The 72,089-nt window shown below is 35.0% G+C and overlaps 3 protein-coding genes, 2 long non-coding RNA genes, 1 other non-coding gene and 1 pseudogene across 6 annotated transcripts; 5 read left to right on the top strand and 2 right to left on the bottom strand.

The window, feature by feature from the left end:
• The first annotated feature begins 6,836 nt into the window (after positions 1-6,836).
• Positions 6,837-9,342, top strand: LOC146936141 (F-box/kelch-repeat protein At3g23880-like). Its single transcript, XM_085757678.1, has 2 exons — positions 6,837-8,014; positions 9,176-9,342. The coding sequence occupies exon 1, from the start codon at positions 6,837-6,839 to the stop codon at positions 7,986-7,988; it is 1,152 nt and encodes a 383-aa protein (XP_085613804.1). The 3' UTR covers positions 7,989-8,014; positions 9,176-9,342.
• A 9,353-nt stretch (positions 9,343-18,695) lies between these two features.
• Positions 18,696-18,802, top strand: LOC146936140 (small nucleolar RNA R71). The gene has a single exon (XR_015033728.1). It is a non-coding gene; the product is annotated as a small nucleolar RNA R71 (small nucleolar RNA).
• Positions 18,803-35,980: 17,178 nt separating this feature from the next.
• LOC146936139 (F-box/kelch-repeat protein At3g23880-like) lies at positions 35,981-41,075 on the top strand. Its single transcript, XM_085749149.1, has 2 exons — positions 35,981-36,095; positions 39,901-41,075. The coding sequence occupies exons 1-2, from the start codon at positions 35,981-35,983 to the stop codon at positions 41,073-41,075; spliced, it is 1,290 nt and encodes a 429-aa protein (XP_085605275.1).
• A 2,968-nt stretch (positions 41,076-44,043) lies between these two features.
• LOC146936138 (uncharacterized) lies at positions 44,044-45,590 on the bottom strand. Its single transcript, XM_085757677.1, has 3 exons — positions 45,360-45,590; positions 45,178-45,279; positions 44,044-44,766 (listed from the first exon to the last, which is right to left on the bottom strand). The coding sequence occupies exons 1-3, from the start codon at positions 45,573-45,575 to the stop codon at positions 44,284-44,286; spliced, it is 801 nt and encodes a 266-aa protein (XP_085613803.1). The 5' UTR covers positions 45,576-45,590; the 3' UTR covers positions 44,044-44,283.
• A 3,014-nt stretch (positions 45,591-48,604) lies between these two features.
• On the top strand, positions 48,605-50,107 carry LOC146936137 (F-box/kelch-repeat protein At3g23880-like; annotated as a pseudogene).
• A 2,520-nt stretch (positions 50,108-52,627) lies between these two features.
• LOC146936136 (uncharacterized) lies at positions 52,628-53,340 on the bottom strand. Its single transcript, XR_015030466.1, has 2 exons — positions 53,065-53,340; positions 52,628-52,959 (listed from the first exon to the last, which is right to left on the bottom strand). It is a non-coding gene; the product is annotated as an uncharacterized LOC146936136 (long non-coding RNA).
• Positions 53,341-56,390: 3,050 nt separating this feature from the next.
• On the top strand, positions 56,391-57,151 carry LOC146936135 (uncharacterized). The gene is made up of 2 exons (XR_015030465.1): positions 56,391-56,723; positions 56,818-57,151. It is a non-coding gene; the product is annotated as an uncharacterized LOC146936135 (long non-coding RNA).
• Positions 57,152-72,089: the final 14,938 nt, after the last annotated feature.

Below are 72,089 nucleotides of genomic sequence, written 5' to 3'. Positions count from 1 at the left end.
CTTGTTCAAATTCCTTTTTCTTCTTTCTTTTTCTAATTTACTTTTTATCTCCACATTAAAGAAAGGAACAAAGACACCCCTCTATGAAATAGCCACCAACTCACATTTTTTTACCATGTTGTTCCTCTTATCTTATTTTGCTATCTCACCATATCACAGACACAAAGAATCTCACACTTAAGGGAGGGATGGTAATGTGTCATTTGTAAGTAAAACTTCTACATTGGATGCAAGAATATATATTGAGCAACAAATAAGTTAAATGACAAATATACCTAATGTCTTAAGGTTTTGGATGAAGATGTGGTGTCAATCTCACTTATGGGGTTTCTCTTAGCCAAATGTGATGATCCAAGTCATTACAGGCTCCCTCGGAGCTCCATGAATTATGATAAATTGTTATCTTAGCTTTTGGATGTTCTTTGCTTAATTTTTTATATTAAATAAAAGTTTTTGGATGACGCTCACTTTCATGCAATTGCTTTTATTCAACCTATGTTCTTTCAAATACATCCACTCTTAAACTATAATCTTGTTTATGGTAGCCTTGGTCCCAATCCCAAATAAAATAAAAGAAGGTTGTGTCAGCATCTACAACAAACATAAAAAAAAAAATTAAAAAATTGAATCTCTATAGACAACTCCACTTCGTGGGGATAAGACTTGGTTGTTGTTGGTTGTTATTGCACCTTCACTTTTAGTATTCCGTGGAATCTGACAATGAAAAATACAAATGTTTTATGTTGAGTTCACAAAGATACATTTTAAAATGATGTGGGACTTTTTTAATTGAATCAATTTTTTGGTAAAAACTACTCATAAATCTCCAATTTCTTCAACTAACCAATAAAATTACCAATAACTCACTCTATTCCTAATACCTCCACAGACAAAATACAAACTTTTTTTTTCCTTATCATTTCTCTCATGTTCAAATTGCTTTTTCATATTCTTTCCTTTTCTAATTTCCTTTCTCTCTTTTCATTAAATATGGGAACATAAACCTACATAAACCACCATCAATCCACCTTTTTCACCATGTTGTGCCTATGTCACCAAATCACAAATGCATTAAGTCTCACACATAAGGGAAATATGTTAATGTGTCAATTTTGACTTAAAGTTCCATAGTTGATGCAAGAGTAGATGTTGACAAACATATAAGTGAGAAGACCAATAAAGTTTCATAGTTGAGGCATCAAGTCTCTTTTTGTATTTTTTTCCTCTTTTGTTAATGAAGTTTAGAGGTTAGCAGTCATCCTGCTACCTCTTTTTGCTAAAAAAAAAAAGATGACTAATATAAGAGTAGATGTTTAAGTTTTATATTAAATTTAAGGTTTAAGATGTTGTTCACTTTCATGCAATATTTTTTAATTAATCTCTAGTAATTTAAATCCCTTCACTTTTGGTTTTTGATGGATTTAATCATGGATAAACTCTTATGTGATTTGTTGAGTTAACAAAATACGTGTTTATTAGACACTTTTAAATGTTTTTTTTTAATCGAGCCTCAATTTTTGGTAAGTTAAATGTTTATTCTTTAGTATGAACACCTGCGCCAAGCATAGTCTAGTATCATTTTCATTTGTGTGGTTGATCTTTGTTCAATGGATAAATGGACACCAGTGTTGACTACCCCATAAGGTTCAACGATGGCATCATATCCCGATTTGACTATGAGGAAGCAGAAGAGGTTCCTAGTGGTAGATCCCTGAAGTGGATAGTCTCATACTTGAGGGATAGAAGTTAATGTGTCAAGTCTGAGTTAAAGTTTCATATTGGAGGTAAGAGTGTATGTTGAGCGGCACATAAGTGATGTGATCTATATACCTAATGTCTTAAGGTTTAGGATGAAGATATGGTGTCAAACTCACTTAAGTGGGTTTTCTTAGTTTAATGTAATGATCAAATTCAATGTTGCATCCCTTGAAAGTCTCAGCATTACGGTGAACTGTATTTTATTTTTTATTTTTGGATGTCATTTGTTTATTTTATTTTTTACTTTAGTTTTTTGATGTCTTCCTCTTTCATGTGATTTTTTTTTATTAAACCTCTATTATTTCAAATTCATTCAATTTTTGTCTTTGGTGGCAAATGAGAGTGGAAAATTGCAGACATGTTTATGCTGAGTTGACAAAATATATGCTTATTAGACATTAAAAATAATGTGAGGTTTTTTTAATTAGATCTAATTTTTTGGTAAAATAATTACCTAAAAATTTCGTACTCTCCTTCGACAGACCTATAAGATTATTGGCAACTCACATTATTCCCTATACTCTTACAAATAAAACACACAATACTTATTTTATTTCCCTTATCTTCTCTCATGTTTAAATTATTTTTTCTTATCTGCTTATTTTCATTTAATTTGAAAAGAATGAACATAAACCTCCCTCCTTTAAACCACCACCAGCCCACCTTTTTGAACATGCTTCATTTGATCGCCTTAATTTTAGCTTTTGAATGTCATTGATTTTGATGCTATTTTTTTATTCAACCTATATTATTTCAAATTTCTTCACTATTAATATGTAGTGGGATCTGACAATGGCAAAATGTAGTTGTGTTGTGCTGAATTCACAAATACATGTTTATAAGACATTTTCGGTGAAATGTGGTATTAATCTCACTTGTGTGATTGCTCTTAGCCTAATATGATGATCGAGCCTCCCCATGAAGCCCCAACATTATGACTTCTTAGTGAGATTGTATATCATTTGTTTAATTCATTTATCTTAAAATCAAGTCTTTCAATGTCATCCATTTTTATGCTATTTTTTCTATTTAACCTCCATTAGTTCAAATTCTTTCACATTTTGTCTTTGGTGAATGTGAAAATGGAAAGAGGCATATATATGATGTTGATTTGACGAAATACATGCTCATTAGATATTTCAAAATGATGTCAGATTTTCTAAATGAGTCTAATTTTTTTGTTAAAATAATTACCCGTAAATCTCCAGCTTATTCCACAAACTCATAAAATTACCAGCAACTCACGCTATTTCCTATACTCTTAAGAACATATCACACACTTTTTTTTTCCTTTATCATTTTTCTTAGGTGTAAATTCATTTGTCATTTTGTTATATTTTCTAAGTTTATTTCCCTCTTCTCATGAAAGAAAGGAACGAAAATCTTCTTGCATCAAAACACACAACTAACCCACCTTTTTTTAGCATGTTGTGTCTCTGTCTGATCTTATTTATTTATATCTTTATAGCACAAACATAAAGAGTCTTACACCAAAGGGAAAGATGTTGACGTATCAAGTATGAGTTAAAGTTCAATATTAAATTCAAAAGTATATTTTGAACAACATATAAGTGAGGAGACCAATATAACTAATGTCTTGTATGGTTTTGGTAGAAATAAATTCATTGTGGTTTTTGATTTTATTTAAATAACGACATTAAAACCTCGAAAATCATTACGAGGCAAAGATCTTTAAGGTTTTATTCCATTTATATTTTTCTTTATAAAATTAACCATAAATGTAATATTATTTTTTTGTATTATAAAAGACTTTTATGTGCACTATGCTACTAAAAGGGAATTGGATTATCTCCGTTGAAAGTTTTCTCAATTTTTATCCATTTCCAATCTACACGATTAAAATACAAAAACCATTTTTTTATAATTTAATTCTCAACTTCTCTCTCGTGTTTAATTGTTGAGATTACACTGGAGAAAATTTGAGAGAATTTTCAATGTAGAGAATCCAAATCCTACTAAAAGACACGATGTACTTTGATTTTTTTTTAGACAATTTTTTTGAAAAAAAAAAACTAAAATTGGAATTTGAAAAATTAATGGATTTATTGCTTAAATTTAATTATGGGTATCATTCAACTCTTCCTTATACTCTTGTTGTTATTACATTTCTATAATTATATGACTTTTCTATGTTCTTGAGTAATCTTTTTTCTTTTAGAATATCAAAATTAAGGCTTTCATTTTGGATAAACAAATTGAGGCTTTTCAATGACCAATATTGAAATTTAAATTTTTAAATTTAAACAATACATTTTCTTTTAAGATAAAAAATGTACATGAGTTTGGTTCTCAATTGCTCACCGGGATCATAACATGTCTCATGATTCAAAGAGCGTTCATACAAATACTTGAAAATTATCCATCAAAAAGGATACTCCAAAATGCCAGATGAATATTACATTTGTTTTTGGCAATTGTGCTACATTTTTTTAAAGTGATGAGTACTACTCTTAAATTGATTAATTTTGATTTATTTTATGATCATGTTAATAATTAGTTTTTAATTTAGTTCCTGATATATCAAAATCAATTTATTCTACATTACTTATTTTTATGAGTTTAATCAACATTGATAGCAATGCAATTTGTTGTTTATCATATGTTTTAATATCCTTTTAAGGTTGATTTCGTGGTTGCTGGGTCAGGTTTATATACTCTCAGCTTTTATACTTGCTTTTATTTAATATATTTTCTTTGCTTAAAAAAAAGATAATAATACAATTACATCATTAATACAAATTTCCTTCTCTAAAAAAAATAGTGCACATTAATGAAAAGATATACATTAATAAATGTAAATCAATCAATATCAAAATAATTTAATACCCTAATAAACAGTAATTACAATTATTTACTCTAATATAGTTAAGGCAAGGTAGTCAACGTAGTAAATAGGTTTTATTCTGATCATGAATTTAAGTGCAAGAATCAATTGTCATATTAATGTGTGATCAATTACAATAGTAGTATTGTCTTCTATCGTCTTGTTCCTGCCCTTGCTAGATACATCCTTAAGACAATTTCCTAAAAATATAGAATATTGATTCAATTTATAACGTCATCACCTATTATAATTATAATTGACATCTATCTTACAACTGAAATGGTAGTATAGCTACTATCATAATTATCTCTTTCAAAGCCAAAGAAAAAGTTCCAATTAAAAGAATAAAGAAGCACATTTGTCTTTTGTTCTCTTTGGATCTCAACTATACTTTTTTTTTTCTTTCCATAATTCAATCTTCATGAATATTGTCTATTCATGAATAATTTCTGCAAGTTAAAAAGTCAAAACAAACAAAAAAGTGATAAAATATTGAACAACACAACTTTATACCGAAGAAGAAAAACTACATTATATTTGCTAAAAAAAAAGAAAAACATAATCAGAAAAGACTTTCAATAATATGAATTACTGAAACTCGTGTTTCTCTTACATATATCAAAGAAATCAAATAAGTTGTTACAGTACATGGGTCATGTACATTAATAAGAGAAATATGTAAAAAATTGACATTGTAACAAAGAGAGAAAATAGAGGTTCATAGAAGACTTTCAATAATATGAATTGTGAATAGAGAGTGGTGTGAAAAGTGTGAGAGTCAAAACGGATATTTATAGCTAGAGACATAAAGTAACCAAAATAATCAAGTGTTTGATTCATGCATCTTGTAACGGAAAAAAAAAATTGTACATTAATATTCATCAATTGGTGCATTTGTTCTTAGAAACAAAATCATAGTAACTCAAACCAAATGATTTTATTTTATTGATAATAACTTTTTTTTTTGACAATTTTATTTTATTGATAACCATATATTTGACATCTATGTACGCACACTATTTTTTGACCAAATATATTTCTATTTAATTTTAATGTGTAACAAAAAAAACTAAAAAATGTGTATAAACATATTATGTACCATATCATTCCTTGCATAAACTATGGAAGGCGTTACAAAAATTTAGAGAGTTGTCTCTTCGTATTTAAAAAGAATTGTTGTAATAAAAAAACGAAAAATAAAGAAAACGAAAACAAATAAAATTATAAACATAAGGGGGAGGGAGGGAGGGAGGGAGAGAGGGGAGAGAGAGAGAGAGAGAGAGAGAGAGAGAGAGAGAGAGAAGGTGTGTGTCACAATGAAGATAAAGAGAAAGGATGTGTGATATTATGAAGATGAAAATCATGACAGACATATTGACTATATAGAGAGGGAAAAAACCTAAGTAAAAGTTAAAAGGATGACATGTATGCTCAAATTTGATTGGTTGGTAATTTTAATCATGAATCATGATTGGCTGATAATTTAAATCATGAATCATGGTCAAATAATACAAAACATATTCATGATAAGGTTATTAAAATGTTTATAATTTCCATTTTGCTTTTTAATAAATTAATTCAAATAAATTAAATTTGTGTGAGTGATGCAAATGACATAAATAAAATATGAGTAAATATTATGGTGATTTGAATCTTTGATCAAGCAATTAATGAGATGAAGCAAGAAGGAGTGCCAAGTGTACTTTTCAAAAAAAAAAGGCAAATATATATAATAGAGATAGAGATAGAGATAGAGATATAGATAGAGATACATGGTCTGACGTGTAATTCCATAGGATAATTTTTTTTTTTTCCTATTTACTAAATTTAAACCTATGTTCCAAAGATAAAAATTCAAGTTAAATATTATTCCTACTGTAACATTGTTCAAGAATCGGTTAAATGGAAGGAAGAAAACATTATTTAACCCAAAATCAAATCTAGAATCAACAATTATTTTGGAATTTCGATGTATATTGTGATTATTCCTTAGAGACTAAAATACCCTTGAAAAGAAACGAGAATAAATTTATATTTGAAAATTAGGATAATAATAATGAGAAAGTAGGGTGGAGAGCATGTAGTAGTACTCAAAATTTCTCGCCAACCCTAATTTGCAAACATACATACCATTGGAACTAAAACCCTACTTTTGAAATTCACATAGATAGATCCATACCTAGCCTCTGTTGTTTCTTCGTAAACCATTCACTTACTTGTTTGTTGTATAGAAATGACGCAGGTTAACAATGAAGATGTCCCAAACGACGTCGTGGTTACTTCTCAGTCACTCACGGCGGAAACAACCAACACTCAGAGGCAGCTAATGACCGGAACCCAACTTCCCACTCTTCCCTTCGATCTCCTTTATGAGATTCTGTGTAGGCTACCTGTCAAATTACTTGTACAGCTTAGGTGCCTCTGTAAGTTCTTTAATTCTCTGATTTCTGATTTGAAGTTCGCCAAGAAACATCTTCAATTGTCAACCAAGCGCCACCACCTCATGGTAACATCTGGGAGGAACTCACTTGAGTTAGTTATGCATCATTCCCCAATCTCTTCGGTTTTGTCTACTTCTACCGTTGTTACACAGACACGACTTTACCCTCCTAATAGAAATAGTATCAGAATTCTACTTAACTATGTGACCGTTACATGCTCTTGTGATGGCATCTTTTGCTGTGTGCTCAAAGCTGGTTCTTATTTTTTGTGGAACCCTTCCATCAGAAAATTTAAGTTTTTGCCTCCTTTGGAAAAGCCACTCAAAGGTTATCCTGTTTCCATAAGCTTAGGCTATGATCATTTCATTGATAATTATAAGGTCATTGTTGTTTATTCCAAAAATGAAGTTAGTGTTAATACTTTGGGGACTGATTGTTGGAGAAGAATAGAGGACATCCCATATTCTCACCACATTCATGGACAAGGAGTATTTGTGAGTGGCACAGTTAATTGGTTTACAAGTTATAATTCAAGTATTCTTTCTCTTGATTTAGAGAAGGAGTCATATCAAGAGCTTTTACTACCTGATTATGAGAATGAAAATTATCAGCGGACTTTGGGTGTGGTGAGGGATTGCTTGTGTGTCTTTGCAACAGGTCATCTGTTTCTGGATGTTTGGATTATGAAAGAGTATGGAAATGAAGAGTCTTGGACTAAATTGTACGGTGTTCCAAACATGCAATATCGGGGTTTAGAAGCCTACACTGTTTTATATATTTCTGAGGATGACAAACTGATGCTAGTGTTTTATGAGATGCGAGGTGGCGAAATGAAGTTGGTTGTTTATGATTCCAAGACTGGTACTTCGAATATTCTTGAGCTTCAAAACAATTATTATCAGAGGGACACAATAGTGTACATTGAGAGTTTGATATCACCTTAAGCAGGGATTCAACTACAACAAATATGGTTAGTTTTTTGTTTTTGTTATGTATGTTATGCCTGCTCTGATTCTTGGTGACCTGTTAGATCTATATGTTAAACATTGCTTTTTATTTTCAGTTTGTTTGGTTAATTTGAGTTATTGATTCTCTCACATCTTGCACTATATTTTAAATAGTTCAGAATCATGAATTGCATTAAATAGTAGTTTGTCATTTAATTTTCTATGATTTTGCGTTATGGTGTAGATGTTACAATGTCTTCTTAGTGTTGCACAAATTTCGTAATGTTTGTTTCAAATCATGCACAATGCATTACGAACTAAACTGGATATGTTATAGAATACTACTGCGATGTCATTTTTTAAAGAATATTGAATAATATTTAGGTGAATAATTATGGACTAAAGGAAGTACATGGTGGTCGTTACAAGATTTTTTAGGTCTGAATAAGGTTATGTGTGTTCTTACTTTGTTACAACAAATTTGATCACTATTTGTGTTTCATTTTATTATTTTAATTAAATATAAGTAAACAGACATCTGATATCTATGACTCTGCCCATAGAACCTCAGATCCATGTCAATGTGCTCTTTTTTCCTTATGAAAACGTTTTCTTCTGTCTTTGAACATGTTTCGTGTGCTGCTTCAAATGTCCTCTTTTTTTCCTTATGAAAATCTTTTCTTCTGTCTTTGAAAATGTTTCAACATTTAGGTACCACTTTCTTTACTTTCTTTGAATAGGTTTCGACATTTAAATACCACTTAAATAGTTGTCTTTCTAGAGCACTTTTGTGGTCATACAAAAGATCTCTGTTTTCACTCCAAGTGAAGCCTTTCTAGTTAATTACTCTACAAATATTGTATAAAGGTTTATGTAGAAACTTAGTCAATGAATTTGTATCTCATGCATTTGTTGAGATCAATTTATTTGTCATTCAATCCCATGTTAATGTTACTGACATCCCTAAGACTACTGGTAGATACATTAGCAAGTATCGAATTCTATATTAAACATTGCTTCTTCAACAAGGTTTCTGGAACACTGACATTGAATAAACTTTTAAACGAAGTGCTTAAAAGTTGAAATAAACTTGGTAATGTTGTTGATTGAATTTTTTAAATAGTAGTTTCTTGTATGATAATGCTTTTATCTCATTGTTTGTTATATTGCACTACCTGTTGCAGAGAACAGGTGTTTAAAGCATGGAAACAAAGAAGCTTATAAGTTATATCAGTCCTATTGAACCTGGAAACAAAGTAGTGTTGAGTTTGTATTTTATTTCATTTTACTACAAACAATAATTTGTATTCTGATGAGCCTACCAAGACTATTTTAGTTGAATTTTTCATCACAACTGCTACTGTTTTTTGTATCTTGTAACATACTTTATTTCTCACTTATGTTGATTATGCGATTAAGTGGACGCACTTATGTTGATAATAAACTGATAATTTGAGGCTATGATTGAATATAAAAATGATTTGATGGCTTGCTGATTTGGAAATATGGGAAGTGGGTTGTAAATGGAACAATGTCTTTTTATACACAATGTCTTTTAGAAGACTTTTAGAATAGACAATGAGTCAAGAAATAAATTCACAATGTTATCTGAAAGTTCTTCCGACCTATTGGACATTTAGCTCTCTTGTTTAATATTTTTCCCCGTTTCTTTTGGGCTTTCAGTTTCTATCTTGTACGTAATATAATCATAGCATTTTTAAATCATAATGTTTTTATACATGCAAAGGACTACCAGATCAAGGTTAATATATAAGGGTTCTTTTTCCCCCCCTTGAATTTAGATGGTAAAATTTGAATGTTTTTTCCCTTTGAAAATCAAAGATTAGTGATGATGTAACTTAATGATCATCTCTCTGATCAGCAACAATGCTATTAGAGAAGGGAAATAAGAGGAGGTATATATGCAATAATCTGATAATACAGAAGGGAATGAAGCACCAATAAGAGCTAATGCAAAAACAGGTTCACATGAATGCTAATTAGGCCTTTCAAAACTGAAAATGTTAGAAGTTTGAGATCAGGTCGTGTTCAATAGAAATCCAATTGTTCTTGATGAGTTGTGATTGGAAGAAGAGGTGGAACAAGAAAATACGGTGATTATGTGTGAAGTCTATCGAGGCTGATATGTCACTGTCTATTTCTTCTTGTGAGTCAAAGATAATGGAAAAGGTTATTGTTGTTTTTGGTAGTGTTTGTTCTGAGTACTATTGCTACTGCGATTGATCTTATTGTCTAACTATAAAGCTTGTTTTATCTCTTCATGACAACAGTTTGAACTGGTAACCTCCGTGTTTTGTAGAGATTCTTGGAATAATTAAGTGTCACAAAGTTAACAAATTTGTGCCGAAAGTGCACTTGATATTTCTTCCTACTATGTGTGACATAAAAACAGTGTAAACAACCTCTCTACTTAAAATATACCAAACAAATAAGGCTTATAAAAAAGAAAGACACTTCTACATAAAGATAAATTAGAAATATGATTATCAAAGTTTATTTTCATTATGGGTTTTGAAAACCGAATCGAATTCCCCTTTTTTCCAATGGCCACGAGTCTGATCTGATCACTTAGAACAGAAAAGTAGATCCAATTTTCAAACGCTAAGAATATACTTGAATTAAATTGAAACATTAGATTGTAAATGTCTTCATCAATTAGTAGATATTCTAACGTGAAAAGCCAAATAGCATAATTAGTGTCAATCTGTCTTTCACACTTTGAAGCATACAAACACTTGACACGGCACTATTGACGCACAGACACCATACATTATTTAAGATTTGAAGTAATTAAATGCAATGTGTCACTGTTGTGTTGACGTCCAACACTGACTTGGTGTCGGTTCTACATAGCTTCCGTGAAGGACTGAGATGATGCACACTTTAGAGTTAGAGTGCTGCAATTTCTAGAGCATAAAACATTTGCAGCAAAGTGGTTGGTTATATATGGTCACCGAAAATTTAATCTGCAGCGCTAATTTCAAGTGGTTCTTGATATGTGCGTGTTATATATGCAGGTGAATCAAGCAAATAAAGGAGTTGCATTGATAAGGGATATGGTAATGGAGTAAAAACAGTGTTCAAAATACAGAATTGGAATAGTTACAATATCAATGTATTTTTTAAATTTTGTAAGATGTAAATCAAGCAAATTTGTGTTATTAGTTAGAATACACTTTACAAAATTTGTGCAACAGTTAGCATACACTTTAACAAATTATTCACACTTTAGCACCTACAAAAGCTTCAAAGAGTTTATCTCTCAAACTTTGTCTATTCACAATAGCTTAATTAACTGCTATCCGCACTCTCAATATTCACCTCCCTTGTTACGTGGAGCCTATCCTACTTTGGAAGATTATAAAATATGTTGTTTCACACAATGTCCAACACTTACGGATCCATTTCCAACACTTACGGATCATAGCCTTCTTCATTTTATGTCACACTTTAACGTCTATTGAACTTTCCGGCAACAATATATTTTTTTGTCGGACTATGATACTTTCAAATTCTTTAAATATGCCAACATGAACTAGCTTGGCTCTAAAGTACTTTGCTTTTCGTCGCAATAATGATGGTTGTGTCAATCCCTTTTCTGCATTAAAGATGTTGAATACTTTGATCATTGACCTTGTGTAGTTTGTCGTGTTAACTAAACTTGATGTATATGTGGTTGGTTGAGATAGCAATGCCTATATCTTTCTCCAAGCCTCTTTTGAAATTCAGTTATATGCTCCAAGTCGTTTTACCTTTGCTTTTACTAGTTAATATATACAGGCACTTTTTGGGAGCAAGATTGTTCTCTCTTCTACCAAAAATGTATTCATCGACACTTGACGTGGTTAACTGTCTACGTGACACTGCCATGTGGTCAGAAAGGGTATACAAAGGGTGGCACCCTAAAACTTCTTATGGGGTGTTATTCATGGAGTGGACCTATACCCTAGAGCTTTCATAGAGTCTTTCTCCTGCAACATTGGTTGATGTTTGATAATTGTGCTAAACAACCTTGATAGATGTTTGATAACTTGTGCTAAATTATGAAGTATTTATCATGGCATATCCGTAGCCAGACAACATGGATTTCAACATATCAGGGTAAATAGTGATTCTCCCTCGAGCCGTAGGATGATCGAGGTTGGTGGTTATTCGAATGCTTTTCCTAATATCGTGTCTCAGATTAAAGGGTTATGTCCTTCATCATTCGGTGTTCGATGGCATCATGTCTATCAAGAAGATAATAAAGTGGTGGGTGCTCTTGAAAATTTGGTATTAACAAACATGGACTTCTTTGATATACTCGCAAATTGGAGTGGACCAATAAATTTATTTTCTAAATCAATAAATTATTGATCATTTTAAATGAAATACAGATTGTGTATTGGCTTTTATAAGTTAATTACTCCATTTATTTAAAAAATTAATTAGTAATCATTTTTTAAAGATAATAATTTGTAATATGGAAACACATAAAAATTCGTTTCTTTTTGTGGTGGCCGAGGTTCAACCTTGCATATACTATACATTGTCATACCAACTGAGCTAAGCCCAGGGCATAAATATGTGTATTTTTAAATTAAAAATTGGGCTTAACAATTATAATTTGTTTTAGAAAGAACTCAAATTGAGGGATTTAAGCCCATACCTTCACTTGTCTACTTTTTGTTTTCAGCGTTAAAAGGCTAAAGTTCTGTTTCTTATTGTGTACTCTCTTGATAGCAAGAGGTGTGACCTAACCAAAACTGTTGGTTCTTCTCATTCTCGAATGGAGGCAGCCACTTTTATGAAAACCCTAATACCGCCATCTTCACTCTCTTCCATCTCTTACCATGCCAACGACTATTCACTTCACTCACCGCTGCCACTACCCATTATTCCATTCGACATCCTGTCGGAGATTCTGTGTAGGCTCCCAATGAAGCTTCTCCTTCAACTTCGATGTCTCTGTAAGTTTTTCAATACCCTTATCTCGGATTCCAAATTTGCAAAGAAACACCTTCGCATGTCAATATATCGCCACCATCTCGTCTTATCCTCTGAAGATCAGTCCCATGTAATTAATGTCTTATCCACTTCGCTCTATTTTCAACTCTGTTACCATTAACGCCACCAAATTCCATTTCCCTTTCACACAACAAAGATATTCTATCATCGGCTCTTGCCACAGAATCCTTTGTTTGGTTGCCTACTGATAGGCCAAACCGCAAGTGCACGGTCTATCGAAGTAATAGTAGTAAAAGAGTATCGTTCCGCTAGGGAGTTATGAATTCGATTAACTTTTAGAGAATGATTAGAAAAGAAGAAAGATTTTAAAAAGGGAGGTTTAGTTGCTGAAGGTAAATAACAATAATAATAAATAAATTGCCTTGGGATTATTGGTTCGTCATAACAACGAATCTTTTCACAAGCAAGCCTTAAACTTATAATTATGCGTTAATCTTAATTTCTAAGGACAAGTTTCTCTTTAGCATATCACAGCTTCTCTCGAAGTCAGTGAGTGTATCCCTCCAACAACCACACCTATTCTCATGGATGACTGCCTTTGGGACCCTTGAAGATCGAAACTTTATGTGTCCCAAGGTTTGCTAGACTATTCTCATGTTTCGCAAACCTTGTCTAAATTCACTTGTTCGGATATCAAAGCTCCGCGTTCGCTTTATGAATTGATATCTGTGATGATGAATTAACCATTATCAAACCCTCCGCGTTCGCTTCCACAGTTTGATAATAATTAATTCATGTTAAAACGGTGAATTTAGATTAGGAATTAAGGTAACATATAATTAGGGTTTAAGGCTTGGCTTTATCCGGATTACGTCATTAGACTTATCCAACAATCCCAAGACAAAGAAGTGTCTACTCACTAACGTTCATTGTAGACATGGGGGAAGAAGAGAGGAGGCAATAAAGTAAAAGAACAATAATATAAACGTGAACTTTTATTCCAAAAACAAAAGATGATTGTTTATGATGGAGAGCTACTCTATTTATAGCTTTACAATTGACTTAAAATCTAAGCAACTATAAGGGTTATTCGGTAAAACTACAACAGGGTAACTTGGGCCTAAAGCAAAAGCAGCAAAAGTCATCCAGAGAGGTGGCACGGCCGTGCCAAGCTTCTGACTTGGGGGAGACTTATTTTTGTCTCCGAATCTTCGTATTTTAGCTCCAAATCAGCTCCAGACTCCTTTCTTTTGCTCCAAGACTTCTTCCATCATATATTCATTCCTGAAATATAAAATATGCAATTGTAGTAAAAAGATTCAAAAAGGAAATAATATTGCAATATAATAAATTCAAATCTAAATAAAACTAAACTAAATAATGCATAAAAATAGACTAAATATTAACTCATCAAACTCCCCCACACTTGAATCTTTGCTTGTCCTCAAGCAAAAGGCAATAGACATAGTAGCAACAAGAAAGATTAAACATGACAACACAATTGAAAAACTCATGCCTCTCCTAAGGTTTTATTTCAAGTACACTAATCATGACTTCAAGTACTTCTTGTGAACTTATTCAACCCAACAACAAGTCTCAAGTGAGTGTGTGTGTGCAGTCCAACCCTTTTCTTGCTCCTGTATAAGATAGTTATTATGAGGAACAGGTTCTATCCCTAATGCTAAAGTAACCGAGAAAAGTCCTTTGTTCATTTCATATAAGAGTGATGGGAATTTAGTTAAAATTAAATTTAGATTAACAATTTAAGCACAAAGGGGCTGCAGATGCTTAGGGGCTATCTATCCTCATAGGAAGTCTTTTTGGATGTAATTGTCCTTTCCCCCTAGATTCAAAATCACCCTAAGCAGTGCTGCAAAATTTCTTTATTTCATCTCCGCGTAGGAAGTCTTTTTGGATGTAATTGTCCTTTCCCCTAGCATTGATGAATTTATTTTACTTTAAGTTCAAATTAGGGAGTCACCACCACAATTAGGAAGTTAGGGATTGTCCTTTCCCCCACATGTTGGTGCCATTCTCCCGCCCCATTTAACTTTAACAATTAAGAGAATATAACAATAAAGCACAATTGATTATTTTCCCACACAAACTTATATTACTTTTACTCTAAAGACTTTTAAGGGTCTAAGTTAACACTAAAGATAGAACGTGCTCCTTAAAATACCTACTCATACACTTGCTCAAAGATTGCAACTGGGTGCTTTTCTCATTGGAGAATTTTTCACAATAAAACATGATGTGGGTATAGCAAGAACACTAAAAACACAAGAAATTACTTTCATGTACAAGAAACAACCTTTTTAAGAGAAGACAACAAAAAAATTTATGCCATGATTTTACATTAAAAACAAGCTACTTAATCATGCCTTTCACTATAAAAACAAAACAAAAGAATAAAGTTCAAGTGAGTTTGGAACACTACGACTCTAGACACTTTATTAGCCCCCCCCCCCCCCCCCCCTCCCCCCCAACACTTAGGGGAAGCATTGTCCTCAATGATTCAAAGAAAAAGAAATTAAAAGAGAATAAGAAGAAGTAGAAGAAGAAGGAGTAGAAGAAGGAGAAGAAGAAAGAGTATGAGAGGGAGAGAAGAGAGAAGGGAAGAGAGGAAGAGGAAAGCTCACAATTGTTCATTGAGGTACATAAGGAGGACCTTGGAGATGAAGGTGTTGCATCATCCGTCAGAGCATTTCATTTTCTTTATTGATGCGCTTGCCCTTTTGGACTTCATTTCTAAGTCCGGAGATTTCAACACCTTTCCTTTGTTGCTCGGTGCTCATACTTTCAACGTCATTGTGTATCCATGCCCATCTTTGATCTTCATTTAGATTATCGGTGTCATGGCCATGGTGCTTCTCTTGGTGCAAGTTAGCACTTCCTCCCACATCATGGTGCAAGTTAGCACCTTCTCCTTCATCATAATCTTGCTCACCAAGAACCTGCACATCATCAACATACAACAAATTTGCTTCCACCTCGGTGGTAGTCCGAGATGGGTTAGGAAGTAAAAACAAGATTGACACATTTAGCTTGAGTTGGTGATGGAGGGGTGGACGAGGTTTAATGAAATTTATAGCAATGAGGGTGTCTATGTTAAGCCTATTGTTGCCCTCAATTTGTTTGATCCCTTCATCCTCACTCACTCCAAAACACCTAGCTATGTATGTAATGATGCCACCCACCACTATGTCTCCTTTACCGGCTGGCCCAGTACCTACGAAGTCTAGGTAATCAATCAAATAGAAACAAGTGTTGACGGGGTGGTTGGAGAGCATTTCCCACAACATGAAGAGCTCATCGGTTCTAGTGTTTCCTAACTCGGTTCTACCCCAAATAGTGCAAGTCATTACCCTTTGAAGGTACCTAAGTACGGGGTTGTGAATGTTGCTAGCTTTATTGGCTCTAGTGACAAAGCAGCTAAGGCCGGTGATACGTTCCCAAAAGACAGCGGGTTGATAGTCAACCGGCTTAAGGCTAGGATCCCAAGAATCATGGATATACCCCTCGTTTGCAAAACCTTAGGCATCACAAAAGTGCTGAAGAGACATATCATAATCAATATTTGTTAGCCTAAAGGAAACTCTATGGTTAGGGTTATCATAATTCAACCTATCTTTAGTAAAAATAATGGAACTCAAAAATTCATAGGTGAAATTCTCATAATCCCTCACAGGTTCTAACATATCAGTCCAACCTAGCCTTCCTATCAACCTATAGACATCATTTCTAAGCTCTAGCATATTCAAAGTGTAAGAATCAAGATATCGAGAAAGATGCAAGGGTTTAAAGATTAGAATTTTATACCTATCCCTTTGTGAGTTGTCCTTAAACTTGATCCCATGATTCTTGACTTGTGCTTGCTTCTTTGAGGGAGGTCCTCCTTGAGACCTTGCTGGTTCCTTACCACTTCTTCTTGAAGCCATTAGACCTTGACCTTGGGTTGACTTTGTGTGGTTTGGTTGAAGGTTAGGGTTTTGGAAGATTTGTGGTGGAAAGGATTGGTTTAGGGTTGGGGTTGATGTTTGAGTAAGGTTTATGAGTTTGATGATGAAGATTGGTGAAGAAATTGGGTTAGGGTTTAATGGTGTATGAATTTGGTGTTTGGTTGTATGAAGGTTGGTTTTGATTGGTGGTTAAGTTTGGAATGATGAATTCGGATAATTTGGTTAAGAATGTCTTGGATTTGGTGGAGTTATGGAGGTTTGAAGGTTGGGGGTTAATGGAGTTTTTAGAGAGAAGTGAGTGAATGGGGAAGGAGAAGAAATTTTTTTGAAGGTATGTGGTGCAGAAGCTTGGCACGGGCAGTGCCAATATTAGCTCGTGCAGTGCCAACATTCTGCCAGTTTTTTGGTTTTGGGTGGTTTTGGGTTGGCACGGCCGTGCCAACCTTAGCACGGGCCGTGCCAACATTCTGGTCACGGGGGCTTCAAAATTTTCAGTTTTTCTTGAATCATACTTGGACAATTACCTACAAAACAACTTAAAACAAAGAAAAACAAACAAAACAAAAGCAATTAAATGCGTGGGTTGCCTCCCACGAAGCGCTCGTTTAGAGTCATTAGCTTGACGGTTAGAAAGTGGTTTAACTATCCTATACCCAATCGTTCAGAAAGGGACAATGGCATCAAACTAACATTCTCTCCCAAATCACACATGGCTTTCTCAAAGGTTTCAGATCCTATGACACAAGTTAGGGAAAAGCTTCCTAGATTCTTAAGTTTAGGTGGCAATTTGTTTGGAAGTATTTCAATAAGATTCATAAACTGCTCATCTAACTTGGACTCATCAAACCCTTGTGTTAATGGAATTTCAGGCTCATGAGATGGTGAAACAAATTCCTTTTCATTCTCTCCTATGGCTTTCTCACTTTGAGGCTCATCACACCCTATCTCTCCTTCATTGTTCTTAATTTTCACAACGGGGTCCTCTAATTGTTTACCATCCCTAAGAGTAATAGCACTTATATGGTTTTTGGGGTTGGTTTTGTTTTGGTCTAGGAGGACTTCGTAGGATTGAGAGGAAGTAGCCACATGGTGGGGCACTTGAGAAGTCTGAGTCTGACTGTGAGTAACTATGGAGTCTTCTTTTGATGTAAGTTTGGCAAGAGAGTCCTTCAAAAATTCAGTTTGATTTTTAAGCTCTTGGAGCTGCTCAGATTGATTTATACAAAAAATTTCTAAAAAATGTTCCAAGCTGGATTTTTGAGGGACTCTTTGGTTGTTTGCATAACTGGGTGGTGTTGTTTGTTGTCCAAAAAGAGTTTGAGGGGTTTGAAAAAAATTTTGGTTGTTTCTAAACCCCTGATTATATTGAGCATAGTTTACTTGCTCAGGACTTCTAACAACACTACCTAGTTCGCAATCAATGCCAATATGGCCAAATACACCACAAGTTTCACAAGAAGGAGATGCAGAAGAAGAAGAGGAGATGACACTAACATTTTTGTTTTCAAATTTTTGGGTTAATGCATCAATCTTAACGGCTAGGTGATCATAGTTAGAAACTTCATACATACCTGCCTCCTTTTTGGAGGGTGAAGAATTAGTGATGGCTCTCTCGTTGGTCCACTTGTAATGATTTTGAGCCATGTCCTCAATCAAGGCGTATGCTTCTGTGTAATTCTTGTTCATTAAAGCTCCACCTGCAGCTGCATCAACATAAATTTTTGTGGTATACAAAAGACCATTATAAAAAATGTGAATAATAAGCCAATTCTTTAAACCGTGATGGGGACAAAGTCTAAGCATTTCTTTGAAACGCTCCCACGCATCGTAAAGAGATTCTCCATCTTTTTGAGTGAATTGTGTGATTTGAATCCTTAATTGGACGGTTTTAGAATAGGGAAAGAATCGGGCGAGAAAAACTTGCTTCATTTGTTGCCATGAAAAGATAGAACCAATTTCCAATGAATGAAACCAAGCACTAGCTCTAACCCCTAAGGAGAAAGGAAAGAGGTGCAGCCTTACGGTCTCTTGGTTTGCATTCAAGGTTCCACTGAGTCTTAAAAAGGTTGAAATATGAAAATTCGGATCCTCAGTGGGTGATCCGAAAAATTGATTTTGCTGCACTAAGTGAACAAGTGCAGGTTCTATTTCAAAATTATCCTCAACCGTTGGGTACACAATAGCATCATATGACTCATTTGAAGATGGGATTGCATACTCTTTGAGAGAGCGTTCCTTAGTCATATCGTTATTATCTTCCCAAGAAGTTAAAGGAAAAAGAAGAAATAGAAATTTTTTTTTATTTGGATAGAACTATAAAATATAAAATAAAATAGAATAAAATAAAGCAAAAGATTTTTTTTTTGGAGAGAGATTTTTTTTTTCTAAAATAAAAGAGGAAATAATATATTTTATATATATATATGTTTTTTTTTTGAAAGAAATATAAAAAGAAAAATAAAATAGGATAAAATAACAAAAAAGATTTTTTTTTTTAATCTAATCGTAAAAAAAAAGGTTAACCAAATTACAACAACTCCCCGGCAACGGCGCCAAAAACTTGATAGGCCAAACTGCAAGTGCACGGTCTATCGAAGTAATAGTAGTAAAAGAGTATCGTTCCGCTAGGGAGTTATGAATTCGATTAACTTTTAGAGAATGATTAGAAAAGAAGAAAGATTTTAAAAAGGGAGGTTTAGTTGCTGAAGGTAAATAACAATAATAATAAATAAAGAGCTTTGGGATTATTGGTTCGTCATAACAACGAATCTTTTCACAAGCAAGCCTTAAACTTATAATTATGCGTTAATCTTAATTTCTAAGGACAAGTTTCTCTTTAGCATATCACAGCTTCTCTCGAAGCCAGTGAGTGTATCCCTCCAACAACCACACCTATTCTAATGGGTGATTGCCTTTGGGACCCTTGAAGATCGAAACTTTATGTGTCCCAAGGTTTGCTAGACTATTCTCATGTTTTGCAAACCTTGTCTAAATTCACTTGTTCGGATATCAAAGCTCCGCGTTCGCTTTATGAATTGATATCTGTGATGATGAATTAACCGTTATCAAACCCTCCGCGTTCGCTTCCACAGTTTGATAATAATTAATTCATGTTAAAACGGTGAATTTAGATTAGGAATTAAGGTAACATATAATTAGGGTTTAAGGCTTGGCTTGATCCGGATTACGTCATTAGACTTATCCAACAATCCCAAGACAAAGAAGAGTCTACTCACTAACGTTCATTGTAGACATAAGGGAAGAAGAGAGAAGGCAATAAAGTAAAAGAACAATAATATAAACGTGAACTTTTATTCCAAGAACAAAAGATGATTGTTTAAGATGGAGAGCTACTCTATTTATAGCTTTACAATTGACTTAAAATCTAAGCAACTATAAGGGTTATTCGGTAAAACTACAACAGGGTAACTTGGGCCTAAAGCAAAAGCAGCAAAAGTCATCCAGAGAGGTGGCACGGCCGTGCCATCCTTAGCACGGGCCGTGCCAAGCTTCTGACTTGGGGGAGACTTATTTTTGTCTCCGAATCTTCGTATTTTAGCTCCAAATCAGCTCCAGACTCCTTTCTTTTGCTCCAAGACTTCTTCCATCATATATTCATTCCTGAAATATAAAATATGCAATTGTAGTAAAAAGATTCAAAAAGGAAATAATATTGCAATATAATAAATTCAAATCTAAATAAAACTAAACTAAATAATGCATAAAAATAGACTAAATATTAACTCATCACCTACGGGCACCCTGTTATCTTGTGGAACCCTTCCATTAGAAACTTCACAAAATTACCTTCTTTGCATAAAACATTATAATACTAGCGGTCCAGAATTTCAATTGGCATCAGAGCAGGCACCCTTCCGGTTTTAGGGCGAGCTCCAGGGTAGATACTTTTTGGCGTTATGGACAAGGAAGGAGGATTTGTGAACAGACCACTTCTGTTGGATGGTTCCAACTATGATTATTAAAAATCTCGCATGAGTGCTTTCCTTAAATCAATTGATAGTTAGACCTGGAAAGCAATTCTGAAGGGTTGGAAACATCTCGTTGTACTTGACAAAGATGGAAACAAGACAGCTGATCTGAAACTAGAAGAAGAGTGGTCCAAGGATGAAGATGAATTAGCGCTTGGAAACTCCAAGGAGTGAACAAGAACATGTTCAGACTGATCAAGCAGTGCATTGTGGCTAAGGATGCTTGAGAGATTCTCAAAACTGCTCACGAAGGTACATCTAAAGTTTTTTTGAAGAAATCAAAATGGAATTATATAACCACAACCCCGAGTAGTGCCGAAGCACAAGATGTGCCTATGTCGCCACTGCAGAGTTACAAAAAGTCATAATACAATAGAGCAGCAACACAGATCTCAGCCAATGTCCAAACATGCTAACGGGCTTGACCACCATCGCTGCGTACCAAAAACAAACACAACCTTTTTAGCTTTCAGCCACCCTAGAGACAACAATTTAACCTTATCTAACAAACGGGGTACTATGATTACAATATTATTGAACAGACGATTGTTACGTTCGTTCCACACAACCCAGGTACACAAAAGCCAAATTAGCTGTAGGAACGAACGCTTAGCTTTACCAACACCTGTCATATAAGTAAATTTCACCAAATGATCTGCAAGGTTATTAGAATCCACCGCATCAAAACCAATTCAATCGCGCACCTGCTGCCATAACTGAGCAAAAACCAAGCAAGATAAAAATAGGTGGTCCGCCGTCTCCACGTGACCACACCCTGAAACACAAAAAATATCATCCGCGGGAATAACACCACGCAAAGATCGAGACCTTCAAAGGAACCTGATGATGCCAAACTAGCTCGAAAGGCGTGTCCAACTGGGAGGTTGCATTCACAATTATCAAATCATAAGCACCTCGCACAGAGCACCCCTCAGCAGGATCTGGAAACCACACCCATATATCTGAAACATTTGGAACCAAAGAAACATCAAATAGTAACGCCCTACACTCCTCTAACAGCTCCTCCTCCCACGACCATAATATACGCCTACAACTCCACCCCTCTCCATCCTGTATCCGAACCATAAAGAACCAATTTGCCACTGTAATGATTTTGTTCTTTCTATGTCAAACAAATGAGGAAACCGTACACTAAGCGGAGAGCCACCAATCCACCTATGCGTCCAAAACGAAGTTTCAGACCCATCACCCACCTTCCTCATCACACAATTGCCGAACCACCCATCACCATTAACACCGTCAACGTCCTGAATCCTACCTACATCCTGCCACCACAAAGAACTACTCCTGCCCCCACCTCCAACCTCCCACCTATTTCGCCATAACGGGCGACTAAAACATGATACCACAAACCTTCTCTATCAACTAAAATGCTCCAACCCCATTTGCCTAATAAAGTAATATTAAACTCTTTCAACTTCCTAACCCCCAATCCTCTATGCTCCTTTTTAGAACACAAGGTATTCCAACATATCCAAGTAATTTTTCTAGAAACCTCACTCCCCCCCCCCCAAAAAAAAAATTATTCATTAAAGATTCAATGGAAGAAATTATACCTGATGGAGCTTTGAAGAAGGAAAGAGCATGGACAGGCAAAGAAGTTAGAACTGCTTTGAGAAGGATCAAGCGGCCACCGAAGGAAAGAAACCTGCTATTCCAACTCGACAGTCTAGATTTTATGCGATTCACAATGGGGTCCCAAAACGATAGTCTCCGCGGATTATCACAATAGGTAGGCCTAGGTATATAAAAGGAATTTTTCCCACTTTACAACTTAACACCACCGCTGCCTCATGCAACCAAGAATCAGAAATATTAATTCCCACCAGCAAACTTTTATTAAAATTCACCTTCAAACCCCACATGGATTCAAAAATAACAAGAGTTGCTCGAAGAGCCCATACGTTTGCCCAACTTTTGGTTCCTAACAACAGAGTATCATTAGCAAATTGGAGATGAGATACTACAACCTGATTTACACTGCCAACCGCATAGCCTGAGAATAAGTTATTATCAACCATGGCTTTCATCAAAATGTTAAGACCCTCAGCCACAATCAGAAACAAAAAAGGGGATAAGGGGTCCCCCTGACGTAAGCCTCTATGTAAATGAAACTCCTCAGTAGGACTGCCATTAACAAGAACAGAAGCTGTAGCAGTCCCCACACATTCTCTAATCCACTTTCGCCATAAAATAGGAAAAGACATATCCTCCATAACTGAATCCAAGTAGCCCCAGTCAACTGAATCATAGGCTTTTTCAAAATCTACCTTAAACATCATAAGTTCCTTCTTACGCTTACGGGCCTCATCAACAACCTCATTAGCTATGAAAATCCCATCAAGAATTTGGCAATTTTTTACAAAAGCATACTGAGTCTCAGATACCACACTACTAATCACCAACCTCAACCTATTTGCCAACAACTTTGCTATGATTTTATACATGCTACCCACCAACGAGATCGGACGAAAGTCGTTAAGTTTCTGCGGATTGTCAAACTTCGGAATGAGAACAATGAAAGTGGTGTTAATACCATTAACCAGTTTGCCATTTCGATGAAACTCAGACACAAACCTCATAACATCATCTTTCAACTCTAGCCAAAATTCTTTTATAAAACCAAAGTTTACCCCATCCAGACCTGGACTTTTAAAGCTATAACAATCCCAAATAGCCTCTTTAACTTCAACCTCTGAAAAAGGTTTAATCAGGTCCCTGCCCTCAACCATGGACAGCGACCGAAACTTAAGATTAGCCACACTTGGTCTCTCCTCATCACGCGACTGGAAATGCTTCTCAAAATGAGTGAAAGTTGCGTGCCTAACCGGGTGAACACCTTCAATCCTCACACCATCAACCAACACAGAAACAATAGCATCATGACGGCGACGCGAAGACAAAATCGAATGGAAATATTTGCTGTTCGTGTCACCTTCGCGGAGCCATTGGTTCCTCGATTGCTGCCAACATATGCTAGAGTTAATCCGCGACAGGGAATGAATATTAGCCGAAACATCATGCAATTCGTCACATTCAGACAGTTCATCACTTTCACCTTTGCCATCTAACACCGCCAACCTATCTTTTAATGAAGCAATTTTCGCAGGCAAATTTTGAGAGTGCGAGGTGAGCCAAACTTTCAATGCCAATTTAATTAATTTGACTTTTTCTTTTAACACATAACCACCCCAACCATCTACTTGCAAAGATTTTCAAGTACTACTCACAAATTTCTTATACCCGGGTGTGTCTGACCAACACTTCTGAAACCGAGAAGGCTGAGGTCCCCAATTCTCTTCATTCATCGTAAGAAGCAATGGCCAGTGATCTAAAAACCCTCTCAATTGAGCAATTTGCACACAATTAGGCCACACCAAGCACCAATCTTCAGATAGTAAAAACTGATCGATACGACTCATTGATTTTCCATCTCCTTTGAACCAGGTAAAGTTACATCCACACAAAGATAAATCAAGCAAAGCATTATCATCTATAAATTGATTAAATGGCCCGTAATCCCACCACCAGAAAAAGTCACTGGCCGTCTTTCCTCTCTGCACCTCACCGCATTAAAGTCACCACAGACACAGATCTTCTTTCCCCGCAAAGCGTGCAAACGTGCCGATAAAAAATCCCATAACATTATTTTTGCATTACCATCAGACGGGGCATAGACATTAAACAAATGAAAATCCTCATTTGATGAAATGAATCGTCCATTTATGCTCAACACATGATCAAACTTGCAAGACGACCACACCTCAACCTCTAACGAATCCCATATTATCAACAACCCTCCAGATGCCCCTTGGAACGGACGAAAAGAAAAAGCCGTCGGCCTGTCATCCCACACCGACATACATATACCCACATCAAACCTTTGAAGTTTCGTTTCTTGAATGCATAAAATCAACGGACGCTTGTCTTTCACCAGAGCACGAACATCCTTTCTCTTCTCCGGACCACCTAAACCCCTAATATTCCAAGATACCAGCTTCATCATCCACACCCTCGCCCCTCTCACCACCACCCACACCTCCTACTAAACACCCTCAACCGCACCCCTTGCCCCTCTCTCACCCTCAACTAAATCTTTTTTCTTCCCCTTTCCTTTCCTTGCCAATAACCCAAACCTGTTCTGAGACCCACTAAACTGCACACCAATAGCTTCACCTAAACTCCGCACATCCTCCCTCACCACTTTCTCATTCCCATGCAAAACCACCCAGTGTTTCCAGTCAGAAGTAGCCGAGCTAGAAGAAGAAACATCATCATCCTCACCGCTTTTTTCAATTTGGAAGAGCCTTGATATTTCCATCCATTTAATAGAAAGCCTCGCCACTTTTTTCAAACTATGCACAGAGTGTCGCAACACCCCATTAACTTTCTTACCCTTCTGAGAAGATTCAACTGCCTGAGCACCACTCACTTTCGGCCGCACCCCTTCATTAAAGAATTTCCGAGTTGATGACACGACCTCGGCTTCGCTATGGTGTTGATCACATAACCATTCCAAACTCCATGGGCCAGAAATAATTGAACGATTGATGAAAGTCGTTCTTAGCATCAAACAAGATAAGTATTTGTATATCGTCTCCACAGGGAATAGTGCGTTATCAAGGATAGTTTAACATCAATTATCATTCCAAGTATTAAGAGTACTTGTTTGTTTGAATTGAAATGTAACTAGCTAAACTAATTGCAAAAAGTAAAAGTTGAGATAAATAAGGATTGAAACTTGTTAGGAGCAGAGTTCCTTAACCAAGCGTCACACGTAACCTAATGATCCATACGAATTCTAGCTTTATAAACAACATTATCACAATCAATTCTAAACTATCCTTCGTGTCCAAAGTGATATAATTAACTCTAAGGTATCGTTTAAACATTTGTGTCCAAATCCCTTAAACGATAACAAAGTCGATCAAATAACCTAATCGACCGTGTCCAGCCTGATTAAGTATCCGAAAGCATTTAACTCTTGATTATGGTGATTATCACAGGATTAACAAAGATGTCAAGTAAGTTAACCTAAGATATATTGCTACTCTAGCTCTAGATTCAAGAGTTTGTGTCCAAAGCATCTTGAATCTCATTGAAAGCATTAACACAAGAATAACAACAATATTGAATATAAATTGCTAGAACCATATATTGCAAGATCAAAAGATTACATGTTTAGCAAGGATCAAGTACCTCTCATCCCAACAAAGGGTATTTAGCTACACATCATCATGGAAGCCTTGTAAGGATGGATTGAAAAGGAAGGATTCATTACGCTTGTGATGTCTCAACAAAGAAATAAAGATCCAACTTCCAAAACCACTCTCACTCTATGAAGAACTACCCTATTTTTCTCTCTAAAAATATCTAAAGGTGAAAAACTAAGAAGAACTAGAAACCCTAGATATTTCCTAAGATATTTACCAAGAATAGCAAGTGGGCTATTTATAGAATTCCCACTATGATTGAGCTCGCCTCGCGAGCAGCCTTACTCGCCATGGCGAGTTATGTTTCCTTCACCATTAAGATTCTGCCACGTCACCCTGGGAGGGTCAAACCGCCCTTACTTGCAACGGCGAGTAGCTCTGCTCGCCTCGCGAGCAAGAGGGTGCTCACGGCTTTTTGGCTTGAATTGATGCTCGCCACTGCGAGCTGCTGTGCTCGCCTCACGAGCTGTGTAGTACTTGCGGCCCTTTTGCACTTTTCTTGGCTTTTTCATGCTTGCTTAGTGTCTTGAGGTCAAATCCTGACAATTGGGTAAAGTAAGGCAATTAAAGCGTAATAAGGCAATTATCACTTTTATCTCGGCTTTTCCCTAAATTACTTGCAAAACAAGTAACAAAAGTGCTTAAAATATAACATGAAAGTATCACTTCCTAGCACTTATCAAACTCTCCCCAACTTAACTCTTTGTTTGTCCTCAAACAAAAGATTGAAAATCAAACATGTTAATAGAACAAGACACAAGTACAAAAGGTTTTTGAAAACATCTTCAGATAAATGATTTAAAAGTGAATGCGCTGGCAAGTCTAAGTTTCCAATTAATCTAAAATTCTACTACTTACATGAGATGAGTCCTAAGTACAAAGTTCATGTCAAATATTTCAAAACAATAATACATTTATTTACGAACCACACCTAACACACTTCTTTGAAAGTAGATAAACAATTGAAAACAAATCAATGAGGGTTATGAACACACATCCGAAATTCAAGTTAACATTCCAATCAAGTTATGTGCCCATCCAAATATCATTTCAAAAGGCATAAAAACATGGATCAAAAGGTCTTTGAGGGTTATAACTTGGCTTGGCTATAAAAGAAATGTCATATGTGGGGCAATTGAAATCAAAAAGCCTATCAAAGAGGAACATTCCTTGTATCAACCATTAAAATTCACAATCTTATCTACCAATCATTACAAACCCTTGGTGCTTAAACATGACAAACTTTGATCTTAACAACTTATTTTCTTTTCGGATTTTTCTTTCTTTTTCTCTTTTTCTTTTTCTTTTCATGTACACATTGTTTTTCTTTTCTTTTGTATTTACAACAACATGTTGTCTTGATCAAAGATAAAATTACACCATAGTACTTGACATAAGATTTACATCTACCTTCTCTCCCCAACTTGAATTAACAAATACCCTAATTGAATGTTCCTCTACGCTAAGGCAAAAGGGACAAATAACAATGAAATTTTAGGGTTCAACAATTAAAAACATATCAGAGTCCTAATGTGCGTCAAAAATGAACTGAATTTTGAAAAATTTAAAGGCAACTTCATCAAGCATTGTGCTTATGAATTGACAGTTCAAAATTGATGACTCCGATTCATTTGGCTCAAGTGGGTTAGCAAGTACTCGCTCTACTCACAAGGTAGGCTATTTGTGGTCAAGTATGTTTCACTCATTAACAAAAATGTGCCTTGATCACTTCCATGCCTTCCCACAATTTAAAACAATTATTGGATTTAACATAAAACAACCGAGTTAATCAATGAAAGCCGGTCTCCTTGCATATGTACAAACATTTGAGGTTTCCTCACTTTAGGCTAATACTACGTGGTTCACAAACAAATAAATTATTGTAAAGAACTAAATGAAATGAAATTTGCACAAAGTACTCGTTCCATATTCGAGTGAAAACCTAGAAAAGCTGGAAACTTGTACCTTGGCTTTGCGCTTTTAATCACAACTATGAATCAAGATCAATCATCTGAGAATTGAAATTTAAGCTTTGGCTATTAAAACCATAAGGGTACTTGATCATACAAAAAAAAAATGCTAAACATGAATTTAACTAATCATAATACGAAAATAAACAATACTAAGATAAATAAGAACATCACAATACTAATTAAATTAATTGTGCCAACGAAACACAATACAACATAACACAATACGATTGTACTAATACAAAAATAAACTGAGTCATTAGTGCCAAATCAAAACACAAAAGAAGTAACATTGTTCAAAAAGTATCATAAGAGAAAGCAAATGAAATATAAGGAAGAGAGCAAGAAATGAATGAAAGCTTGATAAAATCACTCTATGAAGAACTGGCTTTCAAGACTTTTCCTCCTCCTTAAGATTGCATGTCATCATCCGAGCCATCATGAGTAGATGTAGCACTCGGTACATTTGCTGGATCATCTCTATCATCATCCTCGTTACCACCTACATCTTCTCCCATGGTTGCATCCTCATGCCCTGCAAAGTCTCCAACCCCTCCATATGGACCTGGCATGCCCTCAGGCCAATTAAAATAGGTCTGAAAAGCCTGTGGTGTTATGAACTGATCCATCACCTCCTGTGGGTAGCCTACTTGCTGCTGCATGACATACTGAGATTGTTGGAAGTAGGTGTTTGCACGGTTTTGAGCTGTCAGCATATTCCAAGTGTGCATATTGCTTTGATGCTGCCACTGAACGTAGCTAGCAAAATCAAAGGCAGCAGTGGGTTGGAATGGCATGGGTTCTTCCTGTGGAGGAGGTGCCTGAGAAGATGAAGCTTGCTTACCCTTACCTTTATCTTTCTTAGATTCACCCATGATGAAACGGGTGATGAAAATATCATTGATGGGGTTGCGAATTTTCTCATGAACGGCTGAAGGAAGCTTCATACCGGTATCCTTAATGAGTCCCAAGATGAGACCGGGGAAGAATAGGCGGGCTAGTGGCTCACCCTTCCCTTGTAAAGTGACTTTCCTCAACTCCCAAGCAATGGTTCGAGCTATGTCCACTGGTTTGCCATTAAGGATATAGTAAATGAGGGGGCACACTTCCACAACACAATCAGACATGTGGCTACTAGGCATTACATTATAGAGGATAAATTTCTGGATGATTTTGGCTGGGTTAGTCATGAATTTGTATTGGCAGCGATGCTCTCTCCCGGCTTCACTCTTGTCATAGTTGAAACCCTCAAGCAAAAGAAATCGTTTGATTTCTTCATGAGTTTCATCAACCTTAAAGTGCCCCAAGTTTCTCTTAGTGTGGAATTCATCATACTCATGGTCACGGGGTAGTTCGAAGGGATTGCCAATGTATTTGTTGAGGGCTGCCCTATCAAATTTAATGGTGCGACCCCGGACAACAGTCTCATATGGAAAGATATCAGTGAGGGGATTTTCTGGAAGAGCATTGGCGTAAAACTCACGCACAAGTTCAGCATTTAAGTTGGTGATGGGGTTGCACAATCTATCCCACCCTTGGTCTTTTAAAAGTTTAGCAATTTCCCCGTAAGGTCCGTTAGGGCTTATGTTAAACACTCTCTCAGCCCACATGTTTTGGTCGAGTAACTCAACGTACCTACCTGATGGTAACGGGTTTTAAATCTGGTTGAGTCAAAGCTTTGGTTTCTAGAGGGTTGGGGTGCAGAGGCTTCCCCCTTCTTTCTCTTGTGAGTATTCTTAGGAGCCATACTTGCAAAACAGCCAGTAAATCCATACACAATACAATATAGAAGTTAAAAATTTGTATGGAAACAAAGCAGCATAACTGGCATCACTAAATATGGAAACCAGAACAAAAAATTTCAGGTTCTGAAGCTACTCGCCTCGCGAGCAGCTCTACTCGCAGTGGCGAGTAAGCAGATGAATTTCTGGGTTTTAGGATGAGCACTCGCCTCGCGAACAATTAACCTCGCCACAGCGAGTAACCCAGAATTTGGCCAAAATCGAATTTTTACAACAGTGGTTCAGTTTAAAAGGAATCCTAACCCTAAATAAAGCAATTGTGCCCCTTGTAGTGACCTAAAGATGAACTGAATCATGCCATTGCTTTGTAATTCGATTTTATGCCACAAAACCCTAATTTTTATTTTCAAAAATTTACAAAAGGGTTAATCAAAAGATGTGGCTTAGAAAGAAAAGCAATACAAAATTGTACATGATTCTGTTTTATCTTAGGCATATGGGTGCTAAATCAAAACAACAGTTTCAACAAAAATCAATCTTCTAATCCTAGGGTTTACATGAATTCAAAATTGAAAATAAATAGAAGTTGAAGAAAGGATTCAAACCTGTTGGACGATTAAACTGATGCAAGTGCAAAATAAAGAGAAAAGATTAAGTGGACTTGGTTAGACTTTGAAGATTTAAGGTTAGTGATGATAATAGAGAGAAGAATGTGAAAATTTTTTGATGAGAGAGAGTGTAAAAACGAAAATGATAAGGGAAAGGTGATAATGGGTGGTTAAGGAAAATAATGGGGGAGTTAATGTGAGTTAGTGGTCTTGGGATACGTAACTGCCCAACTGAGTCTACTCGCCTCGCGAGAAACATTACTCGCAGTGGCGAGTTAATTGGTCTTTGACCATGCCGACTACAAGCTTGCTCGCAGTGGCGAGCAGTTTTACTCGCCTCGCGAGTGGTAACAATTTTGGATTTAGGCTTTCTTTTTGGCTCCTGCTTTTGGAGGTTTTGATGCATCCACATGACTCTAATACCTAATATGCCTTAAAACAATAAATAGACTTACAAAGTTGGGTTGCCTCCCAACAAGCGCTTGTTTTACGTCGTTAGCTCGACGCCTTTTTGGTAAGGGCGGCCAAAATGAAACGGAAAGCACATCATCTTTCGAAACCCTACGTTTTGGTAGGAATTCCATGAACTTTAGGAACAAATGATTTGGAGTCCATGACCTCCCTAGATTTGGTTTATTGAACAAGGTGCAAATTTCGTCAATTACCCGATCGATTTCTACCTTGTTCATTTTCTTCCCTCTTGTTTCCATTAAATCTTCCTTGATTAGTAACCGTTCCTTTTTCTCAACCACCATTACTTCTTCAATATCAACAGTTGTAACTTCCTTATTTTGAACAACAACTTCTTCAACAATCTCTCCGACTCTTTCAAACATGTTTGGATTATTTTCTTGTTCTCCAAGAGTGGATTGATTGTTGGCTTGGTTATCCATGATTTGTGCTTGAATCAACTCAATTTGAAGTGATAAAGTCTTCAATCTTTGGTTGGTATCTTGCATGTTTATCATGGATTGTTGCATGAAGATGTTCAAAGTATTTTCTATCACCGAATATCTTTCATCTTCAAAAGAATGTTGCGGATATTGTTGATAGGATTCATACTCGGGTGGAGTATAGAAGTTGCTATAACCATGATCAGCCATGATTGTGGCTAGGTGATGATCCTAAAATGGAAACAACTAACAAGAAACTTTTCTTTGTTTATCAACAAGGGGTTAGTACAAACAACTATCAAATAAAGAAAACTATTTACGGATTATGTACGAATGCTTAAAATGATAAATCAATCGTTCTATCTATGATAACTAAACACCATTCCCCGACAACGGCGCCATTTTGATGAAAGTCGTTCTTAGCATCAAACAAGATAAGTATTTGTATATCGTCTCCACAGGGAATAGTGCGTTATCAAGGATAGTTTAACATCAATTATCATTCCAAGTATTAAGAGTACTTGTTTGTTTGAATTGAAATGTAACTAGCTAAACTAATTGCAAAAAGTAAAAGTTGAGATAAATAAGGATTGAAACTTGTTAGGAGTAGAGTTCCTTAACCAAGCGTCAGACGTAACCTAATGATCCATACGAATTCTAGCTTTATAAACAACATTATCACAATCAATTCTAAACTATCCTTCGTGTCCAAAGTGATATAATTAACTCTAAGGTATCGTTTAAACATTTGTGTCCAAATCCCTTAAACGATAACAAAGTCGATCAAATAACCTAATCGACCGTGTCCAGCGTGATTAAGTATCCGAAAGCATTTAACTCTTGATTATGGTGATTATCACAAGATTAACAAAGATGTCAAGTAAGTTAACCTAAGATATATTGCTACTCTAACTCTAGATTCAAGAGTTTGTGTCCAAAGCATCTTGAATCTCATTGAAAGCATTAACACAAGAATAACAACAATATTGAATATAAATTGCTAGAACCATATATTGCAAGATCAAAAGATTACATGTTTAGCAAGGATCAAGTACCTCTCATCCCAACAAAGGGTATTTAGCTACACATCATCATGGAAGCCTTGTAAGGATGGATTGAAAAGGAAGGATTCATTACACTTGTGATGTCTCAACAAAGAAATAAAGATCCAACTTCCAAAACCACTCTCACTCTATGAAGAACTACCCTATTTTTCTCTCTAAAAATATCTAAAGGTGAAAAACTAAGAAGAACTAGAAACCCTAGATATTTCCTAAGATATTTACCAAGAATAGCAAGTGGGCTATTTATAGAATTCCCACTATGCTTGAGCTCGCCTCGCGAGCAGCCTTACTCGCCATGGCGAGTTATGTTTCCTTCACCATTAAGATTCTGCCACGTCACCCTGGGAAGGTCAAACCGCCCTTACTCGCAATGGCGAGTAGCTCTGCTCGCCTCGCGAGCAAGAGGGTGCTCACGGCTTTTTGGCTTGAATTGATGCTCGCCACTGCGAGCTGCTGTGCTCGCCTCGCGAGCTGTGTAGTACTTGCGGCCCTTTTGCACTTTTCTTGGCTTTTTCATGCTTGCTTAGTGTCTTGAGGTCAAATCCTGCACAATTGTGTAAAGTAAGGCAATTAAAACGTAATAAGGCAATTATCACTTTTATCTCGGGTTTTCCCTAAATTACTTGCAAAACAAGTAACAAAAGTGCTTAAAATATAACATGAAAGTATCACTTCCTAGCACTTATCAACGATCTTCCCGGGGAGGGCATGACACTGTTTGTGTTCTTCTATGCATCCTCTTCGTGACCATCACAATACCACTAGGCTGGACCTCTGTCTGCTCAACAACATCCGCTTTTCGAGCCATCACAGGCTCAACATCAATCATGTGCAGACCCTGGGAAGTAACATATTTGGTTGATGAAGTACACTCAGCCGATTGGATGACTGCTGGCACTTCCTGTTGAGTAGCCACATGCACAAAAGTCTCTCCACCAGAATTTTGATTAGTATGGCTGCCTACACCTTTATCAACATTAGAGTCTGAGTTTTCCAAAATGACCAGATTATCATTAAGATTCATCTGCCCCTCTAAAGTCACCACTTCTTTAACTAATTTATCCACTAAAATGTCAGCATTAGCATCAATTTCCATGGTCCAGCTGCACATCTTCCTAATCGGAATGTGCGTCCTTATCACCATCCTCCTCTTCATAGAGACAAGCATCATCACCAATATTAAATCCCCACTCCTCAATAATCCTCACCTTAACCAATTCCCCATCTATCAAAATCTCCTCGGTACAATTAATAATCTCGAATGAGGCTGTAGCAATCAACACTCGTGCATAATCAAATCTTTCTTTCTCCACCGAGCACGAGTCAGAGCGAAGGTACCGCCCACAATCAAGAATACACATTTTAAAAAAACCTTCATTCCATGCATGAATCGAAATACCATATAACCGCAGCCAAGCGCCCCTTGGAAACGGTAAGACTCCCTTTTTCCAACTCACAACATTTGTGAAGAAATGCTCAAAAAATTCCTTTGCATCATTAATTATCGTGGACACATGAACATCAGTTGCACTTCGGATCAACACTCTATCAACACCCATCTGTGTAATCTCAATGTCATCAAAACCCGTATCCGCAATTCGATTTTGAACCACCGGTATAGATTCGCCATTAATGACAGAAGCCACAACACCTCTAAAGTTAAAAAGTCTAGACTTCAACTTCTTACCACCAAGTTTGAGAATCTAAAAATGAAGGAGGATGAGAACATACAAGATTATTATATGAATGTCCTTGACATTGCAAACTCTTTTGACTCACTTGGGGAAAAAATGTCTGATGAAAAACTCGTAAGGAAAATTCTCAGATCTCTACTTAAGAGATTTGATATGAAGGTGACTGCGATTGAAGAAATAACCTCAACAAACCCAAAATATAATATTTAACGAGCTAACCTACCCAGGCCACACGAAAACCAATCACACAAACCCCACAATACATATACACCAATATTTTTCTGAAACCCCAAAATGAATACTTGCTGAATATTGCTTAATTTCCCTGTGACGAAATAGAGTCATTGTACATTGTCTAGTATCTGCTCCATGACCTACACCCACAAAAGCACAGCCTCTATTTTGTTCCTTTGAATAAAAGACTCCAGGTAAACAATTGTAATTGAAACCAAACCAAAACTAACTTATTCACCGATCATTCATCTTCCAATGATTGTATTCCCTATTTGCAACTCCAACAATTAATTTATCAAATTTGCTCCATTGTTATTATTATTTAAGTAAGATGCAACAACTACTTGAATAGCTAGAACGATTTTCATCTACAAAAAATGGTAATATATGTTGATGTTCTAAATCTAGTTCTAGTATCCATGGTTTACTGATGATCTATATTTGTAGGAATTGACCCATAAGAGATAATGAATAAAGTTGATAATGATACAAGTTGCACCCAGTAGCTCCTAAAGCTCCTCCCACCTATTGATAAAACTCCAGCCAAAGTAAAAAGATCAGCTGAGCCTAAAAAAAAGTAATGTAAAGCCAGCCATAAAAATGTTATGGGCAGAGGGTTTGTTGAATCAAACAAACAAAAATTTGACGCTGTTTTCTTTCTCTGTGTTATTCTCATTTTAGTTTTGCTTACTTTTATAGAAAATGGAGCTTTGACTTGGTTATAGGCTGGAGCAAGGATCATGAGTGTGAATCTGAAGGGACTTTGAATGAATCAAGCATTGATTATGGTTGACATGGATATGGAAAGTATTTTTCATTCAATCATTACTTCTTCCTTTGTGAAGTTAATCATTGCGTGAACTGGTTCCATCACAGCTTTGTTGAGGCATTTTAGGCTTTGTGTTATATATTGGCGTTTGATCTATCATCGTCTCTTTTTTAGTTTTGGTTTCTTCTCCGTCACCTATTTCAGTTGTGTAAGATGGAGAGACTTGCCAGTTCCAAGAATTCTTTGCTTCGTCCTACAAGATGTTGATTCATACCCTTCTAACTTTTCCTTCCTACCTTTAAAAGTACATGTTATATCCATAATCAATTTTGTAACTGAAAATTATTGAAGTATAGGAGGTACAAGTATAAGAGTGGATATATTTTCTGATACTCATTATGTCCTCAAAGGATCACAAATCCACACTATCCCTTTTGGTATGTACTTTGAGATGATCCCTACTATCCCACTTTTATTATTCACATTAAAATTTGAAGAGGACAAATATACTATCATGTCATCAGAAATCATCCAGGATTAATTAGTTTTCAGCTTAGATGATGACTCTTCTTCCAAGGTTGAAAACAGGAGCTTTAAATACACATAAAGAGGCTTGTTTCAAGGATATATAATAATCAGAAGAAGTTTGACTCATTTTCTTTTCTGAATCACAATTTGATGAGTAAGAAGGGTAAAAATATGGCAATAGCAAAATTGATACTACACCTCATGATTCAGCAGTACTAAGCCTTTGAGTAGGTTAAGATGTGGGCGAAGCTTAATTAACAGAGTCTTCAAACTAATAAAAAATAGTAGCAACTTTGTGCTACAAATTAATCAAAAGTTTGTATGACCAAATAAAATGTGCATAAATGAAAGAGTACAATCGTCACTCGAAAACAATGGTATGCGATGGTGTGAGGCTGAGTTGGAGAAGCAACGATATGACACTCGGTCAGAGGAGGCGAAGAGCGGCGGTATGTTAAGTGAGCCTTAGGTTGAGTTGTAGTGCGACCTTGGTTGAGGTTCAAAAGGGAAAGTGAGTATTGTGAAAGTGGAATAGTTGTGTGTGAGGATATATAATAAACATTTGTCCTTAAATTAAAGGGTAAACTACACTCCCCTCCCTTGAAAGATACTTGAATTACACTCTCCTTCCCTCTTATGCAAATCATATTAGAAAATATTTCACTCCCCACCTTTGAAAGAAACTTGAATTACATTCCCCACCCCTGTTATGTTAAAATCGAACAAGACTGGTAACCCGAGGGTTAACCCAAACCCTGGTCTTTGTCTCAGTTATGACCTTGTCGTGTCCCATACTAATAGTCCCTATTTATATCGTGAATGGGTCCAACTCTTCCCATTGCCTTCTGGTTAGGACGGGTTGTAAGATAGAGACCGAGTTTTATACACCCTTTGCTCTATACAATTATTTTATTATGCATCCAATGACATGTTTTATTTTTGTCAAGTAGTCTAGTGACTATAAATTCTCCTCTTCAGATAAGTAAGTAGGCAATTCGAGGTTCTAACCCCGACCCCTACATATATTTAAGCAATGTCTCTTCCAACTGTGTTAGGATCACACACATGCATCCAAGAATAAGTTGCAACATCGATTAATAAATATAAAAACATTCATATTCAATTGATGTGACAACACATGAATGGATGCAATTGTAAAATAATTGTAAACTTATTGACATGTAAAAAAAATTCGCCTATAAAAAAAGTAAACTAGGTGTGTACATGGGTTGGGTTGAGCAAGTTTTGGCCAAAGTGTTACCCAATTTAATCAAACCTAATGTATTTGGGTAAAAGACTCGCATTTTTTTATGTCAAACCCAAATTGTACGAACTTGATAATCAGCGGGTTGGTTTAGGTTGGGTCGACAAGGGCACAAAGTATTCCACGAAAACACACATGCATGAGGCAGGTTTTTTTTAATTAACTAATGAATAAATATATTTAAATTAAATTTTAGTACTCAAACTGCTATAACACTTAAATTTATTTGAAACGTATGTTTGGTAAAAAGAAGCTATAAGCTAGCTGATAGCTGAAAAGCTAGCTGGTAGCTGATGACTGATAGTTGATAGCTTATAGCTGAAAAGTTAGCTTATTAAAATAAAAAGTGTTTGGTAAAAATAGTTGTTCAAGTGGCTGATAAATATAAAATGACGTAAAAGGACAATCTTTTTTTATAAATCATATATACAATTTTTATCAATTAATGTATTTATTTTTAAATGTTTTAATTTATTTCAAAATATTTTCATCTCCCAAATGATAAATGTTTTTATGAATTCAATTGACATTTTTTATTTAACAGTTTTTTTTTTTTTACAAATTTCAGTTAACTACAGTTTCGTCACTATTGATTATATATGTTATGTAAAATTATATATTATATGAATCATGAAAAAAAGAAAAAGGGTTGTGGCCAATGTACAAATTAAGAGCAAGTCACAGAAAATATGGAGCAAGAAAAAGTATAAATAATGTGAGCAATACTGAATAGACAGATACTACCCACACCCCAAATAATCCAAGTTACACCCCAAAGTTACTAATATACCCTTTAATTAAAATAAAAATTCAATTCAATTCAAAACCCACAAAAAATTATTACGTATTCTAAGTTTACGTAGTTTATGTAAACTCAGTTTACATGAGTTAAGTAAACTGAATTTACATACACTACGTAAACTGAGTTTACATACACTATGTAAACTGAATTTACATAAAGGTAAGTAAACTGAGTTTTAGTTCATGTAAACTGAGTTTACGTAGTTTATGTAAACTGAGTTTACATACACTACGTAAAAGTTTATGTAAACTCAGTTTACATGAGTTAAGTAAACTGAGTTTACATACGCTACGTAAACTGAATTTACATAAAGTAAAATAAACTGAGTTTTAGTTCATGTAAACTGAGTTTACGTAGTTTATGTAAACTGAATTTACATACACCACGTAAACTGAGTTTAGGTGTATGTTATTCCTTTTAGAATATGTACGTAAAATAAATTCATGTGACACCTATGTGTAAACTTAAATTACGTTACCCTTCTACGTAAACTTAAATCAAACAAATCGATGTCGATAGACAAACGTGAAATTAACAACTATAAACATGCATGGTAAAATTAACAACATCGAATAAATCATAGAACAAACGATAAATAGAAACTCGAAGAAATTTATGAAATTCACTTACTTGTATTAATCGAGTACGTATCAATGGAAGATATGTTGATTCAATTGGCGATTTTAGTAGGTATTGATTGCATATACATGGTGGTTTGTGGGTGAAAAAGGGGTGAGGGTTCAGAATGATAATAAAAGAAGGGTTTTTAGAAATTTAGATGAAGAGGACAATTTTGGTATTATTGTAAAAAATTTAATAAATTTGGGTGTAACTAGGATTATATGGGGTGAAACTAGAAAGAGTCTACTGAATAACGTGTTAACAAAATATAAAACATGGGTAGTTATTAATTATGAATATGGGTAGTTGTTCTATTAAAAAATAATTAATTTAAATTAAGAAGGTTAAAATTGGAATAAAATATAAAAAGCTACATGCTAAAAGCTCAAAAACTACTTGAAATAGCTTTTCAAAAAACGCTATAAGCTAGTGGAAAAAGCTTTTTACCAAACACGTCTTATTCTATCAAAACAAGCTTATAAGCTAGTCCAACAAGGTATATTTATTTGAAACACTACGTCGTTAAGGTATATTTATTTGAAACACTACATCGTTAAGGTATAAAAAGTCTTACACTATATTATAAAAATTCAAAAAATTTAACATTTTTTTTTGAGCAGGTTGGGTTTGTGGTTCACATGTTTGAAATCATAAAATTGTTACTCAAACCAAACTACTACGGGTTTGAATGAGTTGATTCAGGTTGAAATTTTGGGTTGGTTGGTGTTGGATGACCGGGTAGAAAACCCAAACCGTGAACAACCCTACCCAGTTGCCTATACCATCATCTGTCTTTTCCATAAAACTCCGATTTGTTATGGAAAACGATTTTTCCCATTTGTTTGGAAACTTCGCTAAAAATATTTGCTTCCTTTCAGATTTTTCTCCATCTTCAACATCATCATGGGTATATGTTTTTCTTCGACCAGGGTTGTTAGCGGCTCTTGACATGGTATGGATAGTAATAAGACTTTTCATTTATTTATTTTACACAAATTTTAAACTTATTTTTTGATCAAACATATAATATTGCACTTATTTATTTTTTAGGGAAAATATTACACTTATTTATACTAATCCCAATAATTATAAAGTCAAATGAAACAAATAATGACCATTCAAAAAAATATGGAAAGAAATCAAAGATTTATACTAATCCCAATAATTATAAAGTCAGATGAAACAAATAATGACCATTCAAAAAAATATGGAAAGAAATCAAAGATTGCATCAAAATAACAAAATATAAAAAAAAATTAAAAATTAATTTCATTAGGGTTAAAACAGCAGTCCCGTGAGCTTAGCTCAATTGGTAGGACAATGCATTATTATATGCAGGGGTCGGGGTTCGAATCTCGGACACCCCACTTATTCACCTTATAAGGTGAATTATAGCCACTAGGCTACCTGACCCAAAAAAAAAAAAAAAAACAACAAGCGAGGGAAAGGGAGGCAGTACATATTGTATTCATGAACGTGATCAAAACCCTTTTTCCAGATAAAGGGAGACTACAGCGCCAAACTCACTTTCAGAGATGGCTTCGTCAAGGATGGTAATTAAAAAGAGAGAAAGGCCTAACATCACCGACACCTTCACTCTCTTTCGGCAATTCACGACACGCTCCGCCTCTGCCCACTCTTCCATTGGACCTAAATCCAGAAATCCTTTGTTTCTTACCCGTGAAGTTCCTCCTCCGGTTACGATGCATCTGCAAATCCTGGAATTCTCTCATCTCCGATCCCAAATTCGCCAGGAAACACTTTTTCATGTCAGCTTCTCGCCGTCTTTACTTCGTAAGCTGCAGAATATTCTCAACCAAGTACGGTTTCAACTCTTACCCTCTCGAGTCCATTCTCACAGAAATAGCAACTGAACAAGAAAAGTTCGAGTATTCTCGCAAGAATTTTCTTATAGATGCTCATCTAATGGATTTATATGGCTTCGCAGGCTCTTGCAATGGAATCCTTTGTATTGTAGATGCCTTTGACAAAGACTTAGTTATATTGTTAAACCCTTCCATTAGAAAATTCAAGGAGTTGCCCCTTCTTGAAAAACAGCCAAATGTAAGGGTGAGTAGGAGGTTTGGGTTTGGCTATGATTCTTTTACAGATAATTACAAGGTGGTTGTTGTTATGAGGTACAGGATGCGTGATGGTAGTCACTATCATGATTATGTTTACAAAACTGAAGTGAAGATTCATACATTAGGTAGCAATATTTGGAAAAGCATTCAAGAGTTTCCTTTTGGTGCCTTCCCTATTCAACAATCTGGAAAATTTGTGACTGGCACGATTAATTGGTTGACCTATATTGATTTTCAAGGAAAAAGTCCGCAGTTTATTGTTTCTTTTCATTTGGGGAAAGACTCTTACCAAAAGGTTTTGCCTCCTGATTATGGAAGGGTAGATGTGTGTAACTTAGCCTTGGGTGTGTTGAGGGATTGTTTGTGTCTGATGTCTTGTGATGATACTTACACTGTAAAGGATTTTTGGGTTATGAAGGAGTATGGAAATAGAGAGTCGTGGACTAAATTGTTCAATGTTTCTTACAGGGGAGATCCAAGTCAATATCATGTATTTTGTGATCCAATATATATTTCGGATGATCAAGTGCTGCTGAAGTTTCGAGGGTATGCAATGTTGAAGTTGGTTGATTCTAGGAATGGTAATGTTACGTCTACTAAATTTAATAACAACCCAGTAGTCTGCGTTGAGAGTTTAATATCACCTTGTTCTTGGTGATGAGATGCAAAATGTGGTGCTTTACCAATTGATCATGTAATTCAATAACAACTTATAATATAAATTCTGTTTATGTTTATTTTATATTAATTTGATTTCCGGTGACTTCTTGTAACATTTGCATCATCATATAGTTTCTAGTTAAATTTTATCTCTCCCTATTAATCATTTTGAACCTTTCTATTTCACTTTGTTCTTTTTCTCTGTGATTTTAGACTCTAAAGAGAGTTGTGATTAAAGAGTAAGTTAAGAAAGAGATTGTTATGTTGGCAATGATAAGCTTAGTTAGAAGGTCTTAAGTTTACTATTGGAAGATGTTGAATATCATTAACGAGGCCTGTTATTTTTTTTTTTATACAATATATAGACCTTTTCTATGTTTTCACTACCTTCCGTGTAACTTTTTGAGTCTAAAATTCCAAACCAATGGGCGCAAGTGCCTCAAGAGATAAAGCATTTCGAAGAAAGTTATCAAGATCCTTATAGAAAGGTTGGGTATAAAGTATAATTGTTATTCTAAGCGGAACTGAAAATTTCTGTTTTGAATGGATAATGACTACAAAATTTACGTGTAAGCTATTCCTGGTTTTGTGCTTCTGAAATTTAGGAATTCCTCTGTTTATAATTTGTTGACATCTATTTTTTTGCAAGAATTTTAGAAGGAATACCTAGAATAATCTATTTACTTAAACAGACCACAATTGTTCTGTTGTACTTGATTTATTACAAATATTAATAGCGGCCATAGCATTGTAGCATAACAAAATACACGTTTAGTTTCAAGACACAATGCCAAGAATGGATGTCCTGTTGTTGATTTGACAATAACTATTATACACAGAGGGGTTAAATGATCCCCTAATCTTTCTTCTTTATGAGAGACAGAGATAGATACATAGACAGCATACACATTGTTGGCTCTTTCAATGCTCCAATAAGATTGATTATAACAGAACAGATAGGAAATCCTTGATCGTGTTTCTTTCCACACAACATCGAACAAATGCATATGATGCGTATATCTAGAAATTTTCATTGTCAAAACAATATGTATCGGTTCTTGTGGTTCGAACAAGCAAGAGGGAGTAGCTGATCTTAGAAAAAAGTACAAAAGATGATTAATTTATGTTTCCTCCTTTTCTTTGGTGGTTACTTTTAGAAGTATATTTTCACTGGCAATATAAATTTGCATTGTAAACTCAAGCAATGTAATTTTTAATTTTTTGGACAAATGTACTTTTCCTCAAGAAAAATTACTATCAAATGATCCCTTGTTTTCCTCTTTCTGCTTCTGCTACATGCGAAGGTGTTAATTCCAAATTGTGGTTTTCTTGAATTGATTCCTGTGCATTAACACATCTTAATATCCCTCGTTGCATGCTTGTTTATTGAACGACTTTAATCACGACACTTAACGGGAATATGACAATCATTCAGTCAGGTTTATTCAATAGTCAAATTTAAGTGATGAACTAATTACTCAGTTTGAAATCTTATCAGAATACCAAGGCAATGCCAATTATATAGCGTAGTCACAATACTTCATTTGAATTTCAACTCTTATGTAAACAGCCGATACTCTCCTTTCCAATAAGTCTACAGAAAACCACCCTCACCCTTACCTCACTACATTGATGGGTCCATCCGCTTGGAGACTGGCAGTACAAGCAGAATTGACTACTAAGATGAAAGTATGTAGGAAGCAAAGACAAAGCTGACAATGAATCAAACTGCGCAGTATAAACTGCAATATTTTTCTTACACCCCAAAATTACCATCAGCTGAATATTCCATGATTTCCCTGTGACGAAACAGAGTCAGTCTCCATGACCTACTCCCACAAAAGCACATCCTCTATTTTGTTCCTTTGAACAAAAGACTCCAAGTAAACAAATTGTAATTGAGACCAAACCAAAACCAACTTCTTCATCAATCAATCATCTTCCAAGGATTGTATTCCCTGTTTTCAACTCCAACAATTAATTCATCAAATTTTCTGCATTGTTATTATTATTTTAGTAAGATGCAACAACTACTTGAATAGTTAGTATGATTTTAATCTACAATAAATGGTTATATATGTTGATGTTCTAAATCTAGTTCTAGTATCCATGATTTACTGAAGATCTATATTTGTAGAAATTGGCCCATAAGAGATAATGAATAAAGTTGAGTCTAATAAGCACACACATCAACAAATTTACACTACTAAAAAAAGGTCATTTTCGGACAAAATTTCGGACGGTTTTGGGACGGAATTTACGGAAAATTCCCACGGAATTCGGACGGAAATGTGTTTTCGGACGGAATTCGAACAGATAGGGCGTTGTCCGAAAAGGCCACGTCGCAAATTGTATTTTCGTCCCAAATTCCGTCCGAAAAATATTTCAGACGGATTTCGTACAGTTTTCGCACAAACACAGTTGTGGGATATTGGACTAAACTTCAAATGGATTTCGGACGAAATTGAATTTATTTTCCTACGGTTTTCAGACGGAATTTAATTTAATTTCCAACGAATTTCAGACGGAATTGTTTTAAAATTTCCTACGGATTTCAGACGGAATTGAATTTAAGTTCCTACGAATTTCAGACGGAATTGAGTTAAAATTTCCGACGGTTTTCAGACGGATTTAAGATAAATTTTCCAACAATTTTCGGACGGATTTAAATTGCTTTAAAATATTTTCCACGCTTTTCAGTCGTGGTTATAATTTTTTTTATTTTAGATAATTGCCACAATTCATATTTTTAATGAGTTTCGGATAAATTCCAATATGTAAAATTTATATTCAATAATATATACTAAATCAAATATAAATAAATAACAATTCAAAAGTAAACAAATGCTCATTGTCCGAAACAAAATTATATAAACTAGATTCATATAAGTGCTCCATGTTCTAACACAATATATCACAAACTGACATGACTAAATTGTTCATTAGTTGGTACTCAACAATAAAAGTAACACAATCAAGTGCACTAGTAGGGATAGGGGAGACAACAGCTGCCCTCAAAAAGTAAATAGCCAAAAAAACAAGGTAAACAGGTTTGGAAACATAACTCCAACCAAAAGGAACTCCCATGACAAAGCCAAATACAAGACAACAGCAGTCAAACACATAATTCATCAAAAAAAAAAGAGAAATTGGCAGCAAAAACCACAAAACAGTAGAACAACATAAAACCAGTTGGGCCAAACTTATCAATCAAATCCAAAATTATCATCATTGTTTCCATTAGAGGCTTCAGCAACATCATTTGGTTCATCTTGAATAGGTGTCGCACAAGCAAAGTTTGGAGGCAATGGCATATTCAACTTTTCAAATAAAGCTGCAAGCATGCTTTCATTTGACTCAATTCTTTTTTGTTGCTGCTCCAATTTTTGTTTTTGCTCTTGGTTTATACGTTCTTGCTCTTTTGCCTTTTCTTTCCATTTTAAGAGCTCTTGTTCCATGTTTTTTTCCTTAAAGGTATTTGAGCATGAACCAATAGTATACTTAGAAGCATTTGTTCCTATAGAACCTAAACCATATAGTTTTCCTTTTTTACCTTTGGGAGCTACTTCCTTCCAAATAGTCAAGTCATCTGGCATATTATGATGGCTTTCAGAAGACAATCCTTCTTCCTCTTGATTTTGAGACATAGATATTTCCAAAAGCTCTGCTTTTCTCTTCTTAAAAGCTCCCTGCAATTTTGAATTATGTTAGTCATTTGACTAACAACCATTTAAAATCTGTAATTTTAGTAAAATCATAGATAAATTAAAATCATAGTAAAAACCAAGGCTGCACAAACACCAGCGAACCCACCCAAAAACCAGCAGCTGGCCAAATCAGTCCCTGCAGAAAAACAGTAAAAACCAGCTCCCTAACCAAGCTACAGAAGCAGGAAAACAGCACCAATAAAAACAACAGTGCCACACCAGCAGGGAAAACAAAAAAGCCAGTCATCTATTCAAGCATTCCCTGGGATTCCAACACCACTCGTAGTACATACAAGTCGGAATATTAAAACTTCCTAACAACCAACTCCACTACATATCACTATTATCATAACTAAATTATAGATAAATATGTAATGTTAAATAGATACTTACATAAGCATGCTCAGCTCTACTATCAACCCATTTCTTATCCTTTCTAATATGGCAAAGAGCAAATACCTCCTCCACTGCAGGCGTGACTCCTATTTCATTCTCCTACATTTTTTCCATAACTTAAATGAGAAAATTTCCAATATGTTGTTCACAAATTAATGAGAAAATGTCACGTGTCTTACCATCCTACGTCCCTTCTCACCCATAGATATAGAACCAGCAGTATGAATGGAGCTACCTTGAGTTGAAGCACGATTTGCAATGTTTGCCGCTGATAAATTCTTAAAATTTTTATCGGATGCCCAATAATGTATTAATTGATTCCATATTGGCTTAGAGATGTACTTTGGCTTGTATTCGGAATTTTTTGCATAGTTTGTCCTCTCTTGCCACATCATACCTCTGAATCTAGCTTCTCCCTTGATTTCAAAAATTTGGTGAATCTTAGCATCATATTTAGGATGCCATGTACAATACTTCTACAAAATTGCACCCAATTAACATGTTAGCAATTCAAAAATTTCAAGAGTCTTTAATTGTTCAGTAAATTACATTTAACTAATGAAAAAAAAAGAACACGTACTTTGTGCACTGTTTGTACAGTTCTACACTAATATTCATCTTAACTACCAAAAACTTACATCAACAAAGGCATTTTGTATCATTAAAACAAAGTCGTTTAGCGAAATTTATGTTAAGAACCGACTGAACTTTATATAAAGCATTGTAGCTAAGTATTCTTCTTAAAGAAATATATTACTAATTAACTATAAAATTAATTAGTAATATAGAGAGAGTGAATGGTCATACCTTAAAAAGCTTGAGAAAATAAAAAAACTGAGAATCCAAACTGAGATCTGAAGAGAAGAGAAGCAAACCTTGAAGAGCTTGAGAACGTGATTGAAGAGATTGAAAACGTGATTGAAGAGTTTGAGAACCTTTTTGGAAGAAATTGATTGATTAGCTTCAAAAATTGATTTTATTAGGGTTATGAAAGTGGGAGTGTTTTTTTCGACAGATGAAAGAGGGAAAGTAGCACGATGAAAATGAGAGAAGCGGGATATGTAATTTGGAATAAAACTAAAACCCTCAAAATATATCCGTCTGAAATCCGTCTCAATATTTCACACGATTTTGGGACGGATTTGTCTTTTTAAGGAAATTCGTGCGAAATTTGTGGGAAACAACCTTTTTTTAACATGTCTTAAAAATTTCACACGCTTTTGGGACGGATTTGGGACGAAAATTCCGCTCCTTATAATCTGTCCCAAATCCGTCCGAAATATTCAGACAAATTAGCTTCCGTCCGAAAACGACCTTTTTTTAGTAGTTAAATAAAACATCTAAAGATGATAATAATTCAAGTTGCACCCAATATCCAAGGTGTATCTCCAAAAGCTCCTGCCACCTTATTGATAAAATTCCAGCCAAAGTAAAAAGATCAGCTGAACCTGAAAACAAATAATGTAAAGCCAGCCATAAAAATGTTATGGGAAGAGGTTTTTTTGAATCAAACAAACAAAAATTTGGCTGTTTTCTTTTTTCTGTGTTACTTTCATTTTAGTTTTGCTTACTTTTCTAGAAAATGGAACTTTGACATTGTTATAGACTAGGGCAAAGATCATGATCAAGAGAATAGGGAAAAAAAGTAGTGAAGCTGAAGGGAGTTTGAAGGAATCAAACATTGATTATGGTTGACATGGATATGGAAAGCATTTTTAATTCAGCCTTTACTACATCCCTTTGCTATGAAGTTTAAGATTGACATTTTAGGCTTTGTGTTATATATTGGTGTTTGATTTATCATCGTCTCTTTTATAGTCTTGGTTTCTTCTCCGTCACTTATTTCAGTTGTGTCAGATGGAGAAGACTTGCCAGTTGCCAGAATCATCCAGGATTAATTAGTTTTCAGCTTAGATTATGACTCTTCCTCCATGGTTGCAAAAGAGAAGCTTTTAGATACAGATAAAGAGGCCTGTTTCAAGGATAATAATCATAAGGAGTTTAAGACTGGTAAAAATAACAATTTTCTTCTCTGAATCACAATTTGATGAGTAAGAAAGGTAAAAATATGGCAATAGCAAAACTGATACTACACCTTTTGTAAAAAAAAAAAAAAAAAAAAAAAAACGTATACTACACCTCATGATTCATCTGTACTAACCATTAAGTAGGTTAAGGTGTGGGCGAGGCTTAATTAAAGGGTTATTAATAGAGTCTTACAAACTAATAAAAAATAGTAGGAACTTTGTACAACAAATTAATCAAAAGTTTGTATTTTGAATGACCAAATAAATTGTGCATAAATGAAAGATTACAATTTTGGTGTGAGGCTGAGTTGGAGTAGCAACCATATGAGACTCGTTTAGAGGAGGCAAAGAGCGGCGGTATATGTAGTGAGCCCTAGGTTGATGTGTAATAAGACCTTGGTTGTGGTTCAAAAGGGAAAGTGAGTACTGTGAAAGTGAAATAGTTGTGTGTGAGAGACCGAGTATGAGAGACCATGTAAATATTATTAACAAAAACATTTGTCCTTAAATTAAATTGAGACTGGACTGGTAACCCGAGGGGTAACCCAACCCTGGTCTTGTCTCAGTTATGTCCATGTCGTGTCCCATATTAGTTGTCCCTGTTTATATTGTGAATGGATCAAACCCGTCCCATTGCCCCCTATAAATATATCAACTAGTATTGATTAAATTTTTCTTAAACTTTTAGCCCCCAAAAAAAAAATTCAACCACACTTTTGGTCCCTACATTTAAATCAACCCATGTGTCTCCACCATCGTATTTTTAATTAAAATTTGCAGGAATGTTTAGATAATTAAAACATGAATTAAATATGACTTTTTATGCCTTTAATTTATCAACATACTTTAATTTTAGAGGGAGCAAAATGCAAAGTTGGTATATTTATAGGAATAAAAAAACATATATGTAACCTTTTATTAATACACTTTTTTTAAATATGTGAAATATGACCAAATTGATAAGTTAATTTAACAGTCATTATAACTAGCAAAAAGATAGACATTAACTATCTCGTCTATCTATTTTTTTTTTCACGCACTAAATTATATATAAAAAGACTTATCAATTTTGACATTTACTACGATGAAATATTTAAGATGTTATTTCTACACCAAAAAAAAAAATATTGTTTCTATATCTATATTTTTTTTTACTTAACTATCAAATATATTAAAAGATAGAAGAAGAAAATAATAAGTATTTAAATATTGGTCCTTCAAAAAAAAATATAGTATTTAAATCTTGAGATGAGAATGAGGAGAAAGAAAGTAGTGGAGAGCGCCGTTTTGAACTCAAACCCTAATTTTGTAACATCTGAGATAGATATATATATCTCGAAACATAGATATATCTCAAAACATCTGTGACTGTTTCTGTTCTATTTTTCTCAAAACCAATGGCGCAGGTTAGCAGTCATGGAGAATACGACCCAAACGACATCGTCCCTACTTCTCTGTCACTCACGGCCAAAACAACCACTTGAACCCAGCTTCCTACTCTTCCTTTCGATGTCCTGCCTGAAATTCTTTGTAGGCTTCCAGTCAAATTACTCGGACATCTTTGGTGCCTCTCCAAGTCCTTCAATTCTCTTATTTCTGATCCAGAATTTGCAAAAAAACATATTCAATTGTCAACAAAGTGTCACCACCTCATGTTAACATGTATCGACGACATCTCAAGTGAGTGGCTTCTGTATGATTCCCCAATCCCATCCATTTTTTCTACTTCAACCATTTTTACACAGACACAACTTTTACTTACTTATGGAGATAAATTTGTGGACGTAACGTGCTCTACCGATGGCATCTTTTGTGGCAAGCTCGATTTTGGTTCTTATTTTTTGGGGTAATAGTCACTTTGGTCACTGAAATTGTAATGAGTAGTCAAAATAGTCCTTCAATGTATCAAAACTTTAAAGTAATCCCTGATTGTGCATTTTGTTAGTAAAAATAGTCCTTAATGTTAAAATATTTCATTAATATTGTCAGATTAGTCCTCCAGTATACTTACTTATTGTCATATTAGTCCTTATAAGTACATGTTTATTGTCATTTTAGTCCCTATATGAAAAGAGTTATTGTGAACATTGAGAGGTTATTTTAGGGTCAAGGACTATTTTGACTAACAGAATGCACAATCAGGGACTATTTTGAAATTTTGATACAATGAAGGACTAAAATGACTAATCATTACATATTCAGGGACTAAAGTGACTATTACCCCTATTTTTTTGTAGAACCCTTCCATTACAAAATTTAAGTTATTGCCTCCTTTGGGAAATTTGTGCGAAGGTCATCCTTTTTCGGTAAGCTTTGGGTATGATCATTTCATTGATAATATAAGGTCATTGTTGTTTCTACCAAAAAAGAAGTTAGTGTTTATACTTTGGGGACTGATTATTGGATAAGAATACCAGACGTCCCATATAATTGCTACATCCATCAATCCGCAACATTTGTCAGTGGCACTATTAATTGGTTGGCAAGCTATGATATGCATTTCATTCTTTCTTTTGATTTAGTGAAGGAGTCATATCAACAGCTTTTGCTACCTAATTCCAATAGTGATTTGTGGTTCTTGGGTTTGGTGAGGGATTGCTTGTGTGTCTCTGCAACTACTGATATGTTTTTAGATGTTTGGATTATGAAGGAATACGGAAATCAAGAGTCTTGGATAAATCGTACCGTGTTCCTGACATACAAGATCAGGGTCTCGAAGGCTATCAGGCTTTATATATTTATGAGGATGACCAAGTGCTGTTACAATTTCATAAGACAGGAGGTGGCAATATGAAGTTGGTTGTTTATGATTCCAAGACAGTACTTTGAATATTCCTGAGTTTCAAAACTATGAACAAATAGACTCAGATGTCTACATTGAGAGTTTGATATCACCTTAAACAAGGATTCCACTACAACATATATATGGTTAGTTTTTTTATTGTGTTATTTAGTTCACGTCTGCTTTGGTTCTTGGTGATTTCTTGGACCATTGCTAATCAATGGTTGCTGGAATCTATAGGTTGGACATTGCTTTTATTTTCAACAGTATGGTTAATTTGAGTTGTTGATTCTCTCTCATCTTGCATTAGATTTTAAATAATTAATAATCATGAATTGCATTAAATGGTTAATCATTTGATTTTCGAACATTGGTGTTATGGTTTAGATGTTGTAATGTTTAAAAGGTTTGAGAAATCAGTTCAGTTGGAAAACCATTCTTTAATCATGTACTCAAATCTGTTTTACTAGTTTTTGAACTATGAAAAACTGGTTCAGAATCATAAAATTTGTTTATTCAACTATGTTAACCAATTCATAACTAGTTGTTATAAACTGTTTTTTCAACCAGCTCAGTTTGAAATCACAATTTTATTCTCGAATTTTAAACCTTTTCGGTTTAAAAACACAAAACATGGTGCATTAAATCACAAAATCAGACCGAATCAGGTTGATTCTCAACTACTTTGATTTGTCAGAATTGCCAACGAGTTTGGTTTGATTCAGTTTGGTTTTTCTATGCTGAATTGAACCAAGACCACTTCTGTAGTTCGGTCAACTATATCATCCAAGCGGTGGTGACACTGCCAACAGTTACTGAGTAAACTTTTCAAGTATTTTTTCCTTCCAAAATTTAGTTTACTAATGTAAAGTTCAATGCACATTCACCTTTTCGTGAAGATAAGTCTAATATATGCACTTTCATGAGTAGCTAATCTTGATTGAAGCTCAGTTCTCTCCTATCAATTCGCATAATATTGTACTACAGATTTATATATGGACAGATTAGCATGTGAAACCCATGACACATGACAGAAGAGAGAAATATATAAAGGGGTGTGCATATCAACCAGTTTTAGGCCCAAACTCATAACCATATCCAGTCCACTTTAAAATATCTGGATTTTTTGTAAATGGGTTACCAACCAACCCATTTTAAACTGGTTGGATATCCAAACCGGCTAAAATTCGGATCTAGATTTTAACCATTTCAGATTTTAAATGGGTTGACTATGACGGTTCTGAAATCTGGAAAATTGATTATGAAATCACAAATTGCTTCTCAATCGCAAATTGCTTCTGAAATCGCAAATCTGGAAAATTGCTTCTGAAATCTCAAATAGCAAATTGCTTCTCAATTCTTCTTATCTCCTTCAACTCCGCCGTCAAGGTTAATTTTGTGAATCTCGCAATTTTAGAAGAAGAACGTAAAGAGAAAGGTTTCTGTGTGGTGGATTTTGAAATTGTTGTTACAGTAAATATTGTTGATATGGCGGAGAACGGTGTCGACCAAACGGTAGAAGTAGTGGGTCAACAAGAGAGGTTACGAATCGCGTTCGAGTTTTGTGTTGTTTCCATTTCTCATAAACGGGTTGACTCAGAAGAAACGTTTTCAGAAGATAGTGTTTAAAACCGAGTCAATTAAAGAAATTGGGTTTTTTTTTTGTAAAACGGATCTGAAGTCTGAACTGGTTTCGAACCAGTTAAAACCCAAACCGGAACTGGTTTCGCAAAAAAACCGATTTTTAGTGATGGGTTTAGAAACTGAACCAAAACCAAATATTGGTTATGGTTTTGGTTTGATTTTAACTTTGCACACCCCTTATAATATTAGCTGCCTGTAAAGAACAACATAACATGTTTAGTTGGTTCTATCAACCATAAAATCCATCATAATTTTCAAACCATTTTTTTTTTTTGATTAGATTACAAAATGTCATGATAATAATAACTACATGTTGGGCAAGTTTTAATCAAGTCAATTATATGTCAAATCAGAATCAAAGGCCAAATGAAGCTTACAAAATTTAATCATTGTTCATTTAGTACAATACTTGTTGCAATTTTGTGAAATAAAAGAGTTAATTATTGTTCATTTAGTACAATACTTGTTGCAATTTTGTGAAATAAAAGAGATTGAAAATGAAATAAAAAATGAGAAATGATATTCTAACAACCATTTTGTGACAACCTTATCTCTCATACTCACATTATCTTTTTACTTTCTCTCTCTATTGCTTTGGTTTCCGTATCACTATCTACTTTTCCTTTGAAAATTGGTGGTTGTCACAAAAGTTGTTGATTTTTGGTTGTTAGAATATCATTGCTCATAAAAAATATGTGTCCCCATCTAGTAATGTAATATCTCTCCACTTATTATCATGGTATTTTTTTTTTATGAGCTTTGTTTTGATACATGATGCTTATAATATTCGTTTCTTTATGTTTGTATATTAGTTTTTCTTGGAGACATTTATCATGAAAACAAATATGATGTCAAGTCCTTCAATTCCCTATTCCTCGTGTGTGGTGTGTGTCTATATATATATATATATATGATCATGGGGGAAAGAAAATGTGATATGACGTTTGAATTGAAGTTCATGGGGATATATCTAAAAGAAAGAGAGAAGATAATCTAGATAATATTTGTTGTTGTCTTACTTCATTTCATTATCATTATTTAAGAGGGAAAATATATAACTCAAAAGTTCTTGAAATTATAAAAAGAAAGAAAATCAATTTATTGGGTGGCAAGAAAATAACTAAAAGACAGCTTTTGGAATATTGCAGCAGAGCATTTGTATTCTCTCTTGGGTCTAACACTAAATGAAGAATCATGTGAGCACATGAAATCTTCGCCACCATACTGGAATACATTTACACACTCCTCGATCCGCACAGTTTGCTTTCAAACCAGCGGAGCACATATATTGTGGACAATCAGATTCTTTAATACATTGATAAACCCCTGTAATAAAAAATAAAAAAAAAGAATAAAAAGTGTAACTAAAATGAGATACTATATTGTGTATGAAGTAAAGATGAAATTTTTAAATGGTTAAAAATGGCTTACGTTGGGCCTTCGTTGCAACCAGAAATAGGGAAATAAAAATAATCATACTATAAACGAAATCGACACTTTTAGTCATATTTCTCTCTTTTGTTTATAATATATGTATGTGTCACTTTATAATTTATAGAGCTCGTCCTCTTCTTAACATAATAAATATTAAAAAAGAAAAAATCCTTTAAGTACATCCATGTGTTGTGTTTGTCCCTTCAGCATACTAAAATAAGAAGTCACACAAAAAAATTGTTCTTAATATCATTTTTTTCTTTTTTTGGTCTAGAGTTCTTAATATCATATTTATCACAAAATTCGTCTATCTATTTATAATATATTAACATATTATTATATTAGTTTCGTGATCCAATGAGCGACAACATTTATAAAATATTAACATATTAATAAACAAATACGTTAATTTGTTCGAGTTCCATCCTTTTTTCCCTTTAGTTTATTTTTTGATCGGCTAAATTACATTAGGGGTTCTTTAAGTTTGAGGTTTGTAACAGATTGATCCTTTAAGTTATTTTGGTCAAACATGACTCCTTTAAGTTTGAGGTTTGTAATAGATTAGTTCTTTAAGTTATTTTGGTCACACATAAGTCCATTAAGTCCATTTATAAAATATTAACATATTAATAAACAAATACGTTAATTTGTTCGAGTTCCATCCTTTTTTCCCTTTAGTTTATTTTTTGATCGGCTAAATTACATTAGGGGTCCTTTAAGTTTGAGGTTTGTAACAGATTGATCCTTTAAGTTATTTTGGTCAAACATAACTCCTTTAAGTTTGAGGTTTGTAATAGATTAGTTCTTTAAGTTATTTTGGTCACACATAAGTCCATTAAGTTTGTAAATGTTTTCAATTTAGTCATTTTGTTAACCAAACATTACAAAACCGATGGTGTGGCAGAAGGATTATCGAATAGCCATTTTGTTAACCAAACATTACAAAACCGATGATGTGGCAGAAAGATTAACGAATATAGGGACCATTTTCTAAATGACCCCTATTTGCAGGGACTAAACACATATTAAAGCCATTTTAATTAAATGGAAACCAAGTCTAAATATGGTTTAAGATAGATTAAAATTTGATTAAGAAAGAAAAGGAAGAAGGCAACACTTGGGTTAAAATCCGAGGTTTGTGTTATGAATGAGAGGATTCCATGGTTCTACGTCAAATGCAATGGAAAGATAGATTGTGTAATTAGGAGTCATTACCAAGAAACAATTGAATAAAAGATATGAAATAATACATAGGTGAAGCTTATTTATAGTGATGTGGAGTAACTAACTCCCTAACTAACTTGCTTGCTCTCCAAGCTATCTTCTCACTATACTCTAATATGCTCTCCAAGATATCTAGATAACTTGCTCTCCAAGTTATCTTCTCACTATACTCTAATAGTCCCCCTCAAACTCAAAATGGGGAAATTCACCAATTTGAGTTTGAAATACAGGGAAAGTACAATGATTATTCAAACTGAAGAAACTAAGTAAGATGGGGGTAAAACTAGTAAATGACAAAAAATGAAAAGAAAACATAGAAGGCCCAAATTGTAGCCCAACAAAGCTGATGATGCCCAGGCCTCACATGAGGAATCCAGAATCTTGTGAACAAAACAGCTTCTGAACCAAAGTACAACTGAATGATGCCTAGCTTCTGAACCAACAAAACAGCTTATGAACTAACAACACAGCTTCTAAACCAAAGCATAACTGAACCAAAGCAGCTTCCGATTCTGAACATCCTTCTCCAAAATCTGCAAGCATACTTCTGATTCTGAAAAGAAACGATTTTGCAATCATGACGATCCAAACACGAAAAACAGTCAGAAACGTGATCTTGCATCCACAAACGGAACCGGAACTGCTTATCCAAAAAAGCACTTTTCCAAACGCGATTGTCGAACAAGAGACACAAGCGTTCAAAGTTGCTTTACCAAAACGTACTGCTTCTGGAATTCTTCTTATGCATACACTGATTGCAAGAAAGAGATATGTGGTTTGCAAACAGATTGTGAAGAGAAAGTTTCACCGGAATCAGATTGTGCCTCCCTCGATCCCAAGGTATCCACCATAAAGGAAATTGAAGTTGTCGGAGAACTGTGAAAATGGAGAACATCAAACACGAACTAATTCTTCCACCGGGATCGAAATTGATGATTTGTTCATCATGTAGATCGAAGCACTGAAAATTGTTCTTGACGGTGATTACGGCATGGTCCTGTTTTTCGACGAAGACAGAAGCGTTGTAAACAGGTCCAGAGCACGAGACAACGGTGTGGATGATGAGATGCTTCGAATTCTTGATTGCGGCTTCAGAAACTGTGAACTCAGATTCGCGATTGTTCGAATTCGTTGATTTGGCAGAAACGGTCAACTCCGAATCAGGAACCGGTGTTTTCTGGTTTTCTTCCGAAGCGTCAAAAGCAGAGTTGCGATCACTGCAACGTGAATCACCGAGAAAACAAGGAACGTCACCGATCTTGATGGTGAATCCATCAGTTTCTGGTGCGATCCATGGTGAAGAAACAGGAGTGAAAACGGAACCACCAAACCTACCGAAAACAACTGAAACTTGCGAAGCCACTACTAAAAAAAGCAAAAATTAGTGAGGGAGATTTTGAGAGGGAAAACATAAATTTTGCGACCAAAGAATTTGTGAGGAATTTTATTTTTTCCGTCACTAATTTCCCTCTCTAATTTTGCTTTTACTAGTAGTGAGCGGAAGAACACGAGGTTGATGATGCAGAAGCTTCAAGATCTTCTTCTTCATCACCATCAGAATCATCTTCTTCATCAGAAACTGGATCAAAATCGCTATCTCCATAGCGCTCTGATACCATGTTATGAATCAGAGGATTCCATGGTTCTAGGTAAAATGCAATGGAAAGATAGATTGTGTAATTCTCTCTAGGAGTCATTACCAAGAAACAATTGAATAAAAGATATGAAATAGTACATAGGTGAAGCTTATTTATAGTGATGTGGAGTAACTAACTCCCTAACTAACTTGCTTGCTCTCCAAGCTATCTAGATAACTTGCTCTCCAAGTTATCTTCTCACTATACTCTAATATGCTCTCCAAGCTATCTAGATAACTTGCTCTCCAAGTTATCTTCTCACTATACTCTAATAGTTTGTTAAGAAAATATTTTGGGTTTTGCATATTTGAATGTTTTTGGAAAATTTGATTATTCTAACTAAAATTTGACTACTCAGGACACAAAGAGGTAACTAGTTTTAAAAAATTCAAACATGTTTCCTACCAGCTAACTATATTTAGATGACTAAGTGGCCAACCAACCTTTAGGATCAGTTTTTGGCTTACTGTAGAGCCTCCAAATCCTTTTCTATGTCCAACTCTGTAGTCATATTCTAACAATTGTCCACCAAAGTTATTTATTCTTTTTTTTCCCACACTACATTTGTTTTCTAAATGTCATCATCATTGTCCTCTTTCCTCCATGTGATTCCTCTCTTCTCTCTTCATGTACAAATATTTCTAAAGTTAATATATTTGAATTCCCTAAGACTACTGCTAGATACTCTAGCAAGTATCAAATCCTATATTAAACTTTGCTTCTTCAACGAGGTTTCTGGAACATTGACATTGGATAAACTTTTCAACAAAGTGCTTAAAAGTTGAAATAAACTTAGTAATGTTTTTTATTGAATTTTTTAAATAGTAGTTTCTTGTGTGATAATGATTTTCTCTCATTGTTTGTTATATTATTGCACTACTTGTTGCAGAGAACAGGTGTTTAAAGAATGGAAACAAAGGAGCTTATAAGTTTTATGAGTCCTATTGAACCTGGAAACAAAGTAGTGTTGAGTTTGTTTTTTATTTCATTTTACTACAAACAATAATTTGTATGCTACTAAGACTATTAATGTATATATGGTTCATAGTACAGGTGAAGCCTTTCTAGTTAGTTACTCTACAAATATTGTATAAAGGTTCCAATTGTTATGGAACATGGCATCCATTGATGAAGGACATAAAAGTTTATGAAATTCTTTGTATTGATGGAAAATGAAATATTACAATATGAAAAGTTGTCCCACTAATGGGGTTATTACAAGTATATATACTACTACAACTACTATCTCTAATAGTCCCCCTCAAGTTGGAAGGTGTTCAAAACACTTCCAACTTGAAATGAGAAAATACAAGGAAAGACATCAAGCAAATGAAAGTGCAAAGAAAGATGTCGGGAATACATCGGCCAAGAGAATAGCAACAACGCTTAACCACCATCCGGTAGAAGCCAATCAACCACAAAGCCATAAAAAGGCACAACGCTTAACCATCAAGAATTCTCAATAACTCAAGACAGAAGCACAACAAGAAGAAGATATACGACGCTTAACCATCCTTGGACAGTAGCACAACGCTTAACCATCCATGACAGAAGCTTATCAACATAGCTTAATCATCATGAACAGAAGCACAAGACAAGAAAAGAAGTGCAAGGAAGAGCCATAGTCTACAATGGGAGGAGGTCATATGTTGAACAAACTTCACACCAAAGGTACCATGAAGCAACAAGACCAAGGTTCCAAAGATAAAAGTGATGCCTTCCGATGCCGAGCCGAGACAAGAAAAAACAAAAACAAGCCAATAGAGATGCATAGCCATGTGATGTGTCTTCAAACCATAGAAAACAAATTCATGTTTATGCATTCAAACTATAGGCCAAAACCAATGCTTCCAATAATGAAGCACTCCAAACAACGATCCAGGACAAAGAAATCGAGGAAAAGTAATCAATCTAAGAATCTTCCAACAATTCAAAACTGAGCCAGAATGATAAACCTCACCAAATACCACACCAAGGGCATGAAAGTGCCATGTAGAGCTCATAAAGAAAGGGAGCCAAGTGGCAAAGACAATCTGCCAAAAACTAGCACAATAGTGCATCCACAAAACTACTGATGAAGAAAGCCAGAAGCAAGCATCTAAATCATATTCAATCAACAAACAACAACTAAGAGCAGCATTCAACAATGTGCTGCACCACAAAATTGAAATGAGAGCAGTGTAGTACAAGTGTAAGGATCTCAAACGAAAACATCAAGCAATGCCAGATTTACCATCAAACTTCCAAATCAAACAGTTTAGTCTTCAACAAAACTGATGAACTTCAAAGACAAACCTCAAGAATTGTATAGAATCAGAATATCTTGTTTTATGAATCTCTAATGCCCTCAAACAATGAATTTGAAAGGTGAGCCTCAGAACCATCTCAAAGTCAATATCCAAAGATGATGAATGAGTACGATAGAGTGAAGTATTTATAGGAGTGAGTTGGAGTAACTAACTCCCTAACAAACTTGCTTGCTCTCCAAGCTATCTAGATAACTTGCTCTCCAAGTTATCTTCACACTATGTTCTAATAGTCCCCCTCAAACTCAAAGTGGGAAAGTTTACCAATTTGAGTTTCAAATACAGTGAAAAATTACAATTGAGAACATGTGAGGAAGCTTCAGACTCTGTGTCTCTTACGTGTTTCTGCTTCTGAGTTGCCGTAGAAACAAAAACAGCTTCTAAACAGAGAAACACAAAAAGAACGCTTCTGAACAAAAAAAAAACTTCTGAAGAATACAGCTTCTGAGAAGAATTAATTGCATGAGAAGAATACAACTTCTGAAGAAGACAGCTTCTGAAGAATACAGCTTCTGAAGAAGACAGCTTCTATGGAATACAGCTTCTGAAGAAGACAGCTTCTGAAGAATACAGCTTCTGAAGAAGACAGCTTCTATGGAATACAGCTTCTGAACCAAAATGCTTCTGAACGAAAATGTCAGAACCACTGATTCTAAACTTGCTTCTGAATGGAAACGTCAGAACCACTGATGCTAAACTTGTTTCTGAATGAAAAACAGCTGCTGAGAAGAGTCTGAGTCGATACCACGCGCTTCTAAACTACTGATTTTTTTTTCTTCAGTATATACTCAATACCAATCACAATTGAAGAGAAGAATCCAACAGAGATTTCAAACTGAACACAATCACCAATCTATCTTCATTGAAGAATTTCAACAAACACCTTGTGAGCAGTTTGATGAACTGAACATGAAATTGAAGTAGAATGAGAGCTGTAACAAGAAAAAATGTAGAAGAACGAAACAAGAAATCGTTCAACTCGAAATTGGAAAAAGATGAGATGAATCAGTGTTCGATCAACAAAGGACAAGAACTCGGAATCGCGGAACTCGGAGATTTGGGGAAAATGGACACAAACTGAATCACGATACATGATTAGAATTTTGAAAAACAAATACGACGAGTACAAATTGATTGAATTCAACCGACACGAATCAAGGACTGAAAGCAAGGAAAACGAATCAGAATCGAATTTTTGATTCAATTTCATGAAAACGAAATCAAACCGAATTACGAACAGAATCACGAAGGAGAAGATACACAAAACACGCAATTGAACGAGAAAAATGGAAATTGAATTAGGAAATAGAAGAAGAAAGGATCGATTCAACAGAAAAGAAAAGAACAAAGACGAACTCACGACGAATCGTAAATTGATAGTGAAAACTGACGAGAAAGGAAACAAGAAAATAATAGTGAAAAAGGATGTGAGAATATGGATTTTCTCGAGAAAACGCAGTGGAAAATCCTTCAAGGAGGATATCAGATTCGCTCTGATACCATGTTATGGAACATGGCATCCATTGATGAAGGAGACAAAAGTTTATGAAATTCTTTGTATTGATGGAAAATGAAATATTACAATATGAAAAGTTGTCCCACTAATGGGGTTATTACAAGTATATATACTACTACTAGTATCTCTAATACCAATCATTTGAGCATCCGGTTTATGTAGAATATTAGCCAATGAATTTGTATCTCAAGCATGGGATTATTATTTACTACTCGTGCTTATGTTGAGATCAATTTATTTGTCATTCAATCCAATGTTAATGGTACTGACTTCCCTAAGACTAGTGATACACTAGCAAGTATCAAATTCTATATTAAACTTTGCTTCTTCAACAAGGTTTCTGGAACATTAACATTGGATAAACTTTTAAACAAAGTGCTTAAAAGTTGAAATAATCATAGTATTCTTGTTGATTAAATTTTTTAATATTAGTTTCTTGTGTATGATAATGATTTTCTCTCATTGTTTCTTATATTGCACTACTTGTTGCAGAGAACAGGTGTTTAAAGCATGGAAACAAAGGAGCTTATAAGTTTATGAGTCCTATAGAACCTGGAAACAAAGTAGTGTTGAGTTTGTATTTTATTTCATTTTACTACAAACAATAATTTGTATTCTGATGAGCTACTAAGACTGTTTTAGTTTAATTTTTTTTATCACAACTGCTACTGTTTTTTGTATTTTGCAACATACTTTATTTCTCAAGAATGACAGATGGAAATTGCCTATCAGTGGCATCCACTTCTGTTGATATCCTTATTCTTTGGAAATTATAAACTGATAAATTGAGGCTATGATTGAATATAAAAAGTTTAGTTGAAAAGTTAAGATTCTAATTTCTGAGTTCTTAATCAAATTTGAAAAGTTTAGATTTTCAGTAGCAAGTAGCTATCCGATGTCAACCCGTTCATGGAAACATGAGCTGCTAACGAAATATTTTAAACACTTGGAAAATTTATACCTAGAATCGGTGCAATGCTGAAAAAGATGTTGTGATTCTCACTTTATAGATAACAACAATTTAGAAGTACCGAAGTGCTGAACTTACGAACTACTGGTGAAAGGCATTAGAGCTAGAACTAGGATGGTTTAGTTTGAGAGAAAACAAATTATGTTGCTGCTTAAGTTTCATTTCCATAGCTATACGACCAATTTTTGTACTCACTGATGAACTAAAGAAAGAGAATTAGCATTGGGAAAATTGGCATAGGAGAATTTGAGTAGTTGAGCCAAAGTAAGAACTAATAGAGCGAACAAAAAGTGCACTAAATATGCATTTGTAGCTTTGAGAGCTTTTTCTGTTTAAATTTTGCTATCCTAGCTTATATGAATATGTTGAGCTATATATATCTTGACAAATTTGATGGTAAATGGCTTCAAAAGATATATCATTAGTATGCTTTTGGCCCTCAGGAAATTCATTGGTGCGATTCATGTTGCCGGAATTTTCTAATTATTAGAATCAAATTGTATGTATATTGAAAGAGTGTCTTCTTTGCCAAAGAATGCTTGATATGAGACTGTCAAAGCTTCGATAAAATATGCTCTTATTTGACTCTGCTCCAAATTCCTCTAGAATTCAAACTTCGCTTAAATCCATATGCTACTGACACATGAAAACCTCTTTGCACTTCTAAATTGAATGACCTCTTCATGGCAAATTATAGTCTCAAAAGTCTTGAGAGTTGTTACTTGTTCTGATTGCAATTCTGATTGCAGTACATATATCAATTCTGATTGCAGTACACGGCACAATTAGAGAGAAATATATTCAAAGAATGTGCAATAATAGTATCTCAAGTTTCAATCATATTATAATAACCATATAGCACAAAATTGTCATATTATATGCGCAAAGCCCAAATTTATTACTCAACCAAGACAGCAACCAAAACACTTGATCAAACCCAAATGAAAAAAACTGTAGAATTACGAAGGGGTAAACAATGAAGCAATTCAAGTAGAAAGCAGTTAAGACTTAAATCTCAATGTCTTGCAGACCCAAGTTCAAACAGCTCCAAAATATACTAAAAAAAATCGCAGACCGTCATACTTCTTATCAACCCGTGATAGACTGTGAAACCACTGCCCGGAGGCTGGAACTGCTACACAGTTGTCTTAAATCCATAACCAGGGGCAGAACTATGTATAAGCTTCCAGTGACTCGGTCCCCTGATGCTTTTTAACAACCATTGAGTAGTGGGCTATCCCTTGATGATTTTACGTCCTGGCGCTCTCAAACTAGAATGACGACAAGAATAGATTACCTACCTAATATTATAAATTCCCCTTTTAATTTGCAATTTATATCAAAATTCTTTGAATACTTATTACCATGAAAAAGAAATTAGGTGATGAACTTCTTTATCAATCCCAACATAGACAGCGCCAACACCCCAATATCAAGAACAAGTTGTTATCAAACTCCCAACATAGGCTGTTGGAACCATCCCATTATTGATGTTTTCAATCTCAGGAAATTTATAAGTATGACTTTTAGAATCATTTTCGGTTTAAATATATGTTTAGACACCAGTAACACTTGTTCATCCCCATAAATATATGATACCTTGGTACACGGATAATAACCAAGATGATCTTCAATTAATGGAATAGTGAATAATTTATTCCAAGATTCTTTCTTTCCATATTCCTTCATAAGCCAAACATTTTACCATGAGAAAAGATGCACAAGTAATCTCTCAACTCGCCTAATGTCAAGCAACATACATCTACATCTCCAAAACCCAGCTGCAAAATCTCATGATAAGAATCATTCTTCAAATCAAGAGAAACAACGAAGAATGGATAATTCATTTCATTCCCATCCTTAGATGCCACCCAATTAATCGTGCCACAAACAAATTTCCCCGATTTACCAATAGGAACACCATAAGGAAACTCTGGAATCCTTCTCCAACAACAGTTTGTACCCATGGTATATGAATATTCACTTTAGTTTTTCGAGAACCATAGCAAGAAATAGCAACTATTGCATAGTGAAGAGATTAGTGATAGGAACCCTAGTTAGAGATAACTTGCTCTCCAAGTTATTTAGACATAGTTAGAATACAGCTTGTATATGATAGATATTATGGTCCTACACTTGTCTATATAAGTTGTAACCTTGCTTCATTTACAAGTAATGAGAATCATTTCATTCATTTGTTTTATTCATAATATGGTATCAGAAGTTTTTCTCTCCTCTTTGAGGAGTTAGTTACGATCTAGCGTAACCGTTTTCCGCCATTGTTGCTTCTTCTAAGCTTCGTTTTGAAGCTTTCTTCTCTCTTTTTCTTGTTGAAGATTCTTTATCTTCATCTTCTTTCTTGTTTCTGCTTCGAATTGCATCTTTCTTTGTTCAATTCGTTCGCATTTCTCTTTTCTCTTCTCTCCTTTTTCATACTCTGTTTTCATGGCTCGTGGAAACTCTGCACCTTCTAACTCTGATTCAGATTCTCCATACTATATCCATCCCAGTGATGGACCTAGTTCTTTGGTTATCACTCCCAAACTCAACAGTTCCAATTATCTTGCATGGCATCATTCCATGCAACGAGCTTTGGGCGCGAAGAACAAACTTGCTTTCATTGATGGTTCCATCTCTGTTCCTGACATTGATGATCTCAATCGTCATGCTTGGGAACGTTGCAACCATTTGATTCACTCTTGCATCGTGAATTCTGTTACTGATTCCATAGCTCAAACTATTGTATTTCATGATACTCCTTTGTCTGCTTGGGATGATTTGAAAGAAAGATTCCAAAAGGTTGATCGTGTTCGTATTCTTTCTTTGAGATCCACCATTAACAATCTCAAGCAAGGTACTATATCTGTTCTTGATTACTTCATTGAGCTTCGTACTCTATTGGATGAATTGAATTCACACAGACCTATTCCAAATTGCACTTGCATTCATACTTGTAGATGTGATTCTATACGCCTTGCCAAATACTATAGAACTGAAGATCAAATCCTTCAGTTTCTTACTGGTTTGAATGAAAATTTCTCTGCTGTGAAGACTCAAATTCTTCTTATGGATCCTTTACCTCTTATCAACAAGGTTTATTCTTTGGTAGTTCAGGAAGAAAGCCAAAATGTTGTGTTTTCCACACCTCCTGTTATTGATGAATCCAGCATCTCTGTTAATGCTTCAGATGCAAGAAAATTTAATCCTCGTGGTAAAGGTGCCTCTGGTTCTTCAACTAGCAAGGGTAAAGATAGGTTTTGCACCTTTTGCAATAGATATAATCACACTATAGAGTTTTTTTATCAGAAACATGGTCACCCTAACTTCAATAAGGGTAATTCATCTGCCAATAATGCTAGTGCTGAGGTTTCTGATTCAACTAACCCTATTGGCTCCAATGATGTGGTAGCATTAGATTCCAAGTTTAGTTTGACTCAAGAGAAGTATGATCATCTTGTGGCTTTGCTTCAACAGGCTAATTTGCTTTCCTCAGTTTCCTCCCCTATTGGTCCTGTTTCCAATCACATTCATACTTCCAATTCATCTGCTTCTGATTCTCCTCAAGCAGGTATACTCAGTATTGTTTCTTGTCCTATTGATTCTGCTCATCATCATTGGATTTTAGATTCAGGTGCTAATGATCATATATGTTCATCATTGCATTGTTTTACATCATTCTATAAAATCAAACCTACCAATGTTAACTTGCCTAACAAGTCTTCTGTTTTAGTTAAATATGATGGTAATGTTTCCTTTTCTCCTTCTTTCTACCTTACCAATGTTCTATATTGCCCAACTTTCAGTTTTAATCTCATTTCAATTTCCAAAATGTGCAAATCATTATCTTGATTTGTCTATTTTTCCACTGATAGTTGCCTTATTCAGGATTTGAGTACCAAGAGGATGATTGGTTTGGGTGAAAATCTCAATGGCTTATACAGATTGGTGGTGTCTGCTGATTCCTTCAAGTCTTCTCCTCATAGTTTCAATAAAAATTTGTCTATTTCCTGTAATAATGTTTCTCAATCTTCTTTCAGTGTAATTCCTACTTCAGCCTCATGGCATTATAGATTGGGACATCTCTCTCACCAGAGATTGTCTCATATGCAATCTATGTACCCTACAATTTCTTGCAATAATAAAGATGTCTGTGACATTTGTCATTTGGCAAAACAAAGAAAACTGCCTTTTACTCCTAGCATTTCTATTGCTTCTGCTAAATTTGAACTACTTCACTTTGATATTTAGGGTCCTTTAGCTTTTCCTTCTGTTCATAATCATAAGTATTTTCTCACCATTGTTGATGATTTTAGTAGATTTGTTTGGATTATACTCCTTAAAAGTAAATCTGAGGTATCCATTCATGTTAAGAACTTCATTACCATGATTCATACTCAATATAACATCACCCCTAAAACTGTTAGATCAGACAATGGTCCTGAATTCCTCCTCCCTGAATTTTATGCCTCTAAAGGCATCATTCAACATAGATCTTGTGTTGAAACACCACAACAAAATTCCAGATTTGAAAGAAAACATCAACATATCCTTAATGTGGCAAGAGCTTTATTATTTCAATCTAAACTCCCTAAACAATTTGGTGTTATGCAGTCAGTCATGCTGTCTTTCATATCAACAGAGTTTCTACACCTTTACTTGCTCATAAAACACCATATCAGCTCTTATATGATTCTTTACCTAACCTTAAACTCTTTAAAGTTTTTGGCTCACTGTGTTATGCTTCAACTCTTACGTCTCACAGATCCAAACTTGACCCTAGAGCCAGAAAATGTTGTTTCTTAGGTTACAAGTCAGGCTTCAAAGGTTATGTCCTCTTTGATCTGCATTCTAGGGAAATTTTCATTTCTAGACATGTCATTCTTCATGACAACATTCTTCCCTATCCATCTTCCTCTCATCAACCTTCAGACTATTTTCCTTCTTCTGACTTTCATCCTCCAGACTCTTCTCATGTTTCTCCTGAGTCCCCATTTGTTGATCTTCCCATTGAACCTCCACCAATAACTTCTTCTCCTCCTACTGTTGATACTCCTATTCAACCTTCACAAAGAGTCTCCTCTAGATGCAGACAGCCACCACCACATCTTAAAGACTACATATGTCAATCTTCTTCATCATCTTCTTCTCTTACTAAGATGATGAAATAGGATAAGCAGTTTTATTAGTAAGAGAAGAAGATGATGAAGAAGATTGGCATATTTCGAGAACCATAGCAAGAAATAGCAACCACCTTGTATTTATGATTGTAATGTTCATAACCAAATCCTTATGAAGTGCAAGAATCATTTAAACTAGGCGACATCTTGAAAGTTTTAATAGAAGGGTTCCAAAAAAGAACATAATGTAGAATTGGAATACATATAATGTCGTGACAAGAACCAACAACTTCAAAAGATCCGACATAGTGATTGGGAGGAAACCTGATCTTAGTTTGCATGATGATATATTTAGACACAACTCTGAAAATAGAAGAAATCGGTGAAACCCAATACTCATCTTTAGCACTTGGGTTTGCTATGAGGTGGTGGTGACTCTCACGATGAAAGGTGAGTGATATTCGAAGGTGCTCTTTGGCGAATTTGCGATTGGAGATTAGTAATTTCCAAGATTTGCATACGCATTTGAATTGCATGAGGGATTTCAGGGGAAGCCTACATAGAATTTCTTCAAACAAATCAAAGGAGAGAATTGATAGCAACGACGAGAGAAATGAATCGCAAGGGGACAGTGATGTTAGGGTTTCAGTTGTTGTTCTCAATCTCTGCTTCTTCATTATGGTTGTTTCCTCCATCACTGAACGAGAAAAAGCAGTGGCTTCGTCGTATTGGTCGCAATGGCAAACTTGAGAGAGCATGTTTAAAACCCTACAGAGAATAGAGAAGTTAATTTAAAAAAATATATATATTTGAAGAAAATTTACAAATATATCAGAATTAGTAATAGACATGTGCTTTCGCACGGGTCACGTAATGTAACATCTCAGACGACTTTAAGCATTGCCGATTGACCCTGCAAACTAACACGAGCTTTTTCAGCGTGTTTTGTCCTCACTCGCACGCTTATCGTGAAACTTCCTGGTAGATCACTCATCCAAAGACTACTCCAAGTCAAGCACACGCTTAGCTGTGGAGTTCTTATGAAATGGGCTACCAAAAAGAAGATGCATCTTGTTGATATAGGTAGTACCAAACAATTCTTATAAGCATTCCTTCAACCATGTAGTCCGATACCTACACAGCCTCAGGATCCCTCTCATTCCGATGTGAATCGGTTCCTCTAGAAGCTGTCGGGAGCTGCTGATTGTCGTGCCTTGTGCACCGGCGACCACTCCCCTCCCTCGTCAGCCTTGGGTGTTACATGTTGGAACAAAATGTGTTTAACAATAAACCTTTGACAGTTTTGATGATAACAAGGTATTAAAAATTGTCAATTGGGCTAGCTAATATTTGTTCAAGTGTACATGACCATAGACAAAATTTGAAATCTTAAATAGGTTCTGGATGAACAAAAGAGAGCTAAGGAATCAACAAAAAGGAAGCTTAAAGCGTCTGAAGAGAAGTGCTCCTGAAGTTAAAAGTGCTCCTGAAGACAAAGTGCTCCTGAAGTGATGACGTCATTAGAAGCAAGTTCATCAGAAGCATCTCATCAGAAGCTGAAGATCACCAGAAGCTGAAGTTCATCAAGAGATGCAAAACTTAAAGCTTCAAGGGCTGTTCAATGGATTTAAACTCGTCTAAGCATTGCAGAAGACTGGAAATGTAAAGCAACGGTCAATTTGAGAGGATTTGAAGGCATTGAATGCTTATCTTCAAAAAGCGTTGACAAAGTACAATTGTACGAAGTGTACAACCACTACCTCCACTACTCTGTGTTTGTCTCTGCTACAAGACAAGAAAAACAGCTTGTGAATATATGCCTTGACAGGAATACTTTGATTTTGATGATTGACAAAAGAAGTCCTAGAAGAGCAACAATGCAAAAAGCGGAAAAGAAGATTCAAGCTTTCAAGTCTTGGATTTATTCTTATTTGTTTTAGGACTTTTATGTAAGTAGTAGAAAAAGCTCTCATGAAAATAAATCACACACTCACATTGATTTTTATTTAAAAGTAATTTTGCATGACAATATTTTTGCATGAAAACCAAGAATTGATTTTAGAAATTGCATAATTGTTTTGACATTAAAAATATATTTGAGAACAGGAATACTTTGATTTTGATGATTGTAAAAAGAAGTCCTAGAAGAGCAACAATGCAAAAAGCGGAAAAGAAGATTCAAGCTTTCAAGTCTTGGATTTATTCTTATTTGTTTTAGGACTTTTATGTAAGTAGTAGAAAAAGCTCTCATTAAAAATATATCACACACTCACAATGTTTTTCATTTAAAGTGATTTTACATAAAAATATTTTTGCATGAAAAGCCATAATTAATTATGTAAATTGCATAATTAATTATTTTCTTAAAAATAGTAGTTGGCCATGGTTTTAAAGGCATACTCTTTTATGCATCAAAATTGGATCATCATATCATATTTTTATTACCGTTGGCATTACATAAAAGATGATTGTTGACTATTTCATTACATTAATTCAACAGCTTAATGGCAATATTGTTTTTGCATATGTTATTTTAATTGGTCTTAATGGATTCAATGCCATGTTTTCATGATTTCCTTGTAGCTGTGGGACAATTACTAAAGTTTTCATTTGCATGTAATGACTTTCCTATATTTGTCTCAACGACTAATTTTGTTTTAAATGGTCAAACGGCTATTTTCTCTCCATGCATCTCATTCTTCATTAAGTATAAAAAGGATGCATCGGTGTACTTGAAAAACTACACCTTGACATAGAAAATATTTGTCATACTCTTTCTCACTCTCATTATTCATACACTTGCTAATATATTTTCTTGAGAGCTCTTTCATACTACATAGTTTATCTTGGTGTTCTTGTACTTCAATTTGTTTTATCTACACATTTGGTGTACTCATTTAAATTATTATATTTCTTTTGTATTGGTGTACTCAATCCAAGAACTCATTCAAGTACAAGTCTTCACATCCTGAGGATCAAATCATTGGAAACAAAGAGAGTCCTAGAAGAACAAGATCATACTTCAGACAAGAAGAGTCAATGATAGGACTGTTATCAGTGATAGAACCTGCTACAGTTGATGAAGCACTTTCAGATGATGGATATGGATACTAGCTATGCAAGAAGAGCTTAATCAGTTTCAAAGAAATGATGTGTAGGATCTGGTACCCAAACCTCAGCATAAGATAATTATTGGAAGAAAATGGATATTCAGAAACAAGTTGAATGAACAAGGTGAAGTATTCAGAAACAAAGCAAGACTTGTTGCACAAGGTTACAGTCAACAAGAAGGCATTGATTATACTGAAACATTTACTCCAGTTGCAAGATTGGAAGCAATCAGGTTACTTCTACCCTATGCAGTTAATCATGGCATAATACTATATTAAATGGATGTCAAGAGTGCATTTCTTAATGGAGTCATTGAAGAAGTGTTTGTCAAGCAACATCCTGGTTTTGAGGATCTTAAGCATCCTGACCATGTTTACAAACTTAAGAAATCACGATATGGCTTGAAACAAGCTCCCAGAGCTTGGTATGACAGACTAAGTAATTTCTTGATCAAAAATGATTTTAAAAGAGGCCAAGTTGACACAACACTCTTCAGAAGGACTCTTGAGAAAGACATTCTTGTTGTGCAGATATATGTTGATGATATAATATTTGGTTCTACTAATGCATCTCTTTGAAAGGAATTCTCTAAGTTAATGCAGGATGAATTTGAAATGAGCATGATGGGAGAGCTGAAGTTCTTCCTTGGAATTCAAATCAATCAAAGCAAAGATGGAGTATATGTTCATCAAACAAAATACACTAACTAAGGAGCTTCTGAAGAAGTTCAAGCTGGAAGATGGTAAAGTGATGAACACTCCAATGCATCCAACCTACACTTAAAGCAAAGAAGATACTGGAACAAAAGTAGACCAGAAGCTGTACAGAGGTATGATTGATTCTTTGTTATACCTCACTGCATCTAGGCCAAATATTTTATTCAGCGTATGCTTGTGTGCAAGATTCCAATCAGATCCTAGAGAATCTCATTTAATTGTTGTAAGAGAATCTTCAAGTATTTGAAAGGAACAACTAATCTTGGACTCCTTTATAGGAAATCCTTAGATTATCAGTTGGTTGGATTTTGTGATGCTGACTGTGCTGGTGATAGGAATGAAAGAAAGTCAACCAGTGGCAATTGTCAATTTCTGGGTGATAATATGATATCCTGGGCTAGCAAAAGACAAGCAACTATTGCTATGTCTACAACAGAAGCAGAATACATCTCAGCTGCAAGTTGTTGTACACAACTACTTTGGATGAAACATCAGTTGGAAGATTATCAGATTAATGCTAACAGTATTCCCATTTATTGTGATAATACTGCTGCTATTTGTTTGTCAAAAAATCCAATTCTACATTCAACAGCCAAGCATATTGAAATCAAACACCACTTTAATAGAAACTATGTTCAAAAAGGAATTTTAGATATACAATTCATTGATACTGAGCATCAATGGGCTGATATATTTACTAAGCCTTTAACTGTGGAAAAATTTGATTTTATAAAGAAAAATTTGAACATTCACTTTGTGTTTGATTAAAATTTGCTTGCTCCTGAATAGGAATTTAGGTCCTGAAGTCTATCCAGAAGCTATGGTCCATCAGAAGCTCTTTATTGAGGTTCTGAGGAAAATGTGCTTCTGAAGATGACGTCAGCATCTGAAGTCCAGAAGCTGGGTTTTGTGCTTCTGAATAGCAGAGTTAATGGAAACGCTGGAAGTTACTTTTTAGTCACACCTGGCCCACTAACTTGGCAGTTACTCTGAAAACTTCTGAAGTGTGTATTGCAGTATAACGTAAGAGGGCAATGATGATTTAAGCTTTGAAAATACTATCACGCATCCCCTATGTCATTAATGTTATGTTTGTTTGTCCCCTTTCTAAATTGCAATCGTTTTTACTTAAAACACTTAAACAATTCACACACTACTCACTTCACAACAAACACTTTCTATTCTCAACCTTTCTTTGCGAAGCAAACTTCTTCTCTACAAACCAAAAACTTAGAACCCTAAAAGCTTTCTACTACATTAATGGCATCATCAAGTTCCGTTCCAGAATCATCATCAAGCATGCAAGTAGAGAATCCAGAATCAACTACACAAGGTAAACCTGCCTACGAAATCAAAGGGAGGACTATGTCCTTGGAAGAAAGGGAGTTAAAGATTCAGATAAAGAATCCAGTTGACTTCAACTCTCTTGCGTATCATGGGTGTGATATCAGAAGCTACTACGAAGCACAAGGGCTAATGTCATACTTTGATATGTTGAACGAACCAACATACAAAACTTTATTAAGGCATTTTTGGCTAAGAGCTTCTGTGTATGATAGAGCTGCTTCAAAATTGGAAGAAACATAAAAGATTTTGATTAATCCTTCTTTGGAAGGGAAGACAAGAGAAGAAATGGGCTTGAAACTGTTCAGATGCGTGGAGATAAGATCAAGCATCAAGGGGATTCTGGTATACATCTGTGAAGAGGCCATTGCCTTTGTTCTCAGAAGAGATAGATCAGGTAAATATGCAGGATCAGAGATAGATAACCCCAAGACATGTCCTTGGAACGAGATTGTCAACATGTCCATGTTTGATAGCACAAAAAAGGGAAATTATTCTGACTTGAGCATGGAGAAGAAGATGCTCTTGAAAATCAAAAATGAGAATCTGTTACCAAAAGGTGGTGGCAATGATCAACCATCCTTGGGACATAGAGTATTCCTTCACTTCTTCATCAGGAAGGACAAGACAAATGTTCCCAAATACATCTTCAAGCATATGATCAAGGAGCTCAGGAAAAGTCAGCAGAGGAGGAGGTGATGGGTTCCCTATGGAAGACTGATATCAGAAATTCTTCATCAGTGAGGGATTCTGAAAGCTCTCAGTGTTGTCAACTTCTTCACTGATAAGCAGCTGGAAACTGAAACAGGGAAGGTAATCAATGGCAAGACTCTCAAGAACATGTCTCTGATTCCTAAAGATGCCTTCAAGAAGCTCAGCACTGACATTAGTGAATCTAAAGCAAAGTCAAATCTGCTGGAAGACTTTCCTCCCATCTACAAGAAGGACCCTATTGATGTTCAGATGCACTTCATCACAGACCATTTTAAAACATATGGTCAAGTCATCAGACTTGAAGATGTGCCTGAAGAGATGTATGGTGGTGCTCTGCCTGTGGCCAAGAGCAGAAAATCCAAGAGGA

The sequence above is a fragment of the Medicago sativa genome, chromosome 3 (genome assembly GCF_051527215.1).
Source record: "Medicago sativa cultivar Bolivia chromosome 3, Bolivia_mono, whole genome shotgun sequence".
Lineage (NCBI taxonomy): Eukaryota > Viridiplantae > Streptophyta > Magnoliopsida > Fabales > Fabaceae > Medicago > Medicago sativa.
The sequence above is the reverse complement of the archived record's forward strand: the minus strand, read 5'-3'. Positions and strand labels throughout refer to the sequence as shown.

What these genes read in the sequence shown, in the direction of transcription:
- LOC146936141 (XM_085757678.1), top strand. Translation starts at nt 6,837, where the DNA reads ATGACGCAGGTTAACAATGAAGATGTCCCAAACGACGTCGTGGTTACT.
- LOC146936139 (XM_085749149.1), top strand. Translation starts at nt 35,981, where the DNA reads ATGTGCATAAATGAAAGAGTACAATCGTCACTCGAAAACAATGGTATG. An exon ending in AGAGGAGGCGAAGAGCGGCG is followed by an intron (nt 36,096 to 39,900) that starts GTATGTTAAGTG and finishes AATTAAAAAGAG; the next exon opens with AGAAAGGCCTAACATCACCG.
- LOC146936138 (XM_085757677.1), bottom strand. Translation starts at nt 45,575, where the DNA reads ATGATGTGGCAAGAGAGGACAAACTATGCAAAAAATTCCGAATACAAG. An exon ending in GTGAGAAGGGACGTAGGATG is followed by an intron (nt 45,280 to 45,359) that starts GTAAGACACGTG and finishes GAAAAAATGTAG; the next exon opens with GAGAATGAAATAGGAGTCAC. An exon ending in GTAGAGCTGAGCATGCTTAT is followed by an intron (nt 44,767 to 45,177) that starts GTAAGTATCTAT and finishes TCAAAATTGCAG; the next exon opens with GGAGCTTTTAAGAAGAGAAA.